This window comes from Aegilops tauschii, chromosome 6, assembly GCF_002575655.3.
Source record: "Aegilops tauschii subsp. strangulata cultivar AL8/78 chromosome 6, Aet v6.0, whole genome shotgun sequence".
Lineage (NCBI taxonomy): Eukaryota > Viridiplantae > Streptophyta > Magnoliopsida > Poales > Poaceae > Aegilops > Aegilops tauschii.
Window position 1 is genome coordinate 122,776,439 of NC_053040.3, and position 60,948 is coordinate 122,837,386.

Here is a 60,948-nt window from a genome sequence, read left to right on the forward strand (position 1 = left end):
TGGGTCATATCCGGAAACAAAATAGCTTAATTTAGGGTTTGGGTGCTCGGTTTTATCGAAGGGCAGCGAAGGGAAGAGGCGCACCTGGTTGATGATCGTCGCCAGCAGAGGGTCCGGCGACGAGGGCGGTGTCGCTCGCCCAGCTGTTCTATCGAGGTCGGTGGCCGATTCCAGCGGGAGGTCGGCCAGATCATATATAGGCCCAGCCAGGAAGCAACGGGGCATCCGGATAGGGGCAGCCCGGCTCGTAGGGAAGAGCCAGCCCGTTTTCTTATTTTTTTTTCATTCTTTTCTTTAACTTTTTATAATTAGCTAATTGCTCGTTCATTCAACGGTGCATAAAAAGAAAAACAGACAAAGTCAAATCTAACTCCTACACAATTTGATTAATCAAACACAAAAATAAAATGAAAAAATCCCCACGAATGTCTAGGTAGAATTCAATGATATATTCCCTCTATTTGAAATCGTCTAATATTTCGTTTCTGTTGATGGAGGAAGTTAGATGAGATATAGCTATTCTCCAGTTTTGCTAAGTCTCAATCGACTGAGATGCCTCGGTTGATGCTATATTTCTTTGATCTTGCATACAAATTCGTATAATTTTTTTCCAGTCGACTTAGACTTCATTAAGTCTCAATCGGTACTATATCCGTGAGATTTTACATTGAGATTCGTGCAAAACTTTCTTTTCAATTTTACTTTTTTTCTTTTATATATTATGTCACTTGACTGAGACTTGGTTAAATCTCAGTCGACTGAGAGTCTGAGACCCAGTCACATCTTTTTTCTTTAGTTTTTTTCCTTATACCATGTCACTTAACTGAGACCTAGCCACACTCTTCTCATCTAGATGCAAGCTAGACACATCCTTGGTTTATTCATGAGCAAATTAAACAGTAGTACATGTTTTCCGAAGTAAATAAAACGCCCTAATGTTGACGTATCTCACACGCATTCACAACCACACTGGCATATATATGGTGCACGAGTGCACGTACTTGAAACTTCGTGGCAAGCTCAGGTGGACGTGGAGGTGCCGCCCTTGAGAGTGCCCATCCACGCCGGCGGTAGCATCCCAGTCTGCTCGTGCACCGTCGTCAGCAGCGGCGGCAGCATCCTGTACACCCCGGCCATCTCCTTCATGGCGCCGTCGCCACCCTCGGAAGCAGAGCCGTTGCTCCACACGCTGATCTTGGGCTCGAGCCCCTTGATGGCGTCGGCGTTGATGCGCGCCATCTCCTGATACACGCCCGAGCTGATCATGAGGTAGTCGCGGAGCGCGCCGTAGCTGCCGCCGAGCGCGCCGAGCATGGAGGACAGGTACACGCTCTGGGCCTCTCCCATGGCCGCCAGCCCCTCGGCCTCCTTGCGCTTGGCGTAGAGCTCGGCCTCGGCCTCCCGCTGCCGCGCGAAGAACTCCGCGTCCGCCATCGCGCGGCGCGCCTCCGCCTGCCTCTCCTGCTCGAACAGCAGCGCCTCCGCCGCCTTCTGCCGGTTGTAGAGCTCCCAGTTGGCCTGCTGCACCTTCATCTCGTAGTCCACGACGGCCTTGCTGAGGTGCTCGGCCTTGAGCTTCTCCGTCTGCCTGGCGGCGTTGGTGCGCTCCACCTCCACCTGCAGCTGCGCGTCGCGTATGGCCACGGCCTTGGCCGCCTCCACCTCCGCCACCCTCGCCTGCTGCTCCCACCCGGCCTTCTTCATGGCCAGCTCCGCGTCGGCCTGCGCCACCTCGGCGTCCCTCTCGTTCCTGAACACCCTCACCTCCGCCGTCACCCTGGCCTCCTCCTTGGAGCCCTCCCCCTGGCGCTTCACCGTGTACACCTTGGTCTCGGCGTCCACCTTGGCGGCGTTCTGGCGCGTCATCCCCTTGCGCTCCTTGGCGCCGACCTCCCCCTTCATGCGCGCCTCGGCCACGTCCACCTTGGCCTGGTTGACGGCCTCCTGCTGCGTCTTCTGGCCGAGGTAGGAGAAGTACTCGTGCCCCGGCACGTCCACCAGCTGCTTCACGTTGGCGTTGTAGATGATGAGGCCGAACTGGTTGAGCTCCAGCTGCACGCTCTCGAACACGGCCTGCTTGAACGACTTGGTGCCGTGGAAGATCTGCTCCATGGTCATGGACGCCGCCAGCACGCGCGTCTCGCCCTCGATCACGCCCTTGACCAGCTCGTTGACGTGGCGGGAGAGCTTGTCGTGCGGGGAGATGAGCTTGGCGTAGCGGAGCAGGGACTCGACGTCGTCCGCGCGCGGGCCGATGGTGAAGACGGCGGGGAGCACGAAGGGGAGCTTCTCGGCGCTCATCGCCTGCACCTCGAAGGTGTAGTTCACCGGGGAGATGTCGAAGCGCGCGCACCGCTGCCCCGGCGCGATCCACGCCTTCTTCGCCAGCTTCACGTCGTCCACGCCGTACCCGGTGATGGCCAGGTACTCCGACGGGCTCGCGATTCGGTACACGAACCCCATGCTGCAAGCGTGTAGACAAGTGCAGGCTGCAAGGTACTGAGCTAGACTGCTGCCAGGTACATGGATATGATGACAACAAGCGCACGCAGCAGCATGTTTTATAGTCCATGTGAGGCTGGTCAACGCATGCAACCCCCTAGGAGCATATCCCTTAAAAGCCAATTCATAAAAACACGTTTAAAAAGTCCTTTAAATGTTTTTACGATGCAAAACTGGACCAAAAAGAACAGATACTATATTAGGAACTATATCCAAAATGATACAGCAAGCAATCGTCCCGCTCCGGCCGCGCTTCCCCTTGCCGCGCCGCACCTTAGCCATGCCCGCTCCCGCCTGTCCAGCCCGGACCATGCACGCCCCGTCCCAGCCACGCCTACCCCCGTCGCGTTTCGCCCTGGCCACGCTCGCCGCCGCCGCCGCACTCTGCCCCGGCCATGCCCGCCCATTTCGCGCCTCTCTCGCCCTTCTCCGGCGCCGCCCCGCCTTGATTCGGGCCGCCGGCGGCCTGCTCCATCCCGCCCGTGGTTGGACTCATCTTCGCGGTGAAGGCAGAGCCGGCCACAATTTGGACCGGCAACGACAAATTCCGGCGTACGGCGACCTTTTTCGATGTGTGGCGATGGATTCCGGCGAGTTTCGGGTTGATTCCGGCCAATTACGCGACAACGCATCTGCTCAGACGAGGTTTGACTGTTTACTGGTTAAACTGTATATTGCCTTCCAATTTGTACATATGAGTTTCTTGTGGATGGATTCTTGGTGCCCCTTAAAATTTTGAAGGGTCGATCAAACTTTACGGGACCTGCTAGGAATCGTTTTTTAACCGAAACTGTAAATGTCTTATTTATTATGGGTTTGGCCGTTTTTAAGAGGTCTGCTAGAGATGCTCTACTTTTTTTTTACTAAAAAACGTAAATCCTTTTTTTAACGGAACCTCGTCAGATAAGTCTTGCCCTGTCTTTCCCGAGCATTGCTCGGATGCTCTTAGCTAATTCCGCTTGATTCAACCCGGGTTTATTTCCAATTGGTCAGCATAGCGTGTACGAAATGGTATTGCAATTATGTAGACATTATCCGTGTGTTGGTCGTTTCCCGGAAGTTCCAGGCCAGAAATTTTTCTCGAATGGATCGAGAGTCATTCTAGTCCATTTCCGTGGCATTGTGATGTACATGTACTCATTGCCACAAGAAATGGGCGCTACGATTTTTATACGGTATTTTCCTCGTTGACGTCGATCCATCGGCACCGAAGTGTGCGGTACCACAACGCGTCTTTGCTTCATTGGTCCTGGCTTTTATTGTGGTTCGAAGCAAAAATCATCGGGTAACGAAATACAAATCAACCGAATTGACGTTGACCCATCGAGCTTTGTTCGTTACCGGAACTGGTTTCTGGTTTTGATCGGTTTAACCAGCTCAGAGCAACTCAAGCGGAACAATTCTGGTAGAGTCGTTGTTAGATAATAACGAGAAATAAACGAGACAGAGAGACACGGAGATTTTTACATGAAAACCCTTGCGGGAGAAAACCATGGACGCACGAAGGCGCAATCACTATGAGGAGGAGTATTACAAGCACGAGACGACATGCCGTCTTAGGTGTGACTACATGGTGTATATATGAGGGGCAACACATAGGAGTCCTTGTAGGACAAGTAAACGAGTTGTACTCGTACGCGTCGACGTCAACGCAAATGCCCACACTAGTTGTACTACGTCTAGTCCAACACGGTATAATTTGGATCACAATTTAACAATCTCCATCTTGATCCAAATTCCCTCCAGTAGTCGAAGAAAATAAATAACTCCATCCAAATCAGCATAAACACCTTGTGCGTCAAAGTCCATAGGACTAGTGAGAAATACCAACTAAGCCTGAGCAAAGCTCAAACTTATTGGTCGGAACTGGCTTTGTCATCATATCAGCAGGATTATCATGAGTACTTATCTCAAATATAATAAAATCTGACATCAATGTGCTTTGTCCTCTCATGATACATTGGATTCTTTGTAAGATATATGTCACTTTGACTGTCAGAAAATATGGTAGGGCAAGATGAATCTCCACAAAGCTCAGTATACAAACCTCTCAACCAGATAGCTTCTTTGCATGCCTCAGAAATAGCCATATACTCGGCAACAGTAGTGGATAGACTGCAAAGTTGCTCTCCAACTCACAGCACAACCACCAATGGTGAAAACATAACATGTGAGTGATCTTCTCTTATCCAAATCACCAGCAAAATCAGAATCAACAAAACCAACAAGTTCATCTCTAGTTTTCCCAAACTGTAAATAAGCATTAGAAGTAACTCGCAGGTATCTGAAAATCCACTGAACTGCTCTCCAATGCTCTTTTCCAGGATTAGCCATGTATCTACTGACAACACTCAATGCATAAGATAAATCCGGACGAGAACAAACCATGGCATACATAAGTGAACCAACTGCACTCGAATAGGGAACTCTAGACATGTACTCAATATCTGCATCTGACTTAGGACATAAGGCTGATGATAACTTAAAGTGTCCAGCTAACGGTGTACTCACCGGCTTGGTATTATGCATATTAAAACGACGAAGAACTTTATCAATATATCCCTTCTGACTAAGATACACTTTTCCAGATGGTCTATCTCTGGATATTTCCATGCCAAGAATTTTCTTTGCTGCACCCAAATCCTTCATCTCAAATTCATTACCCAATTGCTTCTTTAGTTCATTAATCTCTGACATACTCTTTGCAGCAATAAACATATCATCAACATAAAGGAGCAAATAAATAGTTGAACCTCTGACAGTTTTCAAATAAACACAACTATCATAATTAGACCTTTTGAAACCTTGAGAGAGCATAAAGGTGTCAAATCTCTTGTACCACTGTCTAGGGGATTGCTTCAATCCATAAAGAGATTTCTTTAACTTACAGACAAGCTTTTCTTTTCCAGGAATAACGAAACCTTCAAGTTGTTCCATATAAATATCCTCTTCTAATTCTCCATGTAAAAATGCAGTTTTAACATCCAATTGTTCAAGCTCAAAATCATGCATGGCAACAATACTGAGTAAAGTGCGAATAGAGCTATGCTTCACAACAGGAGAAAAGACTTCGTTATAGTCAATACCTGGAATCTGACTGTAACCTTTAGCAACTAACCTTGCTTTATATCTTGTCTCATCATTAGGAGAAACACCTTCTTTCTTCTTGAAAACCCACTTGCAACGAATAGGTTTCTTCTCTCTAGGCAATTTTACTAAATCCCAAGTGCCATTCTTTTCAAGTGATTCCATCTCATCATGCATAGCGGTCATCCACTTATTACTATCACCAGAAATAATAGCCTCGGTATATGAAGAAGGCTCAGCATTACCTTCAATTTCTTCTGCAACAGATAAAGCAAAAGAAACAATATTGCACTCTTCAATTAACCTGTCTGGTTTATTAATACCCCGCCTAACTCTGTCACGTGCAAGATTCCAACTGGATGGAACAATAGGCTGATTTCGAGTGGGAGTGACATGTTCATCATCAACGAAGGGATCATCATGTGCATCAACAATTTCCTTACCAGATGTATCACCTGAATCAATAACATGCTCCACCTGAACAGTAGGCTCCTGAACAATAGGCTGTTGTTCACTTTCAACGGGAACATTAGTAGATGAAACATCATGTAACATAGCAGATTCATTAAAGATAACATTTCTGCTAATAACAACCTTCTGGGTTTCAGGATTCCACAATTTAAAACCTTTAACACCAGACTTATAACCAAGAAAGATGCACTTAACAGCCCTAGGCTCCAGTTTTCCATTATCAACATGAGCGTAAGCAGTGCAACCAAAAACTCTCAATTGTGAACAATCAGCAGGTGAACCAGACCATACCTCAATTGGAGTTTTCTTATTAAGAGCAATAGATGGTGGACGGTTAATGAGATAACAAGCAGTGGAAGCGGCCTCAGCCCAAAAACGCCTATGTAAACCTGCATTGGACAACATGCAACGGGCTCTGAAAATAATGGTCCTGTTCATACGCTCAGCAACACCGTTTTGTTGAGGAGTATAAGGAACGGTGTAATGTCTGACAATGCCTTCAGACTTGCAATAATTTTTAAATTGCTTAGAATAGAATTCCATACCATTATCAGTCCATACCATTATCAGTGCGAAGTATCTTTACCTTCTTTTCAGTTTGTCTCTCAATCATAATATTCCACTCCTTAAATGCTGAGAATGGTTCATATTTATGCTTCAAGAAATAAGGCCAAACTTTTCTCGAATAATCATCAATAATAGTCAGCATGTAACTAGCACCACCTAGTGACTTTCTGCGAGATGGTCCTCATAAATCAGAATGGACATAATCAAGAATACCTTTGGTTGTATGAGTCGAAGTGTTGAACTTCACCCTCTTGTGCTTGCCGAAGATACAATGCTCACAAAATTTCAATTTACCAGGTTCATATCCATCAAGAAGGCCTCGCTTATTTAACTCTGCCAAACCAAGTTCACTCATATGTCCAAGACGCATATGCCAAAGGTTAGCAGCATCACAATCAGAATTCTTTGAAATAACTGGAGTAGCGTTACCTGAAACGGTAGAACCTCGAAGGTAATAAAGACCATTGGTCGAACTTAAGTCACCTTTCATCACAATAAGGGAACCTTTGGTGGCCTTCAAAGCACTATCTCCACCTGAATACCTGTACCCCTTTGCATCAAGGGCACTCACAGAGATAAGATTTCTCTTCATCTTCGGAATATACCGAACATCTGTCAAAGTTCTGATTGTGCCATCAAACATCTTGATTCGAATAGAACCTATGCCTTCAATCTTGCATGGTGAATTATCAAAACCCAAAACGGAACCAGCAGAAGTAGCGGAATCAAAAGTATTAAACCAATCTCTATGTGGACACATATGAAAAGTGCATGCAGTGTCAAGTACCCACTCATCGTTGGTCTCAGCACATCCAGCAATAACGACAAGAGCATCATCAGAACTATCATCACGAGCAACGTTAGCAGAATTTTCACCTTGTTTGTTACCTTTTCTCTTTTCCTTGTTCTGCAACTTGAAACACTCTGAGATGTCATGCCCGTCTCTCTTGCAATACCTGCAATACTTCTTGTCTCTGGATTGCGACCGCCCCCTATAGCCGTTCTTACTTTTGCCTCTGTTTCCATTATGTGAGTTCTTCTCCTTTGTCCTGCCACGAACAGATAATCCCTCGGCTTGGGATGAACTCGAACCATCATGAGGCACCATTAATTTCATCTTCTCCTTAGAGTTCAAAGCTTCATAAACTTCATTAAGTGTGAGAGTATCACGACTGTATAATATGGTGTCTCTAAAATTGGTATAAGAACTTGGCAGTGAACAAAGTAACATTAAAGCAGTATCTTCCTCTTCATACTTAACCTCCATTGCAGCTAGATCAGATATGATCTCTTTAAATTCTGAAATATGATTCAAAACATTACCTCCCTTGGGTAATCTGTGCAGGAATAATTTTTGCTTCAGATGCATCTTGCTGGTGAGATCTTTAGTCATGCAAATCCCTTCCAGCTTTAACCATAGAGCGGCGGCAGTTTTCTCGCTCAAAACTTCTTACAAAATATTATTATGCAAATGGAGTTGAATTTGTGACAAAGCCTTACAATCAATTCTTTTCTCCTCATCAGTCCAGTCCTGAATTCTGTTCTTCCCAAAACTATCCAGTGCTTCATCATAGTCAGACTGTGCCAACAACGCCCGCATCTTGACTTGCCATAGGGTAAACCTTGTGTCATGGTCCAGCAGCGGAAAATTGTACTTCATGGATGCCATAAGTAGATAAATCTGTGTATACAAAGTAGTACAAGCCGGTAGAAAAAATTCTGAACAGAATTAATTTGCGGTCAAACAAACAGAGTAAATAGCACCTGGTAGCGTGTGCATGTAGCAATCGGAAACAAAATCTGATCTTGGCTTCACGTGATGAACAGGAGTAGCACTACTAGTAAAAGTACTAATAGTAGTAGCAATTTGATTTGCTTGATTCCGCCTTCACGTGGAGTTGCAGCGACTCGGCGGATAGGCCTCGGGACTTGATCCTGTACGTAGATGTGGAGCAGCAGCAACTCCGTTGCACGGCTGTCGTGGACGGGAAACAGCAGCGGAACTCGGCGAATCTTGTGATTTGACAGCAGCGTGGATTGCTCGGGTAGGAATCGGATCAGCAGTAGGAAAACTGTCGGTCTCGACTTTTAATCGATCTGGCTTCGGATCGCCAGGTCACGTCGGCGGCGGCGCACTGGAGGCCGGAACCATAATCTCCCGATCTCAAATCTCGTATACGAACCTCAGCTCTGTATACCACTTGTTAGATAATAACGAGAAATAAACGAGACAGAGAGACACGGAGATTTTTACATGGAAACCCTTGCGGGAGAAAACCACGGACGCACGAAGGCGCAATCACTATGAAAAGGAGTATTACAAGCACGAGACGACAGGCAGTCTTAGGTGCGACTACATGGTGTATACATGAGGGGCAACACATAGGAGTCCTTGTAGGACAAGTAAACGAGTTGTACTCGTACGCGTCGACGTCAACGCAAATGCCCACACCAGTTGTACTACGTCTAATCCAACACGGTATAATTTGGATCACAATTTAACAGTCGTTGCAGTCGTAATGCACGTGAATGCTCGATATGCATTTGGAGGTTGTCGAGATAACGCGCAAAATTAGAGTTAATATAAATGTAGCCTTTAAAATGGATTCTCACATAAGACCCGCTTTATTTCTACTGTTAAAGGGAGTTGTGGATAGTACGTCTACTCTTCCTCCCGTCGATCCCCTCTCTCCCACGTCCTGCATTAACTCAATAAAATCAAATTTTACTAAAACCTTTACTAAAATAAAAAAAATCATTGCATTTCCCTACCTATACTCGAGTCAAATCAAATCTTACCAAAATCTACAATATGATGGATGTGAGATTCATGTCGGACATGATTGGACTTGCACAATGATGTCAAACCAATTGAATATGAATGCCTCCGTTGCAATGCACGAGCAATTAGCTAGTCACTAGTCAGTGACTAAAAACATCTTCCTTCCCCAGCTCAACAATGAAGGTTTTCATCACCAGAATTTAACATCGATTTCAACATAGATTTACAAAAATAGTTTTCAAGAAGAATTATTACAAATAGGATTTGAACAACCTTAAAAATGCGATTCTCTGCCAATTGAATTTACATGCTCTTCCTCCTCCTCTTGGAAGTGACCTCATACACGGGCGATGCTTCAGCTGCCGCATGCATGTGTGTCTTGGATGCGGCAGATTTCCACATTTTTTAAGGCCGGTGTGAACGTGGATTCCATTTCTATGTAGGTGGGCGTCGAGATGCGATCAAAGTACTCCAGGGTGGAGGGGAGGCGAGTGCGGCCGATGGCTGATTCAACCTTACAACGTGTGTCGCCCTCGGCCAAGTTGGAGAAGTCCCGCCTCTCTCTCTCTCTCTCTCTGTGTGTGTGTGTGTGTGTGTGTGTCCCGGCGCGGTCCTCTTTGGTCTCACCAGAGAAAGGTTCACGGGGAGGATGCGGCCGCACCGACATGGCAATGGAGAAGCGAGGGTGCGGCGTGGCAGCCGACGTGAGCGTGGATTCCATTTCTACGCAGGTGAATGTCGAGATGCGATCAATACTCCAGGGCGGAGGGGAGGCGGTGCAGCTGATGGCTGATTCAACCTAACAACACGTGTTGTCCTCGGGCAGCCAGAGAAGTCTCGTGCCCTTTCTCTCTCTCTCTCTCTCTCTGGAGATGCGGTCCTCTTTGATCTCACTAGAGAAAGGTTCGCAGGGAGGATGCAGTCGCGTAGACATGGTAATGGAGAAGAGAGGGTGCGGGGTGGTGGCCGATGAAGGGGGTCGGCGGTGGTGAGTGTGCCGGCGATGGGGATGTGGGGAAGAGGGTGAATGTGGTGGCGCCGATGAAGGGGAAAATAAGGATTTATATACCCGCGAATGGGCGAGCTCCGGTAGTAATTTAGGGCGACTTGTCGCGTGTGGGTGGGAAACTAGTGCGAAACAAGGTGTGGTCATTAATTGACAATCTTCCTAGTGGACAAATGGTTGCAACATTGCCAGCCACGGAAGTGGCAGCCATATGGACAACAACGCCATTGATCGGGCCACGCACGAGAGGAACATGGCAGGCTGAAACTTCCTCTCCCACGTGAGCGGTTGGCAGATGATGCATGTAACACCCGGATAGTTATGCTACAGTGAACCTTTACTAATGATGCCACGTCACCTCCGTTACTGTTGCCAATCTCGTGTTAGTTCAAAAAACCGTTTCAAATTCAAATTCGAAATATGGCAAACAACAAAAAATTTCAAACATTAAAACTAAAATGATCCGAGTGAGCCAAATAATCCATAGTTCATTATGATGGAGAAACCACACTTCTATAAAATGTTTAAATGCTCAAATGGGATTGAAACAACAGCTTAGCCAATTTAATAAATGCCTTTTGTTAATTATAAAATGTTAAATATTTTATTTGGGGGGTTTAAACTTTGGTAACAGAGGTATAATTAGTAATACTGATTTTTGGTACAACTTTTATGTTTTTATAAAACTTAAATAAGATGAGACTAAAAATAAAACTGTAAAATGTTAAAATAAATAAAAAGAAAAGGACAAAAAAAAGGAAAAAAAGGGAAACCCCCGCTAGCCAACTGGGCCGAACGGCCCAGCTGGCCATCGAACCAACAGGCCCAGGCCCCCCTCACTCCCTTACCCCCCCATCCCCCGAACCCTAACCCTATCCGCCCCACTTCCCACTCCCCCTTTTTGCGCTCCATCCCGATCCCCGGGATCGGAGGCGCCCTACCCCGTGCCCCGCTGCTGGGCTCCGTCACCGATCGCCGCCCCGCCGCGCCTCCGTCCTCTCCGTTGACGCCACCTCACCGGAGCCGTCCCACCATCTTCGTCGGCGTCGCCATGCCCCGCCCCGTGTCGGGCGCCACCTCGACCGCTTCCTCGCCAGATCTCCTCCTCTCCGTCGTCGACCTCGTCCCCGTCCTCCTCCTCACCGGTCTCCAACGAGCCTCGTCGCCCCCTCTTCTCGGCAACGTTGGTGAGGCCCCGCCTCCCTCCGCTCCCCTCCTCACCGCGCCGACCACCCGCGCGCGCCACGTGCACCCCGTTGCGCGCCTAGTAGCACTCGACCGCGCCCCGCCAGTGCTCACGGCCGGTGCTAACGGCCTCGCCCACGCCCTACAGCCACCGTGATCGTGCCCCGTTCGCCCCTGCTCGCCCTCAAAGCGCGTCCACGCGCTCCCGTGCATCCCGCATGGGGCCCGCGCCCTGCAGCCGCCCAGACACGGCGCATGTCGCCGCCCGCTTCGCCTCGCGCCGCCCTTGCTTCCGCTCTGCTGCTTGCTGCACTGCAGGTTCCGTTCCGCCCCGCTGCAGCTGCTCGCCGGCCAACACCGTCGACCGCGCCCCGCACTGATACGTCTCCAACGTATCTATAATTTTTTATTGTTCCATGCTATTATATTATCTGTTTTGGATGTTTAATGGGTTTTATTATGCACTTTTATATTATTTTTGGGACTAACCTACTAACCGGAGGCCCAGTGCAAATTGTTGTTTTTTGCCTATTTCAGTGTTTCGCAGAAAAGGAATATCAAACGGAGTCCAAACGGAATGAAACCTTCGGGAGAATCGTTTTTGGAACAAACGCAATCCAGGAGACTTGGAGTGGACGTAAAGGAAGCCACGAGGTGGCCACGAGGTAGGAGGGCGCGCCCAGGGGGGTAGGCGCGCCCCCACCCTCGTGGGCCCCTCGTAGCTCCACCGATCTACTTCCTTTGCCTATATATATACTCTTATACCCCGAAAACATCCAGGAGCGCCACGAAACCCTATTTCCACCGCCGCAACCTTCTGTACCCGTGAGATCCCATCTTGGGGCCTTTTCCGGCGCTCTGTCGGAGGGGGAATCGATCACGGAGGGCTTCTACATCAACACCATAGCCTCTCCGATGATGTGTGATTAGTTTACCACGGACCTTCGGGTCCATAGTTATTAGCTAGATGGCTTTTTCTCTCTCTTTGGATCTCAATACAAAGTTCTCCTCGATCTTCTTGGAGATCTATTTGATGTAATACTTTTTGCAGTGTGTTTGTCGAGATCCGATGAATTGTGGGTTTATGATCAAGTTTATCTATGAACAATATTTGAATCTTCTCTGAATTCTTTTATGCATGATTTGATATCTTTGCAAGTCTCTTCAAATTATCAGTTTGGTTTGGCCTACTAGATTGGTCTTTCTTGCAATGGGAGAAGTGCTTAGCTTTGGGTTCAATCTTGCGGTGCTCGATCCCAGTGACAGAAGGGGAAATGACACGTATTGTATTGTTGCCATCGAGGATAAAAAGATGGGGTATATATCATATTGCTTGAGTTTATCCCTCTACATCATGTCATCTTGCCTAATGCGTTACTCTGTTCTTATGAACTTAATACTCTAGATGCATGCTGGATAGCGGTCGATGTGTGGAGTAATAGTAGTAGACGCAGAATCGTTTTTATGTTTTAATTAGTGTTTGTGCCAAGTTAAACCTATAGGATCTTCTTGGATGATAGTTATTTGATCTTGCTGAAAATTCCAGAAACTTTCTGCTCACGAAAACAATTGTTAAAATCACCAGAACGTGATAAAATACTGATTCCAATTGCAGAAGATCATTAAACAAATTTTCTAGGTCGTCCTATTTTGGTAGAATTTTTGGAGTTCGATAAGTTTGCGTTAGTCACAGATTACTACAGACTGTTCTGTTTTTGACAGATTCTGTTTTTCGTGTGTTGTTTGCTTATTTTGATGAATCTATGGCTAGTAAAATAGTTTATAAACCATAGAGAAGTTGTAATACAGTAGGTTTAACACCAATATAAATAAAGAATGATTTCATTACAGTACCTTGAAGTGATCTTTTGTTTTCTTTCGCTAACGGAGCTTACGAGATTTTCTGCTAAGTTTTGTGTTGTGAAGTTTTCAAGTTTTGGGTGAAAGATTTGATGGATTATGGAACAAGGAGTGGCAAGAGCCTAAGCTTGGGGATGCCCATGGCACCCCAAGATAATCTAAGGACACCTAAATGTTGGGGAACGTAGCAGAAATTCAAAATTTTCCTACGTGTCACCAAGATCAATCTAGGAGATGCTAGCAACGAGAGGGGAGGAGTGCATCTACATACTCTTGTAGATCGCGAGCGGAAGCGTTCAAGAGAACGGGGTTGATGGAGTCGTACTCGTCGTGATCCAAATCACCGATGATCCTAGCGCCGAACAGACGGTACCTCCGCGTTCAACACACGTACGGAGCGGGGACGTCTCCTCCTTCTTGATCCAACAAGGGGGGAGGAGAAGTTTATGGAGATCCAGCACCACGACGGCGTGGTGGTGGAAGTAGCGGGATCCCGGCAGGGCTTCGCCAAGCGAAAGCGGGGAGGAAGAGGTGTCACGGGAGGGAGGGAGGCGCCAGGGCTTGGGGTGCTGCTCCCATGCGCCTCCCCACTATATATAGGGGTGGAGGGGGCTGGTTTCTTGCCCTCCAAGTCCATTGGGGCGTTGGCAAAGGTGGGTCCCATCATTTCCCTTCCCCACCAATTGTTATCCCCCTTTTTTAGGGATCTTGATCTTATCCCTTCGGGATATGATCTTATTCCTTTTAAGGTGGGATCTTGGTGCGCCTTGACCAGGGGTGTGGGGCCTTTCCCCCACTACCCACGTTCATGTGGGTCCCCCCATGCAGGTGGGCCCCACTTCGGAACCTTCTAGAACCTTCCCGGTACAATACCGAAAAATCCCGAACATTTTCCGGTGGCCAAAATAGGACTTCCCATATATAAATCTTTACCTCCGGACCATTCCGGAACTCCTCGTGACGTCCGGGATCTCACCCGGGACTCCGAACGACTTTCGGATTTCCGCATACTAATATCTCTACAACCCTAGCGTCACCGAACCTTAAGTGTGTAGACCCTACGGGTTCGGGAGACATGCAGACATGACCGAGACGACTCTCCGGTCAATAACCAACAGCGGGATCTGGATACCCATGTTGGCTCCCACATGTTCCACGATGATCTCATCGGATGAACCACAATGTCGAGGATTCAATCAATCCCGTATACAATCCCCTTTGTCAATTGGTACGTTACTTGCCCGAGATTCGATCGTCGGTATCCCAATACCTTGTTCAATCTCGTTACCGGCAAGTCACTTTACTCGTACCGTAATGCATGATCCCGTGACCAAACACTTGGTCACATTGAGCTCATTATGATGATGCATTACCGAGTGGGCCCAGAGATACCTCTCCATCATACGGAGTGACAAATCCCAGTCTCGATTCGTGCCAACCCAACAGACACTTTCGGAGATACCTGTAGTGCACCTTTATAGCCACCCAGTTACGTTGTGACGTTTGGTACACCCAAAGCATTCCTACGGTATCCGGGAGTTGCACAATCTCATGGTCTAAGGAAATGATACTTGACATTAGAAAATCTCTAGCAAACGAACTACACGATCTTGTGCTATGCTTAGGATTGGGTCTTGTCCATCACATCATTCTCCTAATGATGTGATCCCGTTATCAATGACATCCAATGTCCATGGTCAGGAAACGATAACCATCTATTGATCAACGAGCTAGTCAACTAGAGGCTTACTAGGGACATGTTGTGGTCTATGTATTCACACATGTATTACGGTTTCCAGTTAATACAATTATAGCATGAACAACAGACAATTATCATGAACAAGGAAATACAATAATAACCATTTTATTATTGCCTCTAGGGCATATTTCCAACACTAAAAGCCAAGCTTGGGGATGCCCCGGAAGGCATCCCCTCTTTCGTCTATTTCCATCGGTAACTTTACTTGGAGCTATATTTTTATTCACCACATGATATGTGTTTTGCTTGGAGCGTCTTGTATTATTTGAGTCTTTATTTGTTAGTTTGCCACAATCATCCTTGCTGTACACACATTTTGAGAGAGTCACACTTGATTCGGAATTTATTAGAATACTCTATGTGCTTCACTTATATTTTTTGAGCTATATAGTTTTTGCTCTAGTGCTTCACTTATATCTTTTAGAGCACGGTGGTAGATTTGTTTTATAGAAACTATTGATCTCTCATGCTTCACTTATATTATTTTGAGAGTCTTAAAATAGCATGGCTTTAATTAATATCATGAGAAATTTGATGCTTGATAATTGTTTTGAGATATAAAGGTAGTAATATTATAGTTGTGCTAGTTGAGTAATTGTGGAATTGAAAAATACATGTGTTGGAGTTTGTGATTCCCGTAGCATGCACGTATGGTGAACCGTTAGGTAACGAAGTCGGAGCATGAAGTATTTGTTGATTGTCTTCCTTTGTGTGGCGGTCGGGATCACGCGATGGTTAACTCCTACCAACCCTTCCCCTAGGAGCATGCGTAGTAGTACTTTGCTTCGAGGGCTAATAAATTTTTGCAATAAGTATATGATTTCTTTATGACTAATGTGAGTCCATGGATTATACACACACTTACCTTTCCGCAATTTTCTAGCCTCTTCGGTACCGCGCATTGCCCTTTCTCACCTTGAGAGTTGGTGCAAACTTCGCCGGTGCATCCAAACCCCGTGATATGATATGCCCTATCACACATAAACCTCCTTATATCTTCCTCAAAACAGCCACCATACCTACCTATCATGGCACTTCCATAGCCATTCCGAGATACATTGCCATGCAACTTTCCACCGTTTCATTTATCATGACATACTCCATTATTTTTATATTGCTTTGCATGATCATGTAGTTGACATTGTATTTGTGGCAAAGCCACCGTTCATAATTCTTTCATACATGTCGCTCTTGATTCATTGCATATCCCGGTACACCACCGGAGGCATTCATATAGAGTCATATTTTGTTCTAAGTATTGAGTTGTAAGTAAATAAAAGTGTGGTGATCATCATTATTAGAGCATTGTCCCAAGTGAGAATCGTTTTTGGAACAAACACAATCCAGGAGACTTGTAGTGGACGTAAAGGAAGCCACGAGGTGGCCACGAGGTAGGAGGGCGCGCCCAAGGGGGGTAGGCGCGCCCCCACCCTCATGGGCCCCTCGTAGCTCCACCGACCTACTTCCTTCGCCTATATATACTCTTATACCCCGAAAACATCCAGGAGCACCACGAAACCCTATTTCCACCGCCGCAACCTTCTGTACCCGTGAGATCCCATCTTGGGGCCTTTTCAGGCGCTCTGCCGAAGGGGGAATCGATCACGGAGGGCTTCTACATCAACACCATAGCCTCTCCGATGATGTGTGAGTAGTTTACCATAGACCTTCGGGTCCATAGTTATTAGCTAGATGGCTTTTTCTCTCTCTTTGGATCTCAATACAAAGTCCTCCTCGATCTTCTTTGAGATCTATTCGATGTAATACTTTTTGCGGTGTGTTTGTCGAGATCCGATGAATTGTGGGTTTATGATCAAGTTTATCTATGAACAATATTTGAATCTTCTCTGAATTCTTTTATGCATGATTTGATATCTTTGCAAGTCTATTCGAATTATCAGTTTGGCTTGGCCTACTAGATTGGTCTTTCTTGCAATGGGAGAAGTGCTTAGCTTTGGGTTCAATCTTGCGGTGCTCGATCCCAGTGACAGAAGGGGAAACGACACGTATTGTATTGTTGCCATCGAGGATAAAAAGATGGGGTATATATCATATTGCTTGAGTTTACCCCTCTACATCATGTCATCTTGCCTAATGCGTTACTCTGTTCTTATGAACTTAATACTCTAGATGCATGCTCGATAGCGGTCGATGTGTGGAGTAATAGTAGTAGACGCAGAATCGTTTCGGTCTACTGGACACAGACGTGATGCCTATATACATGATCATGCCTAGATATTCTCATAACTATGTGCTTTTCTATCAATTGCTCGACAGTAATTTGTTCACCCACCGTAGAATATGCTATGTTGAGAGAAGCCACTAGTGAAACCTATGGCCCCGGGTCTACTTTCTATCATATAAGTTTCCAATCTATTTTATTTTGCAATCTTTACTTTTCAATCTATACAACAAAAATACCAAAAATATTTATCTTATTATCTCTATCAGATCTCAGTTTTGCAAGTGGCCGTGAAGGGATTGACAACCCCTTTATCGCGTTGGTTGCAAGGTTCTTATTTGTTTGTGCAGGTACGAGGGACTTGCGTGTAGTCTCCTACTGGATTGATACCTTGGTTCTCAAAACTGAGGGAAATACTTATGCTACTTTGCTGCATCACCCTTTCCTCTTCAAGGGAAACCAACGCATGCTCAAGAGGTAGCACGCACCAGCCTGCTCGTCGCCGCCGCCCGGTCCGGTCCCCGCCTCCGGCCACGCCCTCTACCGCCCATCGCCTCCCTACCTCTTCCACCTCCACCGACCGCCTCTGCTCCCCCCTCCTCCGCCCGGCTAAAGCTCTACGGAGCTCCACGACGGTGCACCGGCACCAGCTCCCACTAGACGCTCGCAGCGCCCAGTTGGGTGCATCCCCGCGGGCCAGCGCCCATTCGGGCTGTGCCTGACGCCCGACCCGCTATGGCCCTCTGGGCCACTGCCAAACAGGGCCCACTGCCCAGAACGTTTTCAAACTAAAATAAATAAAAATATTAATTAATTAATTAATTCAGTAAGTGATTAATTAACTTAATTAATTATGTTTAGATTAACCTAATCACTAGTTAAACTAATTAACTCTGTTTAGTTAGTCTTAGTCAATGACAGTGGGACCCACTTGTTAGTTTGACCAGTCAACGGCCAGAGTTGACCGCTGATGTCATGCTGACGTCATAAAATGATTTTCAATTTAATTAATTCTAAAATGAATTAAAACTTTAAAGATTAATTAAAATAATTCGTAGCTCGGATGAAAATACTTTGTACATGAAAGTTGCTCAGAACGATGAGACAAATCTGAATACGCAGTCCATTTGTCAGCCACACGTCCCTAGCATAGCGAACATGCAACTTTCTCCCTTCGGTCCATTTGTCCGAAAACGCGAAACATCAGGAATACTTTCCCGGATGCCCCCCTTTGTCGGTATCACCTACTACCGCGTTAGGGCACACCTAGCACCGCCCATTGTCATGTCATGCATCGTCATGCATTTTTTTGCATTATATTTATTATTTCTTCCCCCTCTTCTCTCGTTAGACACCGAGACGGACGCCGCTGCTACCCAGTACGACTACGGTGTTGATGACCCCTCCTTCTCGACTGAGCTTCCAAGCAAGCCCCCCCCCCCTTGACCAACCCGATATCGCCAATTCCTTCTCTCTACTGCTTACATTAGAGTAGTGTAGCATGTTACTGCTTTTGGTTAATCCTATTCTGCTGCATAGCCTGTCATTGTTGCTACAGTTGTTACCCTTACCTGCAATCCTAAATGCTTAGAATAGGATGCTAGTACTTCATCAGTGGCCCTACATTCTTGTCCGTCTGCTACCGGGCCGTGATCACTTCGGGAGGTGATCACGGATATATACTATATACTACTATACTGCTACATCACTTGTGATACTATTCGGATGTGGGGGCTGAAGGGACAGGTGGTTCCACCCAGGTAGTGGTGGGCCTGGGTTCCCGACGCCCCCCGAGTGTTACTTTGTGGTGGAGCGACAGGGCAGGTTGAGACCACCTAGGAGACAAGTGGCCTGGCCCTGGTCAGCGTCCATGTATATTTTTAATAACACGCTTAACGAGATCTGGATATTTGATGTGAGTCTGGCTACGAGCCTGTACGCACTAACCAACTACGCGGGAACAATTATGGGACTCGACGTCGTGGTATCAGCCGAGGCTCTTTTGACGTCAGCGACGGAGCGACGCGCGCCGGATTGGACCGTAAGCCTGCGCTTGTATTAAGGGGGCTAGGTCTGCTTCCGGCCGCCCTCGCAACATGCAGGAGTGCAATGGGTGATGGGCCCAGACCCCTGCGCGCTTAGTATTTAGACCGGCGTGCTGGCCTCTCTGTTGAGTCTAGGAGGGACTACGACGTGTTGATCATCCGAGGCCGGGCATGACCCAGGAAATTGTGTCCAGCTAGAGGGATCGAGCGTGTTGGGTAATGTGGTGCACCCCTGCAGGGAAGTTTATCTATTCGAATAGTCATGTCCCTCGGTAAAAGGACGATTGGGAGTTGTATTCCGACCTTATGACAACTAGAACTGGATACTTAATAAAACACACCCTTTCAAGTGCCAAATACAACCCGGGATCTCTCTCTCACAGGGCGACGAGGAGGGATCTCCGGGTAGGATTTATGCTATACGATGATACTTGGTGAACTTACCAGCTACTCTCTTGTACATGCTTCAAGATGGAGGCTGCCAGAAGAGTAGTCTTCAATAGGAATAGCTATCCCCCTCTTATTCTGGCATTCTACAGTTCAGTCCACAGATATTACCCATTTATACAGATACCAATGCATATGTAGTGTAGATCCTTGCTTGCGAGTACTTTGGATGAGTACTCACAGTTGCTTTGCTCCCCTTTTTTCCCCCTTTCCTTTCTTCTCGGCTGAATCAACCAGATGATGGAGTCCAGGAGCCAGAGGATCTCGAGGATGTTTCTACGTGGAGTTCGGCTTCGAGGAGTAGTTAGGAGGTCCCAGGCAGGAGACCTTGCCTTTTCAATCGTTGCTACTTTTGTGCTAGCGTTCTTAAGGCAAACTTGTTTAACTCATGTCTTGATGACCCACAAGTGTAGGGGATCTATCGTAGTCCTTTCGATAAGTAAGAGTGTCGAACCCAACGAGGAGCAGAAGGAAATGACAAGCGGTTTTCAGTAAGGTATTCTCTGCAAGCACTGAAATTATCAGTAACAGATAGTTTTGTGATAAGGTAATTTGTAACGGGTAACAAGTAACAAGTGTAAATAAAGTACAGCAAGATAGCCCAATCCTTTTTGTAGCAAAGGACAAGCCTGGACAAACTCTTATATGAAGGAAAACGCTCCTGAGGACACATGGGAATTATCGTCAAGCTAGTTTTCATCACCCTCATATGATTCGCGTTCGGTACTTTGATAATTTGATATGTGGGTAGACTGGTGCTTGGGTGCTGTCCTTCCTTGTACAAGCATCCCACTTATGATTAACTCCTATTGCAAGCATCCGCAACTACAAGATAAGTATTAAGGTAAACCTAACCATAGCATGAAACATATAGATCCAAATCAGCCCCTTACGAAGCAACGCATAAACTAGGGTTTAAGCTTCTGTCACTCTAGCGACCCATCATCTACTTATTACTTCCCAATGCCTTCCTCTAGGCCCAAACAATGGTGAAGTGTCATGTAGTCGCCGTTCACATGACACCACTAGAGGAGAGACAACATACATCTCATCAAAATATCGAACGAATACCAAATTCACATGACTACTTATAGCAAGACTTCTCCCATGTCCTCAGGAACAAACGTAACTACTCACAAAGCATATTCATGTTCATAATCAGAGGGGTATTAATATGCATAATAGATCTGAACATATGATCTTCCACCAAGTAAACCAACTAGCATCAACTACAAGGAGTAATCAACACTACTAGCAACCTATAGGTACCAATCTGAGGTTTGGATACAAAGATTGGATATAAGAGATGAACCAGGGTTTGAGAGGAGATGGTGCTGGTGAAGATGTTGATGAAGATTGGCCCCCTCCCGATTAGAGGATCGTGATGACGATGGTGATGATTTCCCCCTCCCGGAGGGAAGTTTCCCCGGCAGAACAGCTCTGCCGGAGCCCTAGATTGGTTCCGCCAAGGTTCCGCCTCGTGGCGGCGGTGTTTCGTCCCTTAAGCTTGCTTATGATTTTTCCAGGGTAGAAGACACCATATAGCCAAAGATGGGCACCGGAGGCCTACCAGGGGGCCCACGAGGCAGGGGGCGCGCCCCCCACCCTCGTGGATGGTGGGTGGCCCCCCTCTGGTAGTTTCTTCGCTTAGTATTTTTTATTAATTCCAAAATTGACTTCCGTGGAGTTTCAGGACTTTTGGAGTTGTGCAGAATAGGTCTCTAATATTTGCTCCTTTTCCAGCCCGGAATTCCAGCTGCCAGCATTCTCCCTCTTCATGTAAACCCTGTAAAATAAGAGAGAATAGGCATAAGTATTGTGACATACTGTGTAATAACAGCCCATAATGCAATAAATATCGATATAAAAGCATGATGCAAAATGGACGTATCATGTCTGTACTCAGATATTGTTGCTTCCACTAACTCGTTTGTATTTGAGCCCTCGAGGCCCCTGGCTTGTAATATAAAGCTTCAATTATTTTAATTTCTGTCTAGATTTGTGTTGTGATATCTTCCCGTGACTTCCTGATCTTGATCGTACAAATTTGCGTGTATGATTAGTGTACGGTCAATCCGGGGGCGTCACAATGCACGTGTTGGGAAACGTAGCATGCAATTTCAAAAAAATTCCTATGCTCACTCAAGATCTATCTAGGAGATGCATAGCAACGAGAGGGGGAGAGTATGTCCACATACCCTCGTAGACCGAAAGCGGAAGCGTTTGACAACGCGGTTGATGTAGTCGAACTTCTTCTCGTTCTGACCGATCAAGCACCGAACGTACGACACCTCCGAGTTATGCACAAGTTCAGCTCGATGACGTCCCTCGAACTCTTGATCTAGCAAAGTGTCGAGGGAGAGTTCTGTCAGCACGACGGCATGGTGACGGTGATGGTGAAGTGATCCGCGCAGGGCTTCGCCTAAGCATACGAAGAAATGACTGGAGGCGTAAACTATGGAGGGGGGCGCCGCACATGGCTAACAATTGTTGGTTTGTGTTCTAGCGGTGCCCCCCTCATATATATAGGGTGGAGGGGAGGAGAGGAAGCCAAGGGGGCGCCCCAAGTAGGAGGAATCCTACTTAGGCGCCTCCCAATTCGGCCTCCCCCCTTACCATATCCATCGGAGGGGGAAGGAAAGAGGAGGGAGGAGGGAAGGAAACGGGAGGCCGAATCCCTCCCCTTCCTTCTCTCTTCTCCCCTTTCCTTTTCCTCAGGTGTGGCCCATATGGGGGGCGCAGCAGCCCTTGCTGGCTGTTGCGTTTCCCCTCTTGGCCCATTAGGCCCATATAGTTTGCGGGGGAATGCCCAGAACCCCTTCCGGTGACCCGATACGTACCCGGTACCCCCGCCCCGTAACACTTCTGGTGTCCGAATACTATCGTCCTATATATGAATCTTTACCTCTCGGCCATTTCGAGACTCCTCGTCATGTCCGTGTCTCATCCGGAACTCTGAACAACATTCGGTCACCAAATCACATAACTCATATAATACAAAATCGTCATCGAACGTTAAGCGTGCGGACCCTACGGGTTCGAGAACTATGTAGATATGACCAAGACACCTCTCCGGCCAATAACCAACAGCGGAACCTAGATGCTCATATTGGTTCCTACATATTCTACGAAGATCTTTATCGGTCGTATCGTAATGACAACATACGTTATTCCCTTTGTCATCGGTTGATGACCCACAAGTGTAGGGGATCTATCGTAGTCCTTTCGATAAGTAAGAGTGTCGAACCCAATGAGGATCAGAAGGAAATGATAAGCAGTTTTCAGTAAGGTATTCTCTGCAAGCACTAAAATTATCGGTAACAGATAGTTTTGTGATAAGGTAATTTGCAATGGGTAAAAAGTAATGAAAGTAAATAAGGTGCAGCAAGATGGCCCAATCCTTTTTGTAGCAAAGGACAAGCCTGGACAAACTCTTATATAGAGAAAAGCGCTCCCGAGGACACATGGGAATTATCGTCAAGCTAGCTTTCATCATGCTCATATGATTCGCGTTCGGCACTTTGATAATTTGATATGTGGGTAGACTGGTGCTAGGGTGCTGTCCTTCCTTGGACAAGCATCCCACTTATGATTAACTCCTATTGCAAGCATCGGCAACTATAAGAGAAGTATTAAGGTAAACCTAACCATAGCATGAAACATATGGATCCAAATCAGCCCCTTACGAAGCAACGCATAAACTAGGGTTTAAGCTTCTGTCACTCTAGCAACCCATCATCTACTTATTACTTCCCAATGCCTTCCTCTAGGCCCAAACAATGGTGAAGTATCATGTAGTTGACGTTCACATAACACCACTAGAGGAAAGACAACATACATCTCATCAAAATATCGAGCGAATACCAAATTCACATGACTACTTATAGCAAGACTTCTCCCATGTCCTCAGGAACAAACGTAATTACTCACAAAGCATATTCATGTTCATAATCAGAGGGGTATTAATATGCATAAAGGATCTGAACATATGATCTTCCACCAAATAAACCAACTAGCATCAACTACAAGGGGTAATCAACACTACTAGCAACCCACAGGTACCAATCTGAGGCTTTGGGACAAATATTGGATACAAAAGATGAACTAGGGTTTTAGAGGAGATGGTGCTGGTGAAGATGTTGATGGATATTGACCCCCTCACTACAACAAGAACCCCCCTATAGCAACGCATTGATGCGTTGTTGTATGCCCATATAGGTGTTGCTAAGGCCTACACCAAAGGATTAATATGCGTTGCCGTTGGTGGCGTTGGAAGGGCCTACAACAACGTATATAAATGCGTTGGTAAACGGCATGAAAAAATGTTGCAATCTAGCAACATATATAATTAGATTCTAACAACACTTCATATGTGTTGCTCGCTACACTGCAGAACATGATTTTCAATTGGACACAACAGACCGTTGCAACGTATAGAAGCGTTGCTACCATCATGAACTACAATTTCATATATTGGTATCCAGAATGATATGGTCGGTGCTGACAAAGCATGGAGCCACAATATATTGAACATAAACGTCTCATATATTAATTTGACTTTGTTGCATTACAAAGAACATGATCCAAAGGTTACAATAAGTGATACTAACATAGTAGCTAAGTCTGGACGTTTCAATCAACGCCCCAACCATTCTAAAACATAATGTTTGAGTTATCGACACTGGAAATGACATCGTAAAACACTACATAAGACTATCCAACAGCAGCCCCATTCTCCATCTTGCAATCAACATCTGGGCCATGCATCATCAATTTATCTTAGCAATCTACAACAATAAAGAAATGAGATCAGTAAGTTATTGTAGAGAAAATAAGGTGAAGAGCGACAAAATTAAAGAGGAGCAACATACAAAGGTTGATGGCCATGCGATAATTAATCCTGCTGCATGACCAATAATGTTGACCTTTTTTAGAGGTCGTATCAACTGATCTGATTTTGCTAATGTAGCATCAATTCGCACTGCCCAGAATTGATTACCAAGATGAACACCCTCAACTTTATATTCTGGGTTAGTGCTTTGGAGTGTACCAAGAGCAACATTCTTGTTTGGATTTCCCAAGCTCTTGAAAAATACTATAGTGCCAACCTGTTCGTAAAAGAGAAAACCATTTGTAGTATAAGCAATTTGAAACATGCAGATAATCATGTGTAACATAAACTTAATACCCATACATCTATCGAGTCGGCACCCAGGCAATTTGTTGCACCGCACTGTTGTTTCTGTAGAATATATTTTGTGCAACATTAGTATGCAATATACTTGAAGCAGAACTGAAACAGAGAAGAAGAATATTTAGAAGATGTATGTCATACATTGGCATGCTTTGTTGCATTACCTCCTCTTGAGACTTTACTAATGTTCTGGCCACCATGCTAATGGCAAGATGCAAAATAAACAGAATAAGCAAAAAAACTGAATAGAGATGTACACATGAGGAATCAGAATGGTACCGTATACACAGAGTATGCTCTAACCCATTGAGGTGTGTTGTTAAGTTGGAGTTCAATTTAATAGTGCAAGCATAACTGTTTAGTAAATGATGGCATGTCTTGTCGTGCACTAGGTTGTTGTGCAAGAAGGCTACATGTATAATAATAATTGTTAAGTTCCTTTTTGTAGCTACTATCTCTTACAATGCCACTTATCCTCTCTGTTATGTTAAGAACTACTGCTGCTAGCAATGTATTTCTTAGCAAATCTACACAACAGTTTAGTGATTGTTTTTTCATGTATGAGTATGCAAACGAAAGGCTGAAATAGCAATGTGAAGAGATTTTTCATCTTGGTGAAAGTAATTGCACTTTATCTCTTAGATTGTTATCTTAGATATTTCTACTCAATATTGAAACTGTTATTTATGTCACACATCATTTCTAGCATGCGTATGCGCTGGAAATGTGCAAAAAAAAATCTTGACGCATGAGAGCAGAGATGCATTGTGAAAGAAGCTTTAGAAGTTTAAAAGATATGGAGTGCACTAACCTTATTTGCACTAGAGTTTTCCTTCTCTTGTTGCACATTTTCATCATGGATAGAAGTATCTTTGTTCTGTGACAGGAGATATATCAGAAGATTTGGAAGAATTGTAATAAACATTCCTACCGTGAGAAGACCAAGTAACAATTGATTGTTGCTCAACCATATTGGACTCCAAACAATACATAAATGAGCATACCTTATCCTTAGAAGGACGTTTGTTTGATGGTTGCATCTCCATGTCATAGAGAAAGTTTTCCTTGCTCTGTAATGAATGTCAAGAGTATTAATTTCTATAAAAAAACAGAATATATTAATGCATCCATACACTACCATCACATTATTATTCTGCCCAACGTTACCAAGTTGTTGACTATGGCTGTCGCTATATACTCTCTGTCTGTTGAAACAAAATAAGAAAATGATCATATTTATTTAAATGACTTCAACTTTTATTATTAGAATATTCTAGAGATAATTACTTTTTGTTTTGAATTTGTCTTGCCAACACAGAGAGCATCTTGAGATGTAGACTTCTGACCCAAAGAACCCTGTAAAGAGAACCTAACAATTAATACATGTATTGAATAATGAAGAGCATTCTAAAATTTTGCTCGTTTTGAAACGGATTCAGAGCTGAGAATAAATAAGCGTACACAAGATAACCACATAATGAAAAGAAGCAACAAGACCTACGCAAGGAGTATCTGGTGCTTTAGATCTGATCTCATTGGTGTATCATCATAAAAGTTTTAATGGTAATCTTCTCAAGATTCTCGACATTGGTAATAAGTTAAGAAAAGGAAGGAGATACTAACCTTATCTGCACTAGTGTTTTTCCTCTGTTGGTGCACATTTTCATCATGGACCAAAGTTTCATTGTTCTGTGACAAAAGATATACTATAAGATTGGCAAGAATAATAATAAACATTCCTGCTGCAAAATGTGTGAGTAATTCTAAATTGCTACTCAACCATGTCTGATTCTAAACAATATATCAATGAGAATACCTCATCCATAGCAGGGCATTTGTATGATGGTTGCACCTCCATGTCATTGAGAAATGTTTCCTTGCTCTGTAATGAATGGCGAAAGATGATTAATTTCTATGAAAGCAAACAGAAATGTATTAATGCATCCATACATTACCATCACATTATTCTGCTGCCCAACAGTATGAAGTTGTTGACTATGACCGTCACCATAAATTCTCTGTCGATTGAAACCAAACAAGGTTAAGAACATACTTGCAAAATGGCTTCAAAATATTTATTATACCATTCTAGAGACACATACTTTTCTTTTTGAATTTGTCTTGGCAATAGAAGGAACATCTTGAGATGCAGATATCTGATCCAAAGAACCCTGTAACTACTACCTAAGAATTAGTACATGTATTGAATAATGGAGAAATTCTTCAAATTTACCTGTCCTTCAGTGTTTTTTTTTCTTCCCTTAATTTTTTCTCCAACTTCTCCATTTTCAGTCTAACAACCAAAAGATCTTCATTTGATGTATCCTCCAATGAACTAAGGTGTATATTCTGAAAGTGGCGTGAAGCTGACACATCAAAGACTTGATTTGGATTCGGAACCCGTCCCAGGCCATGTATATGTCCAGGCTTGTCTGCGCCAAGTACCGCATTCAAAACATCTCCCTTCCATGTTGTCTTTCCTCTACTAGTATCTACTAAAGCTGGATTCTCCGCTATACGCTTCTTCAAATCAACCTATATACATGAATAGTGTATGTCAGAACAATGTGCTAAACAACATTATAATTTTAAATAAAAGAGTCGATACTATACCACTTGTTCATTCATATTCTTGTCGCTTTTGTGCTTATGTGTATGCATGTATAAGACAGCCCTGTGTGGGTACTTCTTTTCTGGATCCTTTAGTCTCTATTGGTCAAACGGTTAATTTATTAAAGACCTGCAGTACAAATGGGATATAGATGCATAAAGTTCGAGTTCTCATAAACTGACCATCTCTTCTCGAACTCGTGGAAAACTCTTAGTTCCAGCCGTGTGTTTGGACTTCCTCATCGCACAATTTCTCCTATTCGTCTCACTTATCCCCTGTCAAACAATTGTATAATGTATGCACATGTATTTTCCATAATTTCATACCATGACTGAGCAACATGTACATAACGAATCTGGCGACTGTATACGTACCTGTGCCTTCGGGGTCATCCAATTACTGACCAGAGTAATCCACTGGTCCTTAATCACACCCTTTGGAACATTGGTGTTATTCGCTTCCATGCTCTTATTTGCATCAAAATATAGTGCTTTCAGATCTGACTTATGTTCCCTCCATCTATCTCCAACTTTTTTTAATATAATCTTTTCCATGCGAGGGGTAAAGAAACCTCATCTACATTTCAAATAAAACTATGGTTATGACAATGCTAGTATGTAAAGCATAATGATGTTAGCAAAAGAGATTTAATGTACTCCAAATATACCTTTACTTGCGCTAGTATATCCCTTTTGTTTCTTTGTTCATTTGTCTTTTTTCTCTCTCTCCTATTATTTTTCTCCAGTCCTTGTAGCTCAAACTACACAATTTTCCATTCCTAGCAACCGTGCCAAGAAAATTCCCAAGACGTGCAACTTCTTTTCCAACTGGCTGGTTTAGTTCATTGCACTGGACCACAATCCTCTGCCCTTTTGGAAGATTCCATGTTTCTTTTAGCCTTGTCCTCCCACGCTTGGTTGTTTCTCCATTTTCATTTGATCATGGATAAATGTCCAAAACATTTATAATTAATCACACATAAACAATTGTGTGAACTATCTTTAGATCAACAGTCTGAGGAACAACTGATAGTGTTATTCACCATTTTATAGAGCATTACATTGATAACACGATGGAAAATCACCACTAATGCAAAATAAGTGAATCTTACAGCAGTGCAAAAACAGGATGCAGTGTACTATTGCATGCTGAAGCCTTTTGCCCAATAGTTAGTGTAGCTAGCCAAGTAAAAACTTGAAAGTGCAATGCATTCCATATGCTACATGGTTTAGTTTTAGTTGTTCTGATGACCATGGTCCTTACAGCCACACTATACACCATCACATCTAAAAAGTTACCATTCAGTTCTGTTCTGGATAAGATGGTACTGCAATTGTTGATTCTAATTCTAATTTTTCAGAATGTCTAGCAGAGTGTCAAAAGGTAATTACCTTGTTCATTAGTAGCAGTGTCGTCCTGGTCCTCTTCATCATCGCTATCATCCAAGCCTTCTTCAACATTACAAGATGATGGTTGAACATGAGATGACTCAACATCTTTGAACATGGCATTCTCATGTTCAACATGTTCCTCAGTCATGTATTCATCATTGCATTCAACCACATTCTCATGTTCAACATGTTCCTCAGTCATGTATTCATCATTGCATTCAACCACATGTAGTTTACTTTGTGTCATATCAACTCCAGGAGGAAAACCAACACAAAAACTGAAAAAAAGAAGTAAATTAAATCAATGCAGAATGTACTGAGAAGCCTAGAGAGGTATAAATTTTCCCATAGACATTGTCTAAATTATGCATAGCCATGCCTTGTTTTCAGTTCTTACAAAAGATTTAAGAAAAAAACAGTCACGTGCTCATCACCTAGTTAATTTACTGGTATATGGTCCTCTGAATCACACCCGCAGCTAAGTGGTGATAGGCTGATCTTACTGTCAACTCCCCCTTCTGGTCTCCATTCATCACCAGCCTGTCTCCTATAGCCATAGCCACCCTCCCCTTCTCTGCTATTTGTTCTGCCACAGCTAATTGGTGGTAAGCTGATCTTACTGCGAACCCCTTCTACTCAAAATTAAGTCAGGCGAACTGACGCAGCTGACACACGGTCAAACTCATCACTCATATGGTGGAACAGGGGATCAATCGATCGATCTAGTCACTGGCACTGAATCGATTTATCTATAATTTATTTGAGCCTTGGGTGCAAAGGCAGATTCGCCACCACTCTCCACGGGTGAGGGACGAGTGCTCGTCGAGGGCAGCTGTGGCCGGCGGCGAACACAGTGGACGAATCTATTAGAGGAGAAGGAGGTTGAATGCAAGAGAGAGCCCGGGGGGGAGGGGGGAGGCACTGACCTACAATCAGAGAGATGGACAGAATCGCCTGCCGCCGCTGGTCGTCAGAGATGGCCCAGAATCGCCTGCCGCCGCCAGCCGGGAGAGATGACCCACGACTTGTGTTCAGCACGACTTGTGCTGTTGAGATAGATGGGGGGAGGTGCGCAAGATTTTTGGGCAGTTACCTTAATTCGGAGGGAAATAGAAAAATGGAGGGAAGAGACCGAGGGAAAGAGGAAAAATAGAAGGAAAAATGGAGGGAGTTGTCGTTGATGGCGATGCTCATGAGCGTTCATTCACTTTCGACCTCCACCGTCATTTCGTCCGACATTACTCTCAATCTCTTTTTTAGTATGATGATATAAGACAGTTGAAATAAAGTTTGCATATTATTTTCCGTACATTAGCTGAACTCGGGATTGGATTTGAAAAATGACCCAAGTATGAGCCGTTTAAGTTCAGTCTGATAATTCATAGAAAGGCATCGGCAATCTAACTTTAGCCGCCACCCCATGATCCGATCCCTCTTGTTGTCGCTACGGTAAGCCAACGGGCAAAGCCTGCACTGCATGGCGGCGGCACGGAGGCTGCTGCTCATTGAGAGCCCAATATGGAGGAGTGGTGGGCTGTTGCCGGACGGCGACAGTGATGCGTGGTTGGGTTGCGGTTGCCGCCCGGTGACACTCAAGGTGGTGTTGATAGTCCAGCACAATGATCTTCAATGGTGACACATTCTGGCAAGGTCATCAGAGAGAGAGGGATTCGGTGGATGATCATGGACTGCGGCGAGGTCGACATGAGACCCGAACGTATGCATGCAATGGCATGATTGTTTTCGTTCAGGTTTTCTTTAGGGAATCTTCTAATTTTGGTTTGGGACAGCAAGGTGGTGACGCAATCCCTGTTTAGGAATAATGTTCTCCCGGCTTTTTTCCTTGTTTCGTTGGTGTGTTTATCGCCAATGGAGGGCATGTGGGGCCATGTCTCCGATGGGTCCTCCAGATGCGGTCGGCCAACATTCATGGTGTTTGAAGTTTCTCCAGGTTCTTATCAGCATTTTCTTCTTTGAGGCGGTGATTTGATTTGCCTCCCACAATTGTCTCCTCACCGCCAGTGGATGCAGGAGAAAGAAGACTTCAGTAGGCTCAAAGATTTAAAGGTAATTTTATCTTTCTATATAGGTGTTCTCAGTAGGACGTGTAATATGTAATATATGGCCTTGGGCCCTTTCGCAAAAAAAAGTTCGTCCTTGATATCAGTTGAACTTAAGAACTAGCACAAAGTGATGTATTCTCCCCCCCCCTCACCCGGACTCATCTCGACCCGTCGAGGCGACACAGGGTATTATGGCGTGGGGTGGAAGTCATTGTCTTAACGCTCCGGTCTAGATCTCGGTGTCGCCTTCCTCGATCCACTCTGATGTGTTGCGGCTCGTGGGCCTTCAAATAGCAGGTGGTCAGTGACCGAGGTTAAAGCCATGCTGGATGGCGTTGTCGTTGATGGCGATGCTCATGAGCGTTCATTCACTTTCTTGGAGGCGACACCGTGGACTACGCCCTCTACCTTTGGCTCTATGTGAAAACACTTTATTCGACCTTTTGGATCGGGCGGTGTTGGCATTTTTGCAGCGTCCTTCTCAGCGGGTCATCGTGGTGCGGTCCTTGGATGGTGGCGGTGGGATTCTTGCCGTGTGCCAAATACGAGTTGGATTTGCAAATCCGTTAAAGAAAAGTGAGCAAAGTTTGATAAAAGCTAGCTCGTTCGATCAAGTAAGAACAGTGAGCGGAGTTTGATTTTCACTTGTCATTTTTTAAAACAAAAATATAAGAAGATTAAAGAAAAAATACGTATGAGTTGCTCAAGTTTGACTGGAGTATTAACTTGTGATCGGATCACAAAATAATTCTAGTACATGTGTGTTTTGTAACTCGGTCAAGACATGAAGAAAGCTTAGTCAAGGCAAGCTCATTGGATTTCAGCTCACCATACCTCGAATTAAATGATTTGTACATAGTTTTATATATAATTTAAATTCCAATTTTTTTGCTGTTCTGTTCACCCATGTGACGAACTAGGCATCCCAAAAATATATGAGATGTTAGATACAAAACAAAAAGAGAAAACAAACTATGTTGATTTTAAATCAAGATAAATAAAAACAACACATATTCTAGATAAATCATTGAGAAAGCAAACTGTATTCAAATTCATGAGAAATCAAACACCCAGTACATTCAACATTGAATGCACAAATGCCACATCTGACAACTTACCACTGAATCCTAACTGTAGCTACAGCAAGAAGAAATTTACATGGGGCAGTTACGCTTCACAGGTAGTAGAAATGGTGGTAAATACAAAGAAGGATGCATTCCCTCATGTGGACTTGGAGAAGTAGGTGTGCTAACAAAACTGAGGTATTTCCTTGGCCACTTGTATCTGATAGATTGAAGTTCAGGAACATGCTTCGACGACGACGTTTGAATCGCATTTCCTTTGAATGATTGTTCAGCAACATTGGCATTATTCTCAAATTAACTTCACCCCGAGCATCAGCTGCAGAAATAGTATGTTTCATTAACAAAATTGTAGATCTCACAGTATTGTAAAGATAAGCTACATTTTTCAAACCTATCAGGGAAAAACAAGACATTAGAAGCAAACCTTTCATTTAGTTCCAAAGCTTCAGGATCAGAACTTGTAATAGGATCTACAGTTGTGCCTTCTATATCTCTTCTAGTCCACATTTCATTCCCATGCGCAGTATCAAAAAGCTCACCCAGATTACTGACATGATAAGGTTCACTTTCTATATCATTCCGTTCTTCACCCATGTCAAAATTGTCTCGAGGAGTCACCTTCGTCACAAATGACCATCCAGGATTTGTACGGTCTTTCGTATAGAAAACTTGGTCAACTTGATTGGCAAATACAAAAGGCTCATCCTCTATCTTCTCACCACCATGGACTTGCTGTGAAAAAATTCACAAGCGTACGACCAAACATATCTTTTCTTACTTCTTTTTCTTTAGTACTATTAACCCATTCACATTTGAATAGCACCACCGAAAATTTTCTATAATAATCCAACTCAATTATGTCAACTATCTTCCCATAGTACATGGCATCTCCAAGTATAGGGTTAGTATCACCTCAGAAGCATAACTTGATGTTTTTGCGGTCAAAACAACTCCACTGTTTTGCGTCTTCTTATCATAACGCTTGGGTCTAAATCTATATCCATGGGTACAGAAGCCTATGTATCTTCGTGCAACCTCAATTGGACCACGAGCCAACCATCTAATATCATCATCGATGCTGTCAGTACCCCTTTGCTGCTCCAGCTGCATTACCTACACCAACACGGAACTTAGATAACAAAAACTCAAAAACAGAATACTAATAACAGGGAACTTACATGATCTCTAAACCAATCAGGGAAGTTGGCATGCTGCATGCGCTCAATGGTTTTTAGTGCTAGGCGCTTGTTGCGGGTTTTCCTTTTTAGTTCAGCACCATGTGCTCTACAACACATATAAACACAATTTTAGATCATAAAATTAGTCAACATGCTAACAAGTTAAGGTAAGACATTTACATGAGATATGGAGTGACAACATCACAGTTGTAGAGCACAAATCTATGGGCTTGTAAGGACTCCATATCATTCAAAGTGTAGGTGCGTGGTTTTCCCAATGGATTCCCTACTGGAGGAAATAATGTGGATTCATTTGCATACATTGCAGATTCATTCTCATTTGGTTTGTCATGATTCCTTGATGGTTGGTTGTGCTTAGTAGAGAAACCCTCTAAGTATCTTGAGCAAAAGGCCATGCACTCATCCGCCAAAAATGATTCGGCAATTGAACCCTCAGGGCGAGCTTTGTTGCGAACATATGACTTCAATTTACCTAGGTACCTGCACACATGTCAAAACATCAATTTAGCAAGTCATATGACATCACTTGCCAATATTGCACTTTTCTTAGCATCACATTGTTACCTTTCAATAAAGTACATCCATCGATAGCAAACTGGTCCAGCAAGTTTACATTCAGTTGCTAAATGGACAACTAAATGAACCATGACAGTGAAAAATCCAGGAGGGAATATCATCTCCATTTTACAAAGTGTGATTCTAATTGATTCTTCCAAATGGTCAAGCTCATTTACATGGAGAACTTTTGAACATATTCCTCGGAAGTAAGCAGATAATTCAAGTAGTACTGTTGTGACACGGTCTGGAAGAATACCCGTCAAAGCGATAGGCATGAATTGTTGTAGTAGGACATGGCAGTCATGTGTTTTTAGCCCGGAAATTTTTCCTTCAGCGGACTTCACACATTTAGATATATTTCCACAATAGCCATCGGGAACCATTATAGACTCAAGAACTTCAAGGAACAATTTTATCTCACTTCTGGACATGGTAAATAATGCAGGTGGTAAGTAAAACTTGCCTGAAGGTTGTTGCTCTGGATGTAGGTCCTCTCTAATATTCATCTCTTTAAGATCTAGACGAGCAGAAAGATTATCTTTTGACTTCCCATCTAAACCTAAAAGTGTGCCCAAAATATTATCACACACATTCTTCTCTATATGCATCACGTCAAGATTATGTCGAACGAGATTATAGTCCCAATAGGGTAATGTAAATAGACTACTTAATCCCTTGTAAGTTTTTGATTGCTTAAAATCACCAAGAGCCTTTATTTCTTCTTCAACCTGACGTCCATAGTAAGTTCGAGGCTCTGCTCTATGCTCCACCGTTCCATCAAAAGACTTTTGATCAAAATGAAACTTATGAGCAGGAGGCAGAAATCGGCGGTGACCCATAAAGCATGATTTCTTTCCATGTTTTAATCGCTTGGACCATGCATCTGCACCGCATGGTGGACATGCAAATTCTCCATGCACCTTATGTGAAGAAACCATTCCTAAAGCTGGCAGATCATTTATAGTCCACAACACGACTGCTCGCAAAGTAAAGGTTTCATTTTTAGACACATCATATGTGACAATTCCATTCAGAAATAAGTCTTTCAAGTCATCCAAAAGTGGATGGAGAAAGACATGAATATTATCGCCTGGATTTTTGGGCCCACGAATTATCAAAGATAGCAAAAGGTAAGATTCTTTCATGCACAACCATGGAGGCAGATTATATATTGTCAAAACAACTGGCCAACAACTATAACTAGAACTCATCATCCCATAGGGATTAAATCCATCATGACCCAAGCCAAACCGTATATTACGGCAATCAGATGCAATTTTTGAGTACCTTTCATCTAAAGCCTTCCATGCTAGGGAATCAGCTGGATGTTGTAGTGCGCCATCCTTAATGTGCTCTTCATCATGCCATCGCAAAAGAGGTGCTGTCTCTTTGCACATGAACAATATTTTCAACCTATCCTTGATTGGAAAGTAACGTAAAACTTTGCTTGGTGTTGCTTTTTTTTCTTTCCTTCTTTGTTAACTTTGTTTCCGGTTCTTTATCTTTCCACCTAGAGGCCTTACAGATTGAGCAAAAATCATCATTTTCCGTGTCTTTCCAGAACAGCTGGCAATTATTTGGACAAGCATGAATTTTTTTATAATCTAGGCCAAATTTTGAAACAATCTTCTTAGCCTCGTAAAAATTCTGGGGCAGCTCATTTCCGTTTGGAATTGCCATGCGCAGAGTATCAAGTAGATCTCCAAATGACTTGTCAGACCATTTGTTCATGGATTTTGTATTAAACAAAATCACAAGTAATGATAGCTGTGATAATCCACATTCCGGCCATAAAGGCTTCTTCGAATCATTGATCAATTTATAAAATTCCTCGGCTTCTAAATTTGGTCCATGTTGATTCGGTGGATCTAGACTCTCACTCATTGGCACATCATCATACACATTCCTGAAGGCATCATTAATCAACCCATGCATGTCAGCAAGCATTTCTTCATTGGGAGGCTGTGGTTGCTGATCATTATTGTGCTCATCTGAAGATTCGCCATGAAAAACCCATTTGTCATAACTCTGAAGAATTCCGTTACAGATCAAATGATCACGGACATCATTCTTTGATAGAACAGAAGTGTGCACGCATACTTCACATGGACAAAGGATCGTGGTATCTTCTGTCTTATCTTTATATGCAAATTCCAAAAATCCATCTACGCCAGCCACGTACCACGTACCGGCTACTTCCTCTAGGATAACGCAAAAGTACCTTGCTGATTTGTACATCCATACCCACTCTGCAATAAAGAGTTCAATTGTCATTTCAAGGTTGAATCCTACTTAATCCAATTTTCCAGTTACTGATCAAGACAAGTTATGTCTAACAAGCATAAGCAGACAATAAAAAATATCAAACTTAGACTTTGTCTAGCAAACTGCATCATCAATGACATAAATATTTTCCAAAGATTAAGTAGACAAGATCATACAAGAGATGAAAAGGGAGAGAAGCTTACCTATGCGGGGGCGTGTCTTTGGTGCTGGTGTAGGCGGCGATTGTTAGACAGCTGGTCAGCGGTATAGATGTGGCAGAAATTCTGAAAAGAGAAGAAAAAAAATAGCATCATGTTTCTCAGAGTCGTTACAGCATGATCGTACTACCCTAACAATCAAATTTTCTCTCAACCAACAAGGACATGTATATCATCGATATATTTCCCAACGGGCTTGATCAGTTTGCTAATAGAAGAATACATTCTATACTAATAGTCCCTACATGATGAACAACAGTACACTACAATAATCTTTTTGAAACTACAAGCTAATGAAACTGAACATGCAGGCTCTAAAAATATGTATAGTAGAGAGTCTCCTACATGTAGCTGATAAACTTGAAGGTTTCATCCACTTTGAACAACATTGCGATGTTAATATGGAATACCTACACTGAGGGCTGATCTCAGATATATTATACACCCCTACCATCTCAACTCAATATTTTTTTCAAGAACACTCAACTCAATATATCAGCTATATATATTGTATACATACGCATAACATACTGATGCATCTGATGAAGAAGCATCATCGACTAATGCCATATACCAGTGAAACAATACCATAGGCAAGAAGAATACACCTATCTTTTTCTTCTTCTTTTGGTTCTGTCCCCTGTACATTAAATACGTTGTGTAGTCATTGCTATTCAGACATTTAGACCATTTCTATAATTGTAAGGGTATAACCATACACATTTTCCTTGGCTTGCGGAACCATATAATGGTTTCCCATTTTATCGAAATAACAGTTAAGTAGCAAAGTTACTTGAAATTTGATGGTTTACATCATACAAGAAAACATGTGTATACTCTGTTATATACTGAAATCTGACTGTAGCAGAACAGTAAGTTTTATATCACAGTTTCAGCTTCTTATAACATTGATCATCGTTATATAGTAAGAAAAATACGAAATTACATATAAGCTATTTTTCTTGAATAGCAGATGCACATGATTATGCTAGATAGATATACTTAATTGACTTCAGTTGCATCGAGTTCAGTTCAGGTGTTAGTTTTCTATTGGGTACAAGAATCGATCTATACTGCTCTCCACGTTTACCAAACCAGACGAAAAAATGACAGTTTCAGAAAAGAGATGAAGAGGGTGAGGGAAGGTCACCTATGCAGGGGCGCTTTGCTCGTACAGCTTCAGGTGAGGCGGCGATTGGCATACCACTGGTTGGCGGCGCTGCTAGGTGCAGGGATCCAGGGATGGGGTTTGGACGGTCGGGCGTGCAGTATTGGGGCGAGGGGGTGGGCGTTCGGGCTGAAGTGCAGCTTGGCTGTTTGGGGCCGGCGGCGGAAGGTGAGATGGCTCGGTGGTGGCGCAGCAAGGTGACGCAGCCTGGGAGGGTGGCGGTGGAGGGGAGCTAGGCATCCGGTCGTGCAATATGGGGGACGACGCGTCGGTATTGAGGTAGATCATGGGTGCTTGGGGCGACGGCGGGAGGTGGGATTGTTCGGCGGCGGCGTACTCTCACGGCAGGGAGATTCAGATTCAGGCAATTCTAGGTATTCGGTTTTTATATGGCTTATTGGAAAAGAAAAGAATATAACTAAATAAACAGAAAGCATTATTTTTTGGGGCCCACGAGTCAGAATTCTAGATGGGAAGGCGATCTGATTATGAGTTCCTCCCGTCCATTAACACATAGCTACGCATATCTACAACACATGGTATTCGTTGTTGTCCGTACAGAAGCAACGGATGTCCTTCCAACGTATATTTGCGTTGTTCCAATGCATTATCAAAGCGTTGCAAACTATGCATTGCTATAAGGGGGTTCTTGTTGTAGTGCCTCCCGATGAGAGGATCGTTGGTGATGACGATGGCGATGATTTCCCCCTCCCGGAGGGAAGTTTCCCCGGCAGAACAGCTCTGCCGGAGCCCTAGATTGGTTCTGCCAAGGTTCCGCCTCGTGGCGGCGGAGTTTCTTCCCGAAAGCTTGCTTGTGATTTTCCAGGGTAAAAGACTTCACATAGCAGAAGATGGACACCGGAGGCCTGCCGGGGGCCCACGAGGCAGGGGGCGTGCCCAGGGGGTTGGGCGCGCCTCCCACCCTCGTGGCCAGGGTGTGGGCCCCCTCTGGTACTTTCTTCCCTCAGTATTTTTTATTAATTCCAAAAACTGCTTCTGTGAAGTTTCAGGACTTTTGGAGTTGTGCAGAATAGGTCTCTAATATTTGCTCCTTTTCCAGCCCAGAATTCCAGCTGCCAGCATTCCCCCTCTTCACGTAAACCTTGTAAAATAAGAGAGAAAAGGCATAAGTATTGTGATATAACTTGTAATAATATCCCATAAAGCAATAAATATCGATATAAAAGCATGATGCAAAATGGACGTATCAACTCCCCCAAGCTTAGACCTCGCTTGTCCTCAAGCGGAAGCCGATAACGATAAATATGTCCACATGTTTAGAGATAGAGGTGTCGATAAAATAAAATACGGACATGACGGCATCATGATCATTCTTATAACAACAACATATATGAATATTGTCATATGATTTCTTATGCTCAAGAAATAATCTATTCACAATGTGAAGTATGAATCAGAAAGGACTTAGTCGTGGAGCCATCGCAACTAGGAAGCTTAAAGGGGTTAAAGCGGGACAAAGGACACGAGGGTTATACTGGTTCGGCCCCTTACGGTGAAGGTAAAAGCCTACTCCAGTTGAGGTGGAATTACTAGGGTTTCGATGACCAGGGAGCGAATCCGCTATGCCTGGCTACCGATTTTATGTTATCTCCCTTAAGCCGCCGGCGGGTCATCCCCTTATATACACGGGTTGATGCCCCGCGGCCTACAGAGTCCCGGCCAGCTTATAAACAGTATCCGGCTCGGTAACTAGTTAATCTTGCCTTACAACACAAGTCACACCATTACGGCGGTTTATGACTACGGGCCTTAAGTCACCTACGGGCTTTAGGCCCTTTATTGAACCGCCATCTTCAAGCTTTGATATTGGGCTTTATATGATGAATTGCCATAACGTAACCCGGCCCCAGTTATATCCCCAACATTAGGCTCCAGATTGATTTGAACTGGTTCATATCGATCTTCAATACCTTAAGAAAAAAAACTTCTGGCTTCTGTCTGTGCAAAAGTTATGACCCGCCGTGACGTCATCTTCTGGATTCCTGATAACCCGCCATGACGTCATCTTCCATTAAATTCATTTTTTTATTCTGTCATACCCCAACGGATCTTTATCTTAATAACCATCCCGAAAATCGAGGCGTCGGAGCCGCTGGGTAATCAAGTTTTCGGCCTCCTCGTTTTTCGCGCCCACTTATCAGTCCTCCCTTATAAATAAGCATGACCAGGTCTTTTCTCATTCTCCCCCTTCCTATCGTCTTCCTCCTCTCTCGACCTTGCTGCCGCTCGAGCTCCGCCGCCGCCGCCATAATAGAGCACCTCATCTTCGTCGATCTTGGCCGCTGCATCAACCTGAATCGACCAGAGAACAACGGCGATTCTCCGCAGTGAATCTGCAGCCGTAAGTCTCCTCCTTCTCGAACGTCAGATCTGCATTAGGGTTTCCAAGTTCTTCCCTGTTCTTCGTGGTTCATCACGGTTTCTTCGTAGTTCTTCCACTGCGGCCTTATTTGATCCAAAAGTAATATGGAAACTTATGCGGTAGTTATTTCGCGTCCATTTTTAATACTGGCAGATCCCTTTCCTTCGTGCAGAGGCCTCACTAGAACTCATGAACTCATCTGTACCTGTTTTTAGGTCTAGAATATTTTCTTTTCTGAACGACCATTTGATCCAAAATAACAGCTGCAACTTGTGAAACTTGTTTGTGCGACACTTAGGCAAAAACTGTATCCGTTATCCATGACGGCTCTTACCGCCGGCTTAACGAGGCAATGCTCAATGAATGATCCTGATCACTCATAGTGGATTGCAGACTAAGGCATAGCCTAGTGGTGGGAAGGGGCTGATGCCTTCCTACACACCCAGGTTCAAGACATGGTACTTGCAATTTGGATTTGTTGCACCAATTATACTGTAGGGGGTTCCCTTACAGTCTTTCTGTCAAAAAAAAACTCATAGTGGATTTAAATAACTTAATTGCTACCGTTTCCCATGGCGGCTTAAACAATCTGACACAATTAGCCATATATCATTAGGCCCCTTCGTAAGCCGCCATCTTGAATATGAATTGAAGTATTTTCTCCGGCTTAAATTTGAACCGGAAATTTTTATTTTGTCATAGGCGTCCATCCTTCATAATGCCGCCCAAAGCTCCCAAAGCACCCATCACATGCAACTGGGTTAAATCCACCGTCACTGATAGCATCTTAGCTGATTTTGTGAAGACTGGTTATCTGCCGAAGAAAGAGGTCATGTCCTATCGTGCTCCTGATCCGTCAGAAGAAAAACCTCAACCCAAGGATGGGGAAGTTGTCATCTTTACTGGTCACATGAACCGGGGCTTTGCTCCACCCAGCTCAAAAAATTTCAGAGACGTCCTGCACTTTTTTGACCTGCGACCTCAAGACATCGGACCCAATTCCATGTCAAATATCTGCAATTTCCAAGTGTTCTGTGAGGTGTACCTTGGAGAAGAACCCAGCTTATTACTCTTTAGAGAGTTATTTTATCTGAACCGCCAAAACGAATGTGCCAATGGGCCCAGCTTGGAGCTCGGCGGAATCTCAATCCAACGACGGAGAGATTGTCTCTTCCCTTATGCTGAGCCGCCAAGTCACCCTAAAGATTGGAACCAGACATGGTTCTACTGTCAAGACACTTCTCCGGCTGATGAGAACCCTCTGCCCGGCTTTCGCGCCCTGCGACTAGAGTCAAATCACCCCTTTCCAGATAAATTATCTCCAGCTGAACGTCAACCACTTGCTCCCACCATCAACAAGATCAAAGCTCTTCTGGGGAACGGACTAAATGGCATTGATCTGGTCCGGGTTTGGATTGCCTGGCGGGTTATCCCCTTAAGCCGCCGCCCCGGCTTGATGTGCGATTACACTGGCCTGAACAATGATCCTCTACGGCACAGTCCCAACGACTTACCCGAAGACGTTGTTGATGACATGACCAAGTCTCTTCTGAACGAAAGCCTGGCCGATTGCGGTAAAGTGGGCTTAAGCCCTTTCTGCAAAGCTAACCCAGCTCCAGCGGTAAGCCATTGACTTGAGCATTTTACTTCCCACCTTGATAATGTTGTCTTTACTCAAAAACCTTTGTTGCAATTTGCAGGCTGATGACAAATTTTGGAAGGTCAAGTATGACCATGAGGCTGCAAAGAGAGCCAGAAAAGCTAAGAAAGCCGCCAGGAAAGCCGCTCCCCGTAAGAAGGGAAGCAAGCCTAGCGCCTCGGATATGTTTCATCTGGACGATACCTCTGAGTCAGAGGTAGCTCTTGACTCTTTAGGTTCCTTTTTTAACCATCTTATTGACACTGATTATCAGCAGGAGGATACAGGAATGAGTCCTGCAGTGATTGAAGAGGTAACTATAATTTCCTCCGACTCCGAGCCTTTGCCGAGACAGAAAGTCCAAAGAATAACCCGGAAAGTAAGATTTTCACATCCTTTAACTTATCAAAACCCTCAATTTCTTTTGAAGCGATAGATTCACGAAAGTCGGAGGCAGACCCGGACCAGCAAAGATGCAGACCTCTCCTCCGGCTTACCTGATGCAACAAGAAAACGCCGGACTGCGGTTACCTCCGATTTATATTCTTTGTATCCTTTGGCGGGTTTCACTCGTCAATCACTCAATTTTTCTGACTCAAACTATCTGGGGACTTCACCTTCTTCCGGCGACTCAATGCAATCTAACATGCCGGCTTTCAAAACCGCCCAGGGTAATGATAATCTGTTTATCTTGTGTGTATCTTACTCATGTTTTTGTACTAACCCTTTGATTCCCAGTGTGCAAGTGAAGCCCAGCAAGAAGGCAAGGAGAAGTAAGCCGGCCGAAGAACCGATCTTGGCTGAATCGGAGCTCAGAACGGCTGCTGCCGATACTTCCGTTCCTGAGCCGCCGCCTGAACCAGCTCATGATGCTCCAACTTCCACCACTGATCCATCTGTCGAACAAACTATGGAAGGCTCTGAAAACCCGAAGATCCCTAGCTCGGCCATGATGGATGACCCGGAGGTCGAAATCACCCGGACGGACTTTGTTGAACCGGGGAGACCTACCGCGCTGGCCAAATCTTCTGCCAAAGAAGAACTTCTGGAATGCCGCAAAGTCAAACTGAACATTACTAATTATGCTCATCTGAGTATTGGAGATATCGTCACTGGCTATCTGAATCAAGTGCACAACATCCGTGAGTTGGAAATTGACATGGTGAAGCAGATTCACCAAAAATCTGAGGTATAATTCTCATTGCTTATTCCTTAGTTATCTTAACTCTACCAGCCCCCAAGTCTACTGCTTATGATCAAATATATTGTAGACTTAACACCAGCTTAGTAATTACTGCAAGAAAACCGGCTTATCCGGTAGCGCCCAAGGTCCGGCTTAGATAGCATATTTGATCCAGCCCTCACTGTGTTTTAACCAAGTATTTGAACAGCAATATGCATTAGCCCCCAAGTGCCAAGTACCTTTGCCTGCAAAGTGCTTGGGACTTACTTTCATAAACCGCCACTGTAAATAGAGCTCTTCAGCATACATTAGCCCCCAAGTGCTAAGTGTCTTTGCTTGCAAAGTGCTTGGGACTTAATGTTGCATTATGATCACCCTAACTGTGACCCGGAATTTATACAGGCCGCCATTAATCAATTTGAGTCGGAGATCTCTGAACTGAAGACTCGATTGAAAACTCAAGAGAATGAGACCCAAAAGGCAAATTCCAAGTTTGAATTCAGCGTATCTGCTCAAGAGAAACTGAAAAAGAAGTTTGAAGCAGAAAGAAAGGCCTGGGCTGATGAAAAGGCCGCTTTGCTCAACCGGGCTGAACAAGCGGAGGCTACTCTTGCAGAAACAACCGCCGAATTATCCGGCTTAAAACGCCATGTATCTCAGATGGTCTCAGCAATCTTTGGTAAGTTACTCTGCAAGTGTTAGCTATTTTAAATCTCTTTCAACAAGTATCTCAATTGTCATTAGCGCACCTGACTTTGCAATGCAGGCCCCAGGAGTTCCAATCTCAACCAGAGCATGCTGACAAAGCTAAAGGCCGTTTATACCCTGGTGGAACAACTCTACACCGGGTCACAACGTGCCTTAGCCGTCGTGGCTCTGTCAAATGAAGTTCCCACTCATCTGGCGGACGTGCTAAGGCGGCTTGCCGTGCTACCTCAACGATTCCAAGAACCGAGACGAGCTTCTGCAAGAGCCGGAGCCATAGCCGCATTAAGCCGCGCCAAGGCGTGGCTACCGGAGCTAGACCCGGCCGACATCGCCCTTGGGTATCCCAGCTTGAAGGAGGACGGCACTCCATTTGATCAAAAGGACTTCGCCGCTTGCGTGAAGGACATACGCCCTATGGACACTCTCATTGGCAACGATACAGATCTCACCAAGTATCAACCGGGTTATGATGCCGAGAATCAGAGAATTCCAACCCCGCGTTATGAAGCAATCAGCCTGATCCCTCCAACTCGTAAGCATACCTTCGCCCCTGAAGTTGACCCCGCCGGGTTAATTGATGATGAAGCTGAATTTGAAGCCTTGAGTGGCATTGACTGGAAATCATCAACCTTCCAGGACAGGGAAATAGCCGGAGGAGCGGAAAGGGATGAACCGGAAGCTTCAGCCCAAGAACACCTTTGATCCCTCAGGCGGCTCATGGTTATGTCTTGATAAAAAACAATGCCTCACTTTTTGGACTCGGGGAGTCATGTAATAGAGTAGGAAAATACTTAATTTTGTCGTGCCATTGCGCATTTGTGTGGCGCTCAACACTTCTTAAGCCGCCATCTTATATTCACCCGTATTATACTGATCCTCTGCTTTCCTTGCTTTAATTGTCCTGCATACAGAACAAATCACAAGTACCTTGGCGGCTTACTGCCTGGAGGGTCATATATTTTACATATAACCCGGAGTATGTAACAATCATAAAAACCGGTTCTCAATCATATCTTTGAGACATAATCATAACAGCATACCTGTGATCCTTCGATTATGCTGCCGGTATATGCGATCCGAACAATGAGGTTGAGAACCCAACTCCGGTTTACTAGCACATATGATATTTATTATGTGCTATCAACGTTATTGATCAAGGTTAAGCCGGTGGAATAAAAACCACCCGTGAACACTTTAGATATGATCAAAAAGAACTTCAAGTAAAATCCAAAAAATTGTTTGCAAGAAGAAATTTCAAAAAACCTTAAGGCCGCTGGTTCGGATACGACCAGAAAACCGTCCCAAAGGGGTTAAGCTAAGATTCGAATACGATCATATAGCCCCCAGTGGCTTTGGCGTTGCCGATCAAGAGGGTACCGACAGCTATGTTCTCTTTGGTTCGAATACGACCTATGTTTGAACAGGAAGCCCCCAAATGACCTTGAGAGTTGTTTAACGACGCTGATTTGAATACGATCCACGTCGGTTCTCAAAGGGGGTTGAGCTATGGTTCAAATATGACCAAGAAAACCCCCCAATGAGCTCGGCAGTGTGCCGATCAAAAGGGTATCGACAGCTATGTTCTCTTCGGTTCGAATATGACCTATGTTTGAACAGGAAGCCCCCTAGTAATCATGTGAGATCATAACGGAAATAACAATGACACCTGTTACCTTTGAGGGGAAAAAGGACAGAGGTCCTGCTTTATTATTTATCATAATATATACATTGTCACGGAAGTATGTACATTATGAGAGCCGGTGGCTCAAGTGTAATAAGGCCGAAGCTGAGCTATATTCCATGGCCGGCGGGTCTCCTCCTCCGACTTACGTGAATCTTTGTGCTCTCGAACATCGATGAGGTAGTATGACCCGTTGTGCAAGTTCTTGCTGACCACAAAGGGCCCTTCCCAAGGTGGGGATAACTTGTGTGCATCTGTTTGATCCTGGATGAGCCGGAGCACCAAGTCACCTTCCTGAAAGGTTCTGGACTTAACCCGACGGCTGTGATAGCGGCGCAGGTCTTGTTGGTAAATCGCCGAGCGAGCTACTGCTATATCACGCTGTTCATCCAACAAGTCAAGAGCATCCTGACGTGCTTGTTCATTGTTCGTCTCAACATAAGCCGCCACACGAGGCGAGTCATGACGGATGTCGCTAGGGAGAACCGCCTCGGCTCCGTAAACCATGAAGAAAGGCGTATAACCCGTAGAACTATTAGGAGTAGTATTGATGCTCCATATCACAGAGGGTAACTCCTCCACCCAACAACCCGGCGTCCGCTGCAAAGGGACCAAAAGCCGAGGCTTGATGCCTTTCAAGATTTCCTGATTGGCTCTCTTAGCTTGACCATTGGATTGGGGGTGAGCCACTGATGAAACATCAAGTCGAATATGCTCTTGTTGACAAAATTCTTCCATGGCGCCTTTAGACAGATTGGTACCATGTCAGTTATAATGCTGTGTGGAAAACCAAAGCGAAATATCACCTTTTTCATGAACTGAACCGCCATGGCCGCATCACACTTACTAACTGGCTCTGCCTCAACCCACTTTGTGAACTTGTCAACCGCCACCAAGAGGTGGGTCTTCTTATCCTTGGACCTTTTGAAAGGTCCAACCATATCAAGCCCCCAGACTGCAAACGGCCAAGTGATTGGAATCATCCTCAACTCTTGAGCCGGCACGTGAGCACGTCTTGAGAACTTCTGACAACCGTCACATTCACTTACTAAGTCCTCTGCATTAGCATGAGCCGTCAGCCAATAAAAACCGTGACAAAAAGCTTTGGCTACAAGGGATTTTGAGCCGGCATGATGGCCACAATCCCCCTCGTGAATCTCTCGTAAAATTTCTTGCCCTTCCTCAGGGGAAACACAACGCTGAAAAGCCCCAGTGACACTGCGATGATGCAACTCGCCATTGGCAATTATCATTGACTTAGACCGCTGGGTTATTTGTCTGGCCAAAATTTCATCCTCAGGCAATTCTCCCCGGGTCATGTAAGCCAAGTATGGCACTGTCCAATCTGGGATAACATGAAGAGCCGCCACCAACTGTGCTTCAGGGTCTGGAACAGCCAAGTCTTCCTCTGTAGGTAACTTGACAGAAGGGTTATGCAAAATATCCAAGAAAGTATTAGGCGGCACCGGCTTTCGCTGAGAGCCCAGCCGGCTTAAGGCATCAGCCGCCTCGTTCTTTCTGCGGTCAATGTGCTTTACTTGGTAACCCTGAAAATGTCCGGCAATGGCATCAACTTCACGGTGATAAGCCGCCATGAGGGGGTCCTTGGAATCCCACTTGCCTGATACTTGTTGGGCCACCAAATCTGAGTCGCCAAAGCACCTCACCCGGCTTAAGCTCATCTTCTTAGCCATCCGAAGACCATGGAGCAAGGCCTCGTACTCAGCTGCATTGTTAGTACAGGGAAACATCAACCGTAGTGCATAACAAAATTTGTCACCTCGAGGGGAAGCTAACACGACTCCAGCCCCCGAGCCCTCCAATTGCCTGGATCCGTCGAAGTGAATAGTCCAGTATGTGTTATCCGGTTTCTCCTCAGGCATCTGCAGCTCTGTCCAATCGTTGATGAAATCTACCAATGCTTGTGATTTGATAGCTGTGCGTGGCACATACTTTAGACCATGAGGCCCAAGTTCAATGGCCCACTTAGAGACTCTTCCTGTGGCTTCTCTGTTTTGGATGATATCTTCTAAAGGAGCAGAACTAACCACAGTGATAGGGTGGCCCTGGAAATATTGCTTAAGCTTCCGGCTTGCCATGAATACCCCATAAACAAGCTTCTGCCAATGTGGATACCGTTGCTTGGACTCAATAAGTACTTCGCTGACGTAGTAAACCGGCCGCTGAACCGGATGTTCCTTACCCGCCTCCTTGCGCTCCACCACGATGGCCACACTGACGGCTCGTGTGTTAGCAGCTACATACAATAATAAGGGCTCCTTATCAACAGGAGCAGCAAGAACTGGCGGTTCAGCTAACTGTCTTTTCAAATCCTCAAAAGCGGTGTTGGCAGCATCACTCCAGACAAAGTCATCTGTTTTCTTCATCATCTGATACAGCGGTATGGCCTTTTCTCCCAACCGGCTTATAAATCGACTTAAAGCAGCGATCCGACCTGCCAGACGCTAGACGTCATTTATACACGCTGGCTTAGCCAGAGAGGTGATTGCCTTGATCTTCTCCGGATTAGCTTCAATGCCTCTATGAGAAACCAGAAAACCCAAGAGCTTGCTTGCAGGAACACCGAAGACGCACTTGGCCGGGTTAAGCATCATATTGTAGACCCGGAGATTACCAAAGGTCTCCCTCAGATCGTCTATCAAGGTCTCCTTCTCTCTGGATTTTACCACAATATCATCCACATAGGCATGAACGTTGCGCCCAATCTGATTATGAAGACAATTCTGTATGCACCGCTGGTAAGTCGCCTGGGCGCTCTTGAGCCCAAACGGCATAGACACATAACAAAAGGCTCCAAAAGGGGTAATGAACGTCGTCTTCTCTTGGTCCTTAACTGCCATTTTGATCTGATGGTATCCAGAGTAAGCATCCAAAAAACTTAAACGCTCACAACCCGCCGTAGCATCAATAATTTGATCAATACGGGGGAGAGAAAAAGGATTAGCCGGACAAGCCTTGTTTAGATCCGTATAATCCACACACATACGCCAGGTGCCGTTCTTCTTGAGCACGAGCACCGGGTTAGCTAGCCATTCTGGATGAAAGACTTCAACGATGAACCCGGCCGCCAAGAGCCGGGCCACTTCCTCACCAATGGCTTTCCGCCTCTCCTCATTAAACCGCCGGAGAAATTGCTTGATTGGCTTAAATTTTGGATCAATGTTAAGAGTGTGCTCAGCGAGTTCTCTCGGTACACCCGGCATGTCAGAAGGTTTCCATGCAAAGATGTCCCGGTTCTCACGGATGAACTCGATGAGCGCGCTTTCCTATTTAGGATCCAGATTGGCACTTATGCTGAACTGCTTAGATGAGTCGCCTGGCACAAAGTCAATAAGCTTAGTCTCATCGGCTGACTTAAATTTCATTACTGGCTCATGCTTCGTGGTCGGCTTTTTCGAAGACGTCATATCCGCCGGGTCAACATTATCCTTGTAAAACTTTAATTCCTCTGTCGCACAAACAGATTCAGCGTAAGCAGCGTCAGCTTCCTCGCACTCCAAGGCTATCTTTCGGCTGCCATGAACCGTAATGGTCCCATTGTGACCCGGCATCTTCAGCTGCAAATATACGTAACACGACCGTGCCATGGACTTGGTGTAAGCCGGCCGCCCAAATAAAGCATGGTACGGGCTTCTTATTTTGACCACCTCAAAAGTCAGTTTTTCCGCCTTGTAGTTGTACTCATCTCCAAAGGCTACTTCCAGCTCGATCTTACCAACTGGATACGCCGACTTACCGGGCACCACACCATGGAAAACAGTATTGGACTGGTTGAGGTTTTTATCAGTTAATCCCATACGACGGAAGGTCTCATAATAGAGGATGTTGATGCTACTGCCTCCGTCCATGAGTACCTTAGTGAATTTATACCCACCAACTTGAGGAGCCACCACCAAGGCCAGGTGACCTGGATTATCAACCCGGGGAGGGTGATTTTCCCTACTCCATACAATCGGCTGTTCAGACCATCGCAAGTAACGTGGAACTGCCGGCTCAACAGCGTTCACAACCCTCTTATGAAGCTTCTGGTCTCGCTTGCACAAATTGGTAGTAAACACATGATGCTGTCCACTGTTGAGCTGCTTTGGATGGGTCTTGTATCCCCCCTGCTGCTGCTGCTGATTACCCTGGCCAGATTGCTGGTTAAAACCACCTTGATTACCTTGAGAATTCTGAAAATTGGAATTTGAACCGCCGCCCGGGCCATGAAAGCCGCCGCCACCTGAGCCGCTGCCCTGCCCATTGTTACCGTTGAACATGTTGGAATTCTTGAAAGCTTTCATGATCGCACAGTCTTTCCATAGATGAGTGGCCGGCTTCTCCCTAGAGCCATGCCTTGGGCAGGGCTCATTTAACAACTGCTCAAGCGTCGGGCCTGACCCGCCAGACCGGGGAGGCTGTCTCCCCTTACGTCGGAGATTGTTACCCTGCGTGTTGGTGTTGGCCAGAAACTCCATACCATCATCAGCCTTACGCTTATTACCTCCCTGATTCACCGGGTTATGTTGAGGGTCCTTGCCGTTGCCATTCTTCTTTCCCTTCCTTGTCTTTTCCTCATCAGACACGGGATCCTTGGTACTATCAGAGTCGGCGTACTTGACCAGAGCCGCCATCAGCGTACCCATATCGTTGCAATCGCGCTTGAGCCGCCCAAGCTTCATCTTCAGGGGCGCAAAACGACAATTTTGCTCCAACATTAAAACCGCAGAGCCGGCATCCATCTTATCAGACGAATGTATTATTTCCTTGACCCGGCGTACCCAACGGGTCGTAGACTCGCCTTCTTGCTGCTTGCAGTTAGTCAAATCCACAATTGACATAGATTGCCTACATGTATCTTTGAAGTTTTGGATGAACCGGCCTTTCAGCTCTGCCCATGACCCGATGGAATTAGGTGGCAGTCCCTTTAACCAAGTGCGGGCAGTCCCATCCAACATCATGGTGAAGTATTTGGCCATTGCCGCTTCGCTGACCTCCAGCAACTCCATAGCCATCTCGTAGCTTTCAATCCATGCTCCGGGCTGTAAATCAGCTGTGTAATTAGGTACCTTCCTAGGTCCTTTGAAATCTTTGGGCAGACGTTCGTTACGGAGAGCCGGCACCAGACAAGGGACACCTCCGGTCCTCGTAGCTATGCCTACCTCGATAGAAGCCGTCGGATAAACCGGGAGGGGTTGGTAAGCTGTCAGCTGAGCCGCCTGCTCCACCTCTTGACGTGCTCTGTCTTGGTCTACCGCGTTAAAGGCTCCGTTATGCGCCGGGCCGTGGCCAGCTGGTAAGTCACGGCGCCGGACGTTGCTTGAGCCGGTCGCTGAAACCATGTGTCTGCTATAACTTGGGCTCCGGTTTGGACGATGGGTTGAATGAATCTTGTCCCGGCTATATGAATATGCCTCCTGTTGTGCCAGAGCCGTCTGAAGAAGTTCTCTGACCCTGCGGGTTTCGACCGTCGTTGGAGAGTCACCCTCGACTGGGAGAGCCGCCAGTCGCGCCGCTGCAGCGATCATGTTTTCCAACGGATTAGAATAATGACCCAGTGGTATCGGCATGTATTGAGGTGGGGCAGTATTCACACGGGGAGGCCCCATCACTTGCAGCTGAACCGGCGTTCCAGCCCCGGGTGCCGTGATTTCTGGCGGGTTACTGGGCCCTGCACCGGGCGTGTTGAGAGGTTTCGAGGATCATAAACCGGAGGGAGCCGAGATTGAGCCTTCTGATGCCTCCTTCTCATGACCTCATTGGATGCGTTCTGATCCATCGTGAGCCGGAAGGACTGCGCCTGAATCAGTTGAGTCTGGGCGTCCAGAGCCGCCCGTTCTGCAGCCATCCTGACTCCCTCCGCTGCCAGATCTTCCTTGGCTCGTGCTATATCCAGCTTTAACTGTGCCACCTCCGCATCATGTTGAGCTTGATCCGCTGGGACGACCGTGGCGGTTAGCAGGGCAGTCATCTTATCCGTGAGATCCATCAGCACCTGAGCCGACGAGTGCACAGGGCCTCCTGCCCCAGCGGCGGAGTTTTGAACAGGTTGTTGGGAATCGTAGCATAATTTAAAATTTTCCTACGCTCACCAAGATGCATCTATGGAGTCTACTAGCAACGAGGGGAAAGGAGTGGATCTACATACCCTTGTAGATCGCGAGCGGAAGCGTTCCAATGAACGTGGATGATGGAGTCGTGCTCGCCGTGATCCAAATCACCGATGACCGAGTGCCGAACGTACGGCACCTCCGCGTTCAACACACGTACGGTGCAGCGACGTCTCCTCCTTCTTGATCCAGCAAGGGGGGAGGAGAGGTTGATGGAGATCCAACAGCACGACGGCGTGGTGGTGGATGTAGCGGGTCTCCGGCAGGGCTTCGCCGAGCTTCTGCGAGAGAGAGAGAGGTGTTGCAGGGGAGGAGGGAGGCGCCCAAGGCTTAGATGTTGCTGCCCTCCCTAACCCCCACTATATATAGGGCCAAGGGAGAGGGGGGGCGCAGCCTTGCCCCTTCCTCCAAGGAAGGGTGCGGCCAGGGGGGAGTCCTTCCCCCCCAAGGCACCTCGGAGATGCCTTCCCCCTTTAGGACTCTCCCTTCTTTCTTATCTCTTGCGCATGGGCCTCTTGGGGCTGGTGCCCTTGGCCCATATAGGCCAAGGCGCACCCCTTACAGCCCATGTGGCCCCCTGGGGCTGGTGGACCCCCTTGGTGGACCCCCGGACCCCTTTCGGCACTCCCGGTACAATACCGATAAAGCGCGAAACTTTTCCGGCGACCAAAATAAGACTTCCCATATATAAATCTTTACCTCCGGACCATTCCGGAACCTCTCGTGATGTCCGGGATCTCATCCGGGACTCCGAACAACTTTCAGGTTTCCGCATACATATATCTCTACCACCCTAGCGTCACCGGACCTTAAGTGTGTAGACCCTACGGGTTCGGGAGACATGCAGACATGACCGAGACGCCTCTCCGGTCAATAACCAACAGCGGGATCTGGATACCCATGTTGGCTCCCACATGTTCCACGATGATAACATCGGATGAACCACGGTGTCGAGGATTCAATCAATCCGTATGCAATTCCCTTTGTCAATCGGTATGTTACTTGCCCGAGATTCGATCGTCGGTATCCCAATACCTTGTTCAATCTCGTTACCGGCAAGTCTCTTTACTCGTACCGCAATGCATGATCCCGTGACTAACGCCTTAGTCACATTGAGCTCATTATGATGATGCATTACCGAGTGGGCCCAGAGATACCTCTCCGTCACACGGAGTGACAAATCCCAGTCTCGATCCGTGCCAACCCAACAGACACTTTCGGAGATACCCGTAATGCACCTTTATAGTCACCCAGTTACGTTGTGACGTTTGGCACACCCAAAGCACTCCTACGATATCCGGGAGTTGCACGATCTCATGGTCTAAGGAAAAGATACTTGACATTGGAAAAGCTCTAGCAAACGAAACTACACGATCTTTTATGCTATGCTTAGGATTGGGTCTTGTCCATCACATCATTCTCCTAATGATGTGATCCCGTTATCAATGACATCCAATGTCCATAGTCAGGAAACCATGACTATCTGTTGACCAACGAGCTAGTCAACTAGAGGCTTACTAGGGACAGGTTGTGGTCTATGTATTCACACATGTATTATGATTTCCGGACAATACAATTATAGCATGAATAATAGACAATTACCACGAACAAAGAAATATAATAATAACCATTTATTATTGCCTCTAGGGCATATTTCCAACACAGGTTGCATGCCGGCCATGAAGATTCCAACCCGGCTTGGCGGCTCAAAAGGGTCCGTAATACTGTCGCCACCGGAACAACCCCCGAGCCTGCCGTCTCGAAGCTGATACAACGAGTCTGTCTCACCTGTGGATGATTCATCATCAGGCAGATGGCCGTCTCATCGCTAGATCTAGATCCTTCAGAGAGTCCTCCGTGGATGCATCCCACGAAAGCACGCTTCAAGGCGGGCAGAGTCCGGGCGGGTCTCGCACGCTGAGCCGTCTCGATGAGGTCGGTGCAGATGTCCGGCTCAGGGCCCGGCTCGCCGATCTTGCCAATGAAAACATGGATTCCACCGAAGGGGACCCGGTACCCGTACTCAATTGAGCCAGCGTCGGGGCCCCAGCCTGCGTCGTTGATGTAGAGCTTGCCACGACGACTCTTGGCCATCCGGCCCACAGCGTATCCCTTGAGCCCTTCGAAGTTGCGCTTCAAGAACTCAAATCCACCATGCGCTGGCCCCACGGTGGGCGCCAACTGTCGTGGAATAGTCACGGCAGATGCCCTTGTGAAAGGACTTAGTCGTGGAGCCATCGCAACTAGGAAGCTTAAAGGGGTTAAAGCGGGACAAAGGACACGAGGGTTATACTGGTTCGGCCCCTTACGGTGAAGGTAAAAGCCTACTCCAGTTGAGGTGGAATTACTAGGGTTTCGATGACCAGGGAGCGAATCCGCTATGCCTGGCTACCGATTTTATGTTATCTCCCTTAAGCTACCGGCGGGTCATCCCCTTATATACACGGGTTGACGCCCCGCGGCCTACAGAGTCCCGGCCAGCTTATAAACAGTATCCGGCTCGGTAACTAGTTAATCTTGCCTTACAACACAAGTCACACCATTACGGCGGTTTATCACTACGGGCCTTAAGTCACCTACGGGCTTTAGGCCCTTTATTGAACCGCCATCTTCAAGCTTTGATATTGGGCTTTATATGATGAATTGCCATAACGTAACCCGGCCCCTCCTGGGCGGGTTACGCCAGTAGTTATATCCCCAACACTACTGGTTCTATTTCCTCAACTCTTTCATTTCCTCATTACTGTGTTGTGTGCTTGTCATATCTGTGTTTGAAGACTTTGACTAAAGACTTTCTCAATTTCCTCAGTTCAATTTCTTCAGTCTGTTTGTCTTCATCCTGTGCTATCCTGTGTTTACGCTTCTGTACTCTGTGCTTGTCTTCATTTCATCATGATGACCATGCTTGTGTTCTGCTATGCATACTTTTGAGTACTGATTCCGCTGCAAGTAGTTCTTCACTAAGGAATTTCCTCACTGGCAAATTCCTCAGTGAAGAATTCATAAAAATCGCCTATTCACCCCCCTCTAGTCGATATAACGCACTTTCAATTGGTATCAGAGCAAGGTACTCCCTTGTTCTGTGTGATTTTGGTTTAACCGCCTGGAGTTTTAGTTATGTCGACCGCAGGTATGATCAAGGTCTCTGCTGGGTGTCCTACCTTCGATGGGATGGACTACCCCTACTGGAAGAATAAGATGAGAATGCATCTTGAGGCAATTGATAATGATCTCTGGTATGTTGTGGAAAATGGTGTTCCCTCTGTCTCACCCTCACTGAACGCTACCGATGTGAAGAGATTCAAGCAACTCGATTCTCAAGCGAAGAATATCATATGTGGCCATCTGAGCAAAGGATAGTATGGAAGAGTGAGTGCTTTGGAAACTGCTAAGCTTATCTGGGATAGGCTGTCCAAAGTAAATGAAGGAGTCTCAACTCAGCGTGGCTCTTGAGTTGATGTTCTTCGCAATCTCTTCAACCGCTTCAAAAGACTCGACAATGAAAATGTTCAACAAACCTTCGATCGCCTCACCGACATCTCAAATGAGCTTCAAGCGCTTGGTGCCACTGACATCACCGACCATGAGGTGGTGAAGAAATTGTTGAGATCGCTTGATTCCTCATTTGATACTATGGCATTGATGATACAAGAACGTGCTGATTACAAGTCACTTGATCCTGCTGATATCCTCGAGAGGCTAAATACTCATGACTTCCAGCTTGCTGAAAAGAGAGACCTTTATGGTTTGAGCTATGGCAGATCACGTGCACTGAAGGCCAAGGCAGTTTCTGAGTCTGAAATGAAGACTCTGACAGCAGCCTTGGTGATCCTGAAGAACTGAGCCATGATCTAGCACTGCTCGTGAAGAAATTCCAGAAGTTCTCAAGACGTGGCTGCTTTGGAAGACCCTCAAGGAGCAATGATTCCTCACCCAGTGACTACAAGAAGAGGCTTTGTCACAAATGCAAGAAACCGGGACACTACATTCAAGATTGTCCTCAGTGGGAAAAGGAATCAAAGAAGAAGAAATACAAGGACTATAGTTCTGATGATGCGAAGAAAAAGAAGAAATACAAGGACTATAGTTCTGATGATGCGAAGAAAAAGAAGACATCCTCAAAATCTTCATCATCAAAATCCTCAAAGTCTTCATCTCACAAGAAGAGCAGCTCCAAGAAGGCTCGGGCATTCATTGGCAAAGAAATGGACTCTGAGGCTGAATCTGAAGAAAATGAGGAAGAGGAGGCATCTGAGGATTCCGAATCTGGTGTGGCGAGCCTAGCCCTCGCTACTGCATTCGTCAGCAAGTCTATCTTCAACACTGAAGAAAATGACCTCACCAACAAGGCTGATGAAGGCAATGATGACTACGCTCCCACCTATTGCTTCATGGCAAAGGGTGCCAAGGTACTCAAATATACCTCCTCTGAATCAAGTGAAAATGAATCTAATGAAAACCTTAAGCCCAGCTATTTTAAACTTGCTAAGATTGCTGTGAAACAACAAAGGGCCCTTGAAAAGGTTCAAAACATACTAGACAAAAGTGATGATATGTTGGGTGAAGAAATGGATCGCACTAAAACCCTGACTGAAAATCTTCAGAGACTTCAGACTAGGTTTGACAACCTTCAAGGTCATCATAACACTCTCTTATCTGATCATGAGAAGCTTTCTTATGAATTTCTTCAAAGAAAGCAAGATCTTGAGAAGCTAAGAGTGAGTTATGAAGATCTTCAGAAGGAGCGCGATTCATTACTTGCTCAACAAATCAGCGCTGCTCAGGAAGAATTTGTTCCTCCATGTTTGAAATGCATTGAACATGAATCTGCTAATTCTTCCACCTGAATGTTCAAATGCTTCTAATGCTACAAATTCTTCAACTGTCTCTGCTATCACTAATTCCTCATCTGAGGACATTGCTAGTATCACTGATGATGCAGGGCTGAAGGAATTGTACATGACAGGCATGTACAAAAGCCTCAAAGGGCATCAGACTCTTTGTGATGTGCTTAAAAAGCAGATCCTCAACAGGAACCCTAGGAAAGAGGGTATTGCCTTTGAGAGGAAACTCAATGCTGATGGTACATATTGGAAGCCTGAGCAGTACCCCAAAACCTCATGGGTTGCTGCAAAGGGACCTCTAGTTGATCCATCTAATTTATCTGGCTTTACATGTGAATCTTCTCATTCTTCTGATGAGTCATTTGACTCCAACTATCAACTGTTCAAAAATCAGAATGGTGAAGTATTTGCTAGATATGTTGGCACTAACTGCAGGAATGGTTCTCCTATGAAGAAAATCTGGGTTCCCAAAAGGTGCCTTGAAAGTCTTCAGGTGAATGTCCTCATGACACCACCTGTGAAGAATAGGAACCCCAAATCAAATTCTTCATATGGACCAAACTCTTCATATGGATCCAAGTCCTCATACGGACCAAATTCCTCACATGGATCAAATTCCTCAATAGGATCAAAGTCCTCATATGAACATCATTGTGCTAACAACTCTGTTTCGCAGGGAAGAGCCAAGGGCTATGAATATGAGCATTATTCTTCTAATCATTATGTTCATAAGTCCTCGAAGAATTTCTCTGCTTATTCATATGCTTACCCTAACTCCTCTTATGTGAAACAAAATGGATTGGCTTCTATGCCACCTTTCTCTTATGGAGCTCGCGGAGTGATGAACTCTTTGCCACCCCTTCAGATTTGGGTGGTGAAGAAAAAGAACTAATCTTTTATGCAGGGTCAGGTCTCCAGACATACTTTAACGTCTGAAGAATTTGCTGGAGACCTGAAAAGTGCCTGAAAGGACGCAGGCTAATCATGAAGAAATGAACTTTCATTTCTCACATCCTCATACTGCTTTAACTATTGCATTGCTTGATGAAATTGGTCTGATGAATTGTGATGTCATATTCTTCATTGATGAAGTATATGAAGTTCGTAAGCTGCACTAATTCATCTGCAGGATGATCAACCCAAAGCCACTGAGTGGGTCCTCGATAGTGGATGTACAAATCATATGACTGGTGACAAGAATCTATTGATGGATGCTCCCTTATCACCATCGCATCTGAAGCATATCATCTTCGCTGACAAAGGCAAAAGTCAGGTATTGGGTCTAGGTAAGGTTGCGATCACAAAGGATCGACACATGGGCAAAGTCATGCTTGTCGAGGCCTTAGGATACAACCTCATGTCTTTCTCAATGCTTTGTGATCTTGATATGGTTGTTGTCTTTGGCAAGTATCGTTGTGTTGTGGTTATGGAAGCTGATAATTCCAAAGTCTTCGAAGGCTTTAGGAGAGGAGACTTGTATATTGTTGATTTCTCTACAGGACCGCAACCAGCCGTGTGCCTACTTGCAAAAGCTTCAGAAGGCTGGCTATGGCATCGACGACTTGGTCATGCAGGCATGAGGAATTTGCACACGCTTGCGAAGAAGAAGCATGTCATTGGCATTGAGAATGTCAAATTCCTCAAGGATCACTTGTGTGGAGCTTGTGAAGCTGGAAAGATGACCAAGGCTAAGCATCCAGCGAAGACTATCATGACCACTACTCGACCATTTGAATTGCTTCATATGGATCTCTTCGGTCCTAACCATTACTCATCAGTCACAAATGATGCATCTCTCTATGGCTTTGTTATTGTTGATGATTACTCTCGTTACACATGGGTACATATTGTCACTTACAAACATGAAGTGCAGGAAGTCTTCAAATGATTTTCCTCGAGGGCTTCAACCAACTTTGGTGTGAAGATCAAGCACATCAGAAGTGACAATGGAACTGAGTTCAAGAATTCTGGTCTTGATGACTATCTTGATGAACTTGGTATTACTCATGAGTTATCTGCTCCTTACACTCCTCAGCAAAATGGCGTCGTGGAGCGCAAGAATAGAACTCTTGTTGAGATGGCTCGCACTATGCTTGATGAGTACAAGACGCCTCGTCACTTCTGGATTGAGGCAATTTATACTGCGTGCCACATCATCAACAGGGTATATCTTCAAAAATTCTTCAAGAAGACTGCCTATGAACTCCTCACTGACAAGAAACCCAATGTGAGTTATTTCAAAGTCTTCGGTGCTAAATGTTGGATTAGAGATCCTCATCACAATGCTAAATTTGCACCGAAAGCACATGAAGGTTTTATGCTTGGTTACGGAAAGGACTCGCACACCTACAGAGTCTTCAACAACGTTCTTCACAAGGTTGTTGAAACTGTAGATGTGCGGTTTGATGAAACTAATGGCTCGCAAAGGGAGCACCTACCTTCTGTGATAGATGAACCAGCACCTGAGGAATCTATCAAGTTCAAGGCTACTGAGGATGTCATTCCTACCGAAGAATCTGCTGAAGAATTCATTCCAGAACGTGAAGAACGTCGAGCTAATGCACCTGAAGAAAATGCTGATCAAATTCCTCAACGACAACCAACTCATCCTCGCGTCGCAAAAGAAGTGCAAGTTGAAAAGATCATCGATGACATTAAAGCACCAGGTCCTCTCACACGCTCAAAAGCTTCACATTTATCTAACTTTTGTGGGCACTATGCTTTTGTCTCTATCACAGAGCCCACTAAGGTAGATGAAGCATTTCTGGAGCCTGAGTGGATTCATGCCATGCAAGAAGAATTACATCAGTTCCAGCTCAACAACGTTTGGGAACCGGTCAATCGTCCAGATCCTCGCAAACACAATATCATTGGCACAAAGTGGATCTACCGCAACAAGCAAGATGAAAATGGCCTTGTGGTGAGGAATAAGGCACGGCTAGTAGCTCAAGGCTACACACAGGTTGAAGGAATTGATTTCGATGAAACTTTTGCACCTGTTGCTAGACTTGAAGCTATTCGCATATTACTCGCTTATGTTAACCATCATGATATCACTTTATATCAAATGGATGTGAAAAGTGCATTCCTCAATGGTAAGCTTGAGGAAGAAGTATATGTTGCTCAACCCCCAGGTTTTGAAGATCCTAAGCATCCTGACAAAGTCTTCAGACTAAATAAGGCCCTCTATGGCCTCAAGCAGGCCCCTCGGGCGTGGTATGATACTTTGAAGGAATTCCTCATGAGGAAAGGCTTCAAACCCGGTTCACTCGACCCTACACTTTTCACTAAATCATATGATGATGAATTGTTCGTGTGCCAAATATATGTTGATGATATCATATTTGGCTGTACTAACCAACGTTATAGTGATGAATTTGCCTATATGATGAGTGAAGAATATCAAATGTCTATGATGGGAGAGTTGAAATTCTTCTTAGGTCTTCAAATTCGTCAACAGCGCAATGGCATATTCATATCTCAGGAGAAATACCTCAAGGATGTACTGAGGAAATTCGGCATGCAAGATTGCAAAGGCGTCAAAATTCCGATGCCCACAAATGCCCATCTGTGCACTGATGAAAATGGTATTGACTTCGATCAAAAGGTATACCGCTCCATGATTGGTTCTTTATTGTATTTATGTGCATCTAGGCCAGATATTATGCTTAGTGTTTGCATCTGTGCCCGATTTCAAGCTACACCGAAGGAATCACACCATAAGGCTATGAAACATATTCTTCGATATCTAGCTCACACACCAACACTTGGAATATGGTACCCCAAGGGCTCGGCTTTTGATCTCATTTGATATTCTGACTCTGACTATGCTGGTGATCGTGTGGACCGCAAGTCAACATCTGGTACATGTCATTTCCTCGGACGATCTTTGGTCTGTTGGTCCTTGAAGAAACAGAACTACGTATCACTGTCTACTGCTGAAGCTGAGTACATTGCTGCTGGCTCTTGCTGTGCTCAATTGTTGTGGATGAAGCAAACTCTCAAGGACTACGGCGTCAAAGTGAAGAATGTGCCTCTCTTCTGTGACAATGAGAGTGCCATTAAGATTTCTCACAACCCAGTTCAGCACTCGAAGACAAAGCACATTCAGATTCGTCATCATTTTCTTCGCGATCATGTGTTGAAGGGCGACATTTCTATTGAGCATGTGAAGACTGAAGAACAGCTAGCCGATATCTTCACTAAGCCCTTGGATGAGAAGAGATTTAGCAAGTTGCGGTGTGAGCTAAATATCCTAGAATCTTTGAATGTTCTTTGAAAAGGACACTCATCCTAACACTTATAAAAAATTGATGACTTAGATGTGCAACACATGAAGAAACGTTTTTCCTCAATCAATGAAAAATAACACTCTAAGTGTGAAGAAATTAACGAAGAATTTGATTCTCAGAACCCTACGATAATTGTACGCGGTGTCTGAAATCATCATTCTTATACGGTGGGTCACGCCACCACCAAAAGTTGAAAATCTTCAATTTGAGTTTTTCCTCAATTTTGAAATTCCTCAGTTGTTCAAAATCTTCAACTTTGCAAAATATTCACTGTTTCCGTCGTTTTTCTTCATTGGCTATATATATATATATATATATATATGAGTTTATGTCCTCTACAACATTCACTTATTGCTATTTCTTCAAGTTGCTATTTCTGCTAAGTGAATGTGATTGGACCCTTCCCCCTCTATGCTATACTCAACCCAATCTATTCACAAATTCTTCATGTGTGTTCTATTTG

At 45.1% G+C, this 60,948-nt stretch overlaps 3 protein-coding genes across 7 annotated transcripts; all 3 read right to left on the minus strand.

Moving 5' to 3' along the window:
- Positions 1–856: 856 nt before the first annotated feature.
- Positions 857–2,538, minus strand: LOC109746595 (flotillin-like protein 1). The gene has a single exon (XM_020305710.4). The coding sequence runs from the start codon at positions 2,461–2,463 to the stop codon at positions 1,021–1,023; it is 1,443 nt and encodes a 480-aa protein (XP_020161299.1). The 5' UTR covers positions 2,464–2,538; the 3' UTR covers positions 857–1,020.
- Positions 2,539–24,436: 21,898 nt separating this feature from the next.
- Positions 24,437–28,244, minus strand: LOC109746591 (uncharacterized). 5 transcript variants are annotated; one of them, XM_073501165.1, is made up of 14 exons: positions 27,881–28,244; positions 27,701–27,796; positions 27,321–27,622; positions 27,190–27,258; positions 27,043–27,105; positions 26,904–26,969; positions 26,711–26,776; positions 26,375–26,443; positions 26,092–26,157; positions 25,899–25,964; positions 25,229–25,288; positions 25,088–25,135; positions 24,765–25,001; positions 24,437–24,680 (listed from the first exon to the last, which is right to left on the minus strand). In XM_073501165.1, exons 5-14 carry the CDS (start codon positions 27,043–27,045, stop codon positions 24,663–24,665), a joined length of 699 nt encoding a protein of 232 aa, XP_073357266.1. In that variant the 5' UTR covers positions 27,046–27,105; positions 27,190–27,258; positions 27,321–27,622; positions 27,701–27,796; positions 27,881–28,244; the 3' UTR covers positions 24,437–24,662. The 5 variants fall into 5 exon arrangements, 3 of the variants coding, with proteins under 3 accessions (XP_073357266.1, XP_073357265.1, XP_073357267.1); XM_073501164.1 differs by having other exon boundaries at positions 27,190–27,622; XM_073501166.1 differs by lacking the exon at positions 26,375–26,443 and having other exon boundaries at positions 27,190–27,622.
- Positions 28,245–31,664: 3,420 nt separating this feature from the next.
- Positions 31,665–38,054, minus strand: LOC109746586 (uncharacterized). Its single transcript, XM_040392167.3, has 7 exons — positions 37,628–38,054; positions 36,463–36,543; positions 34,001–36,243; positions 33,596–33,916; positions 33,416–33,521; positions 32,662–33,350; positions 31,665–32,553 (listed from the first exon to the last, which is right to left on the minus strand). The coding sequence occupies exons 3-6, from the start codon at positions 35,389–35,391 to the stop codon at positions 33,102–33,104; spliced, it is 2,067 nt and encodes a 688-aa protein (XP_040248101.1). The 5' UTR covers positions 35,392–36,243; positions 36,463–36,543; positions 37,628–38,054; the 3' UTR covers positions 31,665–32,553; positions 32,662–33,101.
- Positions 38,055–60,948: the final 22,894 nt, after the last annotated feature.

What these genes read in the sequence shown, in the direction of transcription:
- LOC109746586 (XM_040392167.3), bottom strand. Translation starts at nt 35,391, where the DNA reads ATGTGCAAAGAGACAGCACCTCTTTTGCGATGGCATGATGAAGAGCAC. An exon ending in GTTGTCACTCCATATCTCAT is followed by an intron (nt 33,522 to 33,595) that starts GTAAATGTCTTA and finishes TATGTGTTGTAG; the next exon opens with AGCACATGGTGCTGAACTAA. An exon ending in CTGATTGGTTTAGAGATCAT is followed by an intron (nt 33,351 to 33,415) that starts GTAAGTTCCCTG and finishes GTGTTGGTGTAG; the next exon opens with GTAATGCAGCTGGAGCAGCA.
- LOC109746595 (XM_020305710.4), bottom strand. Translation starts at nt 2,463, where the DNA reads ATGGGGTTCGTGTACCGAATCGCGAGCCCGTCGGAGTACCTGGCCATC.
- LOC109746591 (XM_073501165.1), bottom strand. An exon ending in AATGCCCTGCTATGGATGAG is followed by an intron (nt 26,777 to 26,903) that starts GTATTCTCATTG and finishes CTTTTGTCACAG; the next exon opens with AACAATGAAACTTTGGTCCA. An exon ending in ATGCAACAAAGCATGCCAAT is followed by an intron (nt 25,136 to 25,228) that starts GTATGACATACA and finishes TATATTCTACAG; the next exon opens with AAACAACAGTGCGGTGCAAC.